This window comes from Rhinolophus hipposideros (assembly GCF_964194185.1).
Source record: "Rhinolophus hipposideros genome assembly, chromosome: 10".
In the NCBI taxonomy this organism is placed as follows: Eukaryota; Metazoa; Chordata; class Mammalia; order Chiroptera; family Rhinolophidae; genus Rhinolophus; species Rhinolophus hipposideros.
Window position 1 is genome coordinate 683,396 of NC_138056.1, and position 70,219 is coordinate 753,614.

The 70,219-nt window shown below is 59.1% G+C and overlaps 1 protein-coding gene across 1 annotated transcript; it reads left to right on the top strand.

Moving 5' to 3' along the window:
* Positions 1 to 24,806: 24,806 nt before the first annotated feature.
* Positions 24,807 to 51,793, top strand: MUC2 (mucin 2, oligomeric mucus/gel-forming; the record flags this gene model as incomplete). The annotated part of the gene is made up of 52 exons (XM_081064289.1): positions 24,807 to 24,882; positions 25,427 to 25,697; positions 26,605 to 26,719; positions 27,048 to 27,138; positions 27,257 to 27,366; positions 27,536 to 27,746; positions 28,011 to 28,136; positions 28,642 to 28,759; positions 28,839 to 28,977; positions 29,068 to 29,178; positions 29,267 to 29,336; positions 29,420 to 29,557; positions 29,643 to 29,807; positions 30,316 to 30,410; positions 30,653 to 30,779; positions 31,188 to 31,443; positions 31,606 to 31,658; positions 31,753 to 31,853; positions 32,172 to 32,323; positions 32,591 to 32,729; positions 33,019 to 33,129; positions 33,213 to 33,392; positions 33,508 to 33,747; positions 34,261 to 34,417; positions 34,623 to 34,754; positions 35,287 to 35,434; positions 35,744 to 35,787; positions 36,193 to 36,396; positions 37,447 to 38,175; positions 39,298 to 40,511; positions 40,629 to 41,078; positions 41,124 to 41,652; positions 41,695 to 41,961; positions 42,767 to 42,937; positions 43,226 to 43,470; positions 43,765 to 43,939; positions 44,466 to 44,713; positions 45,323 to 45,506; positions 45,767 to 45,992; positions 46,594 to 46,772; positions 47,112 to 47,181; positions 47,324 to 47,421; positions 47,520 to 47,551; positions 48,805 to 48,979; positions 49,251 to 49,355; positions 49,569 to 49,609; positions 49,741 to 49,863; positions 49,950 to 50,048; positions 50,706 to 50,834; positions 51,046 to 51,085; positions 51,291 to 51,417; positions 51,556 to 51,793. 52 exons carry the CDS (start codon positions 24,807 to 24,809, stop codon positions 51,791 to 51,793), a joined length of 9,774 nt encoding a protein of 3,257 aa, XP_080920415.1.
* Between the last annotated feature and the right edge of the window lie 18,426 nt (positions 51,794 to 70,219).

Here is a 70,219-nt window from a genome sequence, read left to right on the forward strand (position 1 = left end):
CTGTGCACCTGGGTGGCCAGCCTGGACGCCTTATAAAGGAGCCGAGGGCCCTGCCCCCGCCGCGCCCGCCCGCACCCCACGCTCCAGCCGGCTGGAGCAGCGGTGGCCAAACAGGATCTCGGGCGCTGCTTTATCAGAACTTGCACTTCTGGGAAAATTCTTAGGCGGGCAGCGGCACCGTTATCACTCGCCTCTCAGCGGGGGGCTGGCACACACACACAGGGTCCTTCAAACGTCTCCCTGTTTGCTGCAGGCTGAGATTGCTAGGGGCCATCCTGGGGGCGCTTCTGGGGGCAGTTCTGGCAGTCAGACACACCCTGGGAGCTGAGAGGGGCTTGTCCGAGGCATGAGGGGAGACGCTGGGGCACCCCTCTGCCCCTGTGGGGAACCCAACCTCCAGGACAGCTCTTGGGGTGAGCGCCACCCTTACCCGGACTCCAGAGCCCCTAAAAGGCACAACATGCACACTGGGGCCCCACCCCACCCTGGAAGAAAGGCCATCTAGTGGAAGGACCCCCCCAGTGGTAAAGACAATCCACACCACCCTTTTGGGGGTTCCAGGTGCCTGGCTGTCACAGAGGGGCAGACAGCTTTGGGGCTCAGACGAGACAGCTACCTGGAGGCCTGAGGAGCTTTTGGGGTGAAATGTTGGTGTGCAGGGGCCGTTCCTGGAGACCCCTCCTGGAGGTCCCAACGGCCTCCTGGGACGTTGGTCTGTCAGGGGGAAGGGATAGAGTGGCCAACCCCTGGGCCCCTGGTCAGTCTTCTGGCCCGCCAATGGCTCCAAGATGCTCAACTTTGACTCAGGAGCAGGAGTGGGCTGGCCTTGGGGTCTGCCCATCTGGGAGCATCTCCATGGGCACTGTGCCAGCCTCAGGGTACAGACCCATAGGCAGAGGAGCAGGGGCTGCAACCACGGCCCCCCGGGAGGACGTGGCTCCTGGGGCAGCATCTCAGGGAGCAGGGGTGGCAGGGCCGGTGGGCCCTTGTTTGTGGGCAGGGCACATGCCAGCACTGTGAGGGGTCAGGGTGAGGACGGGGTCAGCTCATGGTCGGGGCGAGGAGAGGGTCGGGGCCGGGTGTTTTAGACGCCTGGAGAGTTGGGGACCAGGCGTGGGTCTGACTGCTCTCCAGGGCAGCCCAGCTCCGAACAGATGGGAGCCCAGGGGCCTGGCTCAGGGGGCTTCCCCTTTCCCAAGGGTGGTTCTGGCCCCATGGAGACTTGGGGTGTGGGAGTCCTGGGCTCCTTCCACTGAAGACCTGTGTCTGGACCCCTTCTCCCCACGTGGAGCTGCTCCCCATGTCACAGACCCCTGACCCCTGTGTGGCCTGGCGCACGGCTGCCCTCCTCACATTGGACACCCAGCCACACGAATGTGGGAGGTGTTGCATATTTACTTTAGTTTGAATAGAAAATTGTTCTAACAGAAACCGCTCTCGGAGGAGAACCCACGGCCCAGGTATGCACCCCACCCATGTGGCCGACAGGCTGGAGGGGTCGTAGAGCCATGAAGGAGGTCCTGGCGGTTCCAGAACCTGTCCTGCTGGGGTCACCGCTGCGAGGGGCCTGTGGCCTGGGGTCTGTCTGACCTTCCGTCCAGGCTGAGCTCAGTTACCAACTGCCCTGCGGGCTCTCCTGCCCTCCGGGCTCTCCTGCCCTCCGATAGCCCACAGGCCCACGGGGTCTCCAGAAGTTGCAAATGCAGGGGCCAGGCCAGGGTCCCCCACAGACAGCGGGTGGGCCTTCCGGCAGGCCTCCGTCCGGCCCAGGTACAGGGGGTGAGGGCGCCCTGTTATAGGGCTGTGGAGAGGTGACATGTCAGGCCTCAGGACCCTGCTGGGAAAGCGCTTGGGCACCTGACCTGTGCTCTGAGGGGCCATCAGGGGTCATCTCCCACCTGATAAAGCCACTAAGGCCTAGGCGAAGCCTGGGGCTGGCGCGGCTACAAGGTGTGCATGCTTGGGCCGTCCCCCTGGGGGCCCCTGGCGGGGCTGGCAGTGGGATTGATCCCTGGGCCTTGTTCTCCCGCAGCCCATGGTGCAGGGCCAGCAGCTTTACCTGCCCGCAGGGACGTGCTGCCCCCAGCAGGCCCCCTCCCCCAGGGCCCTGGCACGGCTGCTCCTTGGGTCCCTCACACAGCCCCCCAGCTATGTCTTGGCTCCTCCCTCCCTGCAGACCGCCCGTCTGTCCCCTTCTCACTCAGTGGCCTGCATGTGGGGTGCTGTGGTGGCCCCAGCACCTGGAGGGCTCCCACACCTCAGGACACATCAGGGGACGAGTGAAGGATGAAGCTGGACGGAATGGGCGATGGCCACCAACCTGCAGGCCTGGCGAGGGCTGGGACATGTGGCAGACGGGGTCCCTATGTTGGGCTCTCAGGGTCACCCTCAGCACCTTGAGGAGCACAAGTGTGACCCTGGCAGGGATTTGGACGTCACCCAGACTGCAACGTGGCTGCTGCCCACAGGGCTTGTCCCCAAGAAGCCAGTGCATGTATGTGAGACTCCGTTTCAGTTTCCTGGAAAAATTGCGCTGTGTGTTCCAGGATCTACGACCAGGTTTGTTCAGCCTCATGCACAGTTGCTGGACGGGCCCAGCAGGGGGTGGGGGCATCACAGGAAAACACGGAGAATGGCGTTTTTGTGGCTGACCTAGGCGCTCAAACCGCCGAGCAAACAGCGGGGAGATAGGAATGTGTGTAACCATTGTTCCCAACAGTCTTAGTGATAAGAGCGGGTCCCGCTGGCCGGCCTTGGAAAGCGAGGCCTGAGGACTGGACAAGTGGGCGATTGTCCACTCTCACGCCCCAACTCAGACCCCTGCCTTGCCTTCCGTCCACATAGCCGGCCCTGAGGCCTAGCCCGGCCTGCTCTGCACTGGCCCCCAGCCTCAAGCCTAGTGTCCAGGGACGTCCCGCTAACTTGGGGTGCAAAACTGGGACCATCCTGGACCTCTGGCATTGAATGTAGAGTTGAGGGGTCAGCTGGGCTGACACTTTGCCAGGTTGGGAGCTTGGGGCCCCTCACAGCCACTGCCCGCTGCCAGGGCCCCTCAGGCTGCACAGCCCCTCCCCAGGCACCGTCTGGAGGTGGCCCAGCCACTTGGGGAGAGTGAGGACCAGGACTTTTTGACTCCCGAGCATGTCCTGCGTAGGTTCTTTCCTCCACCCAGTGACCTGCAGCCCCTCGCCCTTGAGACCCCCACCCTGGAGCCAAGTCCCGTTGTGCCACCGGTTTTCCCTTCCAGACCCCCATCCCAAGCAGCTAGGGTCGGCCGTGCCAGGGACACCCAGAGAGCCAGCAAACCAGTGTCAAAGGCGAGGTACCCCTGGGCCAAGAGGGGGTCACAGACCCCAGGGAGGGCACTGCAAGGGGCTGGGCAGACCGCTGATCCCGGCAGACCCTCCCCCGCCTCATGGAGTCCCCACTGCAACTTCCCAGGGGCCTGTGCTCTGGGGGGTCCCTACTGTCCCCCAGAGCCCAACCCCTGCCATCTATACTTTCAACCTCTGCCCCAGGCTTGGATTTGGGGCAGGCATTGCCCCTACCTTGGACCCCGGCCCTTCCTTCTGGACTCGAGTCCCCCACGGGGCAGCCCCAGTTCTGACTACTGCCCACAGCCCCACTATGTGGCTGTCAGGTAACAGGACGTCACATCTACTGCTGTAGGAGGAGGTCCTAGTGGTTGCTGGCCCCATGTCTGGGTGTCACAGGCTGATGAGCTTTGTTCAGAGACAGATTGGATGCTCACTGTCCCAGACTCTGGGCCAGGACCTGTGCTGGGGAATGATGAGAAGACACCCACTAGGGGCGAGGTCTGGGTCCCCAGGGGAGCTGGTGCCGTCCAGCCAGGCAGGGTGGGTAGCTTGGGGGCAGTCTGAGCCAGGATGGGCTGGGAGAGCCAGGCTGGGGATGGACGCCCAGGCAGCCCAGCTGGAGGTGTTTTGGCCAACCTGCCCCTCCCATGGGGGCACTTAGCTGGGGGTGGGGAGAAACTTCCCAGGCGGGAAGGCTTGGCAGGGAGCTATGGGCAGTACCGAGGGCCGCCCACCCCTGACCCCTTGATTCCACTCCCATTCAGCACCCCCAAACGCTGCCTCCTCCCCCCACCCTGTCGGGGGGCCCCTGGACGCCCCCACAATCCTCACTGGCTCTGCGTCCTGTGTCTTGTGGGACTGCAGAGCCCAGCCTGGCCCCCCAGCCCTGAATGGAGGGTCCAGAGGCTCCATGTCCAGGACCCTGGATAAGCCGTGTCACATGTCGGTTTCTGGGCCTGAATGCACTCACCCCACGGCCACAGCCAGAGGCCAGTGGGCAGCGGCCGCCGTGACCCCAGGAGGGGCCCCCAGCTCCTAGCAGACCATCTGCGGGCCCCCCGCCGGGTCCATGCCAACAGCCAGCGGATGTTAAGTGAAAAGCAAACAGATAAGGCTGGTCAGGTGGAATGCTGGGTTTGGCCGGCGGCAGGACGAGCACGTCAGAGGCCCAGGTGGGTTATCTGGGCTGCTTTGCCTTCCAAGCGGCATAAGTGGCAGCTTAGCAAGTGTTTGCTCTCTGTTGGTGGCCCACAAGGAGGGCTTTGGGGCGGGTGGGGGGACATTGGCTCCATCTGTGACCCTGGAAGTGGCAGCCGTGTGGTGGTGCCATTGGGGTAGGGCTGGGGTGCACCGGACCCCTCCCCCTGGAGTCTGGGGTGCGAGATTAGCCTTCTGGCAGGTCGGGTTGCTGAGGCCTCTTCCTGGTTGCCAATGGTGCCTGTTGCTGTGTCTTCATATGGGGACAGAGGGACAGGAAGGGAACTCTTGGGTCTCCTCATCTTCTAAGGGCACTAATCCCACAAGGGGGCCCCACCATCACGCTCTCATCATTTCTAATTCCGTCACCTTGGGATAAGGGCTTCAAGGTGAATGGGGGGGCACAAACATGTAGTTCATAACAGGTAACATTGTGGGGACATTCAGGTTCTGACAAGACCCCCAGTAGCACAAGTCAAGTGGCCTCAGTAGGCAGACAAAGCTCAGAGTCGGGAGGGCCCTGAGCAGCCTGGAAAGGCTTCTTGGAGGAGGTGAGCTAGAGGAGGGGCAGCCAGACTCTCAAGGTCAGGAGCCGGGAAACAGGTAGGGAGAGGCCTTGCCATGCATGGAAGTGCCTGAACAGCTGTAGGGACACTGGACAGAGAGTGGGGTGGGGGTAGGGAGCCCAGAGTGTGTCTTGGACCTAGAAATGGGTAAACTGAGGACCAAGAATGGGGGCAGGGGAGGGGCCCTGTACAAAGGAGAGAGAGCAGCAGTTGAGGGTGGGCAGGGCTGGGTCTGAAGGGTCCCAGGGGGTTCTGGCACTGACCAGATGTGGCAGGAGATGTTCGAGGAGCCAGGCTGCCCACACTCACTGTGGCCAGGTGTTTGTGGCTGGTCAATGAGAACACAGCACGTGCTACCTGGGACCAGGTGGTTTTCTGGGGCTATTCACACCAGGTGCTGGCCCAGGGGGACCTCGGGGCCCAGACCTGCTGTCCAGCGGCCACAGTGTCATACTGGCCACCTGTGGGAAGCACTATGGACAATGTCCTCAGTGCCTGGGTCAGCTAGTGGACACCGTGTGCCTGCACAGAGACAGCTGCTAGGGACCCCAGACCACACTGGATTGGAGGACCAAGTCCTGCAGAAGCCCAGGTGACAGACAGTCTGCTCACAGCCCAGCCCTGGCGGCCCCAGCCCGCCCAGTGTCAGGTTGGGGCTGAGGTGGCCTCGGGGCAGTCAGTGCCCATCGTGGCTCTGGCTGAAGCTGCCCCCATGGGCCGGGGCACACAGAGGCCCCTCTGACCCTAACCCTCCCCCCGACTGGAGTACAAGTGGAGGTGACAGAGGCCAGGGCCGCCCACTCAACCTGAGAACCTGGCTCAGGGCACTGACACCGGCTGTATGTGGCAGTGGCCTCATGTCCTGCTCCAGTTTCAGATGGAAGACCAGTTGGGTGAGGGTCCGAGCTGGTGGTGGCCAGACGCTGGCCAGAGGACGAGGCGCTGCATGTGTGCCACTCGGCCCCTGGCAGAGGCACGGCACTCTGTCCCCCATTGCTGCTCTGTCATTTCCTGGCACGGAGCGGGGTCCCCGAGCGCCCACAACCCTCGGAGTTTAGGAACGACTCCGGAATGACAGGAGCAACGGCCAGAGGACAGGACGGAGTCTCTGCTCCTCTTCCCCTCCCCCTCCTTCCCGTGGGAAGCATAGTTTTCTTTTGGTTATTTTTATTTTTGTTTTGTTTTCAACAGCTCTACTGGGGGGTAACTGACACACACACACAAACCACACGTATTTGAAGAGTTCAGTTTGATTGGTTTTCAACCCAAACACACACCAGTAAGCTGTCACCAGCCTCAGGGCAGTGACCACCTGGTAGCAGATGTTCCAATAGTCCCTCGGGCAGAAGGACCCTGACGCCAGAGGTAATGTGGGTCCACACAGAAACGAAAGCTTCTGGAATGGTAAACATAGGCGATTGTTTTGTTTACTACTTTAAAGGTACTGCTGTGGTGGCTTCCCACTCAGCGGTTTCTGCCAAGAAAGTTTGGCGTCATCTCCTGTGATTTCTTTGCGTGACACATTCCCCACTCTGGCTTATTTCAAGGTTTTGTTTGCTGGTTTGTTTTTGTCACTGGTTTTGAGCAATTTGATGATTTGTCTGGGTGTAGTTTTTTCCGTGTTTCTTGTGTGTGGTGCTCTCGAGCTTCTCACATCTGTTGGCTTCTGATTTTCATTAAATTTGAATGAATTATTTCTTCAAGTTGTTCCCTGTCTCCTTTGTAGAACCAGTCACACACATATTAGGCTGCGTGAGGTTGCCTCGCGCGTGAGCTAGTTAGCTTTGGACTCTTTTGTCGTTCTGTTTCGTTGGGGGTACCGTGTTTCCCCCAAAATAAGACTGGGTCTTATATTAATTTTTGCTCCAAAAGATGCACTAGGGCTTATGTTCAGCAGATGTCATGCTGAAAAATCATGCTAGGGCTTATTTTCCATTAGGTCTTATTTTCGGGGAAACACGGTAGTTTCTATTGCTGTATCTTCAGATTCACTAAGCTTTCCTTCCATAGGATCTGACCGACGCTAATCCCCTTCAATGCATTTCCCATCTCATAGACAGTCGTTTTCATCCCTAGGATTGTAATGTTGGTCTTTCACACATATCTTCATGTTTCTACCTCGCACGTTCAGTCTTGCGCTTTGATTGCACGGAATACAGTTATAACTGTTTTAATGTCTTTGTTTGCTAATTCTAACATCTGTGTCAGTTTCATGCTGGTTTTGAATGACCGGTTTTACTTCTTCTTTTCTTTTCTTTTTTTTTTTTTTAAAGATTTTATTGGGGAAGGGAAACAGGACTTTATTGGGGAACAGTGTGTACTTCCAGGATTTTTTCCAAGTCAAGTTGTTGTCCTTTCAGTCTTAGTTGTGGAGGGCGCAGCTCAGCTCCAGGTCCAGTTGCCGTTTTCTAGTTGCCGTTTTCTAGTTGCAGGGGGCGAAGCCCACCATCCCTTGCGGGAGTTGAACCGGCAACCTTGTGGTTGAGAGCCCACTGGCCCATGTGGGAATTGAACTGGCAGCCTTCGGAGTTAGGAGCACGGAGCTCTAACTGCCTGAGCCACCGGGGCGGCCCTGGTTTTTCTTCAGATTTGAGGGCAAACTGTCCTTTTTCTTTGCCTGCCTGCTGCTCTTTGATTGGTTGCCAGACATGTGAATTTTACCTTTTGGGGAACTGGAAATGCTTGTCCTGTGAATCTTCTTGAGTTTTGTGCTCGGACAATTAAGTCCTTTGGGAGCAGTTTGTTCTTTTTGGAACTTACTTGAGTTGTTAGTTGGGATTGGGGGTGTGCTCCGTCTGGGCGGGGCCACACCCTGATTGTGAGGTTTCCCTATTCGGGGGACAGGTGCTGGTCCCGCCTCCTGGGCGCCCTGTTGCTGCTCCCTCCGGGGTGGCTTCTCTGCAGCTCGGGCATTTCCCCCTGGTGTGCCCTGCCCAGTGGGACTTGAGAGGCCTCCTGTCGTCTCCCGGGCCTGTCCGTGCAGCCCTGCCTGGCAGCCACGTTGGTCATCCTGGCTCTCAGCTGAGCTCCTCCTGCTCCCTCCTTGCTCCTCGGCCTTGAGTGTCCCAAAGCTATGACCCGTGTTCCCGTCTCTTCTGGGTCACTTCCCCTCTGCCTGAGGTCAGTGTCTGGACAACGGTTGTTTCACATGTTTCGCCCCATCTTTTAGTTGTTTCAGGCAGGAGGGTGAATCAGTCTGTCATTCTCTTTGCTAGAAATGGAAATCCTCGATGAGATGGAATCTTCATTTAAAAAATTTTATAACATGGTCCATAGTCACTAAGTAAAAGGTGGGGAAAAGCAGAAAAGGAGATAAACACTCTCCCAGGAGCCCCTTGCGCAAACTCACAGGCCATTGCCATCAGCCCTTGGCTTCTCTCCTGACTCTGCCTTCCGTGGGAGGTGTCACGATACCTGTGTTCCTTTTCTGGTGGCGACGACAAACATCACAGCCGGGGCGGGGGTGGGGGCGGGGGAGCCTTAAACAACAGGAATGTATTCTCTCCGAGTCCTGGCGGGCTCCTTCCGAGGCCGGAGGGGGCATCTGGTCCCGGCCTGTCCCCTGCTCCTGGGGGTTCCCGGAGATCGGGGCTCCTGGGCTTGTAGACGCATCAGCCTGTCTCTGCCTTCGTGTTCACGAGGCGTTGCCCCTGCGTGTGAGTCCGGGTCCACAGCTCCCCACTCATAGGACATAGTCACATGGATCAGGGCCCGCTCTAGTGACCTCGTGTCAACTGTCACATCTGCAAGGACCCTATTTCTAAACAGGTCACCGAGATGCTAGAGTTGGGACGTCGGCATGTGGACACTGGGGACACAGTTCCACTCGTACACTTGGGTGTTCAGCGTGCTGACATGGTGCCACGGTGTGGGGCAGCTCTGCTCACAGGACAACGTTTTGGGGCTACGTCCTGCATCTTCGTCATCCCTGGGGGAGTGGGCGGGGCTGATCTTCCCAAGGCTTTGGCCTGAGTCCTCCGTCCTGTGACCACCCTGTGCATTGTCACCTAAGGGCGTGCCCATCTCAGGAGGTCCTGCTGGGACATTGCTGGGGCCTCTAGGCTCCCACTGTGCCAAAGAGGCGTCCCGGCCGTGAGGACACCCTCCGAGCCAGTCCTCCGTCCCTCAGGCCCCCTGACTTGGAGGCCCATAGGCAGCCCTCCCGTGGGACCAGCCCCAGGGCAGCAGCCTCCCCTCCCCCACTCTTCTGGCTGCCTGGGTCTGGACACTGAGGTGGACGAGGGTCCCCCTTTGTGGCCCAACTTGGCCTCCAGCCCTCTGGCCTCACTGGGGCTCAGCCTGTGGAACATGGGTGGGCTGGGCTCCCTGGTAATGGTAAGGAAAACGGCAGTGACCACAGGGCAGTCTATGCTTACAGCCCACCCCCTTACTTGTCTGTGGCTGGAGTCGGCCAAGCCCCCAGCCCGCCCCCATGCCGCTGACCCCTGGGCTGGGTTGTGGGCAGGCCGGTCCCCACCTGCTGGTCTGTGAGGGTTCTGTTTCCTCCCCCCCTCGGCTAGCTCTGTAATCTGCTGGTGCAAAGGCCACATCCGCTTCCCCGAGGCCACAGGCGGATGCCTGACCCAGCTCCAGCAGTGCTGCGACACCAGCCCCGACACCAGGTCCAGCTCTGGGCCCTGGCACCTCCTGCAGGAAAATGGGGACGTCGGTAGGGGAGGCATGTCCTCCAGCTGGTGGATGCGACTGTAGGGTCCAGACACTTCCCTGCCTGCGTTCACCACAGGGCGAGACAGATACTGACCACATGCCCAGGTGAGGAAACCGAGGCAAGTGACCCACGCAGGGCCATGCATGGAGGAAGCAGAGCATCAGGCTTTCTTGGGCCCAGATTGGGAGGCCCCACATGCTGGAGGCAGACCTGTATGTCTTGGGGGTGAGTGTGGGGACCGCCGAGCCGGTAGGTGTCTGGGCTGGCCCGCAGGCACAGATGGCGCTGACCACAGGGCCCCGCTGTGGGAAGATAAGCAGGGGTCAGGTAACCAAGAGGTCCTTTGACCACTGTGGTGCGGTTCCAGGGTGTGAGCTGCATATCTGGCCTCGGGAGGCCAAGGCTGCAAACACAGCAGGCCGGGCAGGAGGGTGGACACAGAATGGGGAAGGCACGCCCACCCTGAGGCCCTCCAAGTGGGCGTGGGCACACACAGTCACACCCACACACGTCTGGACTCCCACACTCGCTCACACACTCACACCGGCTCAAATGCAGGGCATAGGCCCTGCGCACAACACCCTCCAGGACTGAGTGCGGGCTCCCGGCTCCCCCTGCTGGTGGGCGTCAGCATTGGCCTGCCACTCCCTCTGGAACCTTCCATGGGCCGGTCACGCTGGCAGGGCCTGGGATCTGACCTAAGCCAGGTCTGTGGGAGCAGGACACAGAGACCCTCCCCACGCACCCAGGCGGGAGTTGGCGAGGTCCCTGCATATCTGGCTGCAGGAATCCCAGAGCCCAGAAGAAATACCATGGTGGGCAGACAGCAGGGTGGCACTGGGGGCCTGGCAGGGCCTGTGTGGGGTTCCGGGGACAGGTGGCTCTGGGGCGGACCTGACCCGAGGCACCCAATGGGTCCCCAAGTTCTCTGTGGCTGTACCAAGCCCTCCTTTTCTGTGAATGTTCAAAGGAGCAGTTGTGGCCCCAGAGCCCAAACACAGGAGGACAGGTCCCCACCCCCATGACCTCTGTGCCTCATGCCTGGCCAGGAGGCTTGGAGCAGCTGCCCGAAGTCAGGGGGAAGGCCCCCTGCCTTCAGCTCCTTGGGGGTCCCGCTAACCAAGGACTTGGGGTGGGGGCTGCCCCAGCGTGTCTGGGAAGTCTGGAGGGATCCCGCCCCCTCACCACTCCTTCCCATCACCATCTTACCCCAAATCTGTTTCTGTCCATCTCGAAGCCCCTGCCCGCACCCTGGCTCTCTTGGGGCCCTATCCCCATCCCCAGACCTGATCATGACCCAGGTACACACACAAGCATCCTGTGCCCCTGTGAGAGAGAGCATGGGGCTGTGGTGCCCTGCTGGCCCCGCTGCCTGGCAAGTCTGAGGGTGTCTGAGGGGCAGGAACAGCAGGGCAGCGGGTGCTCCTGGGGGTGGAAGCTGGTCCTGCCCACCCACTCAGCCCCGTCAGCCCTCCGGGCTTCTCAAAGGCTCCAGGTCACTCAGCACAGGCCTTGACGTGCCCCTGTGAGCAGTCCCTGTGCTAGCAGAGCTCAGGGTAAGGTCAGTGGTCTCTGTGGGGCCTGCAGCTGACAAGATGGGTGGGGGCCCGCCAGCCTCACCCTCTGCACCTGCTCTCACCTCCTCCCCACCTCCAGGGAGAAGACCCTCCCAGCAAGGCCCCTCAGGCCAGGGCTGGACTGAACACTGCCCACCTGGCCAGTCCAGGTCACTGAAGGTGAGGACGAGCCACACCAGGAGAGGGGGTGACATGAGGTGACGTTCTCGGAGTGCCTGGCCCATGCGGGCCCGCAGGCCCAGGGTCATCTCGGTGTCACCGAAGTTGGTGCTGCTGTTGGGGCCGCTGAGGGATGGTGGGGGCCCGAGGCCCCCAAACCTCCAGCTGGCTGTGCGCACGCCTCCTAGGTGCCTTGGGGGCTGGCGCTGCCAGTTTCCTCCTGGGCCTCCCTGGAGGTCCCTGCCCCCCGCCGCCAGAGGGCATAGGTGGGGCAGGAAGTGGTGACTGACACAGGGACACAGAGTGAGCAGCAGAGTTGACCCCCCACCAACAGCCAAGAGCTTTCATTGAGCACCAGCTGTATGCATAGCCTGCTGAGAAGGGAGCCCGAGCACACAGTAGGCCAGCTCTGAGGGGCCAGTGAGGACCTGTGGCTCCAGGCCCCCCACTAGGGGCCCCTGGGCTGAGCCCCTCCCTTACCTCCTCCACTTATCCCAACTGTTTGGTGCCCCAGGGTGCCTGTGGCAGGGCTTGGGGGTGGGCGAGCCTGGGCACTGCGCCTCCCCACCCCAGGGTAGCTGGGCCTGGAGGAAATGACTTCCCAGGGAACCTTACCTTTGGCTGGAGACGTGGGATCCCACAGAGGGAGGGCAGCTGGCGGCTCTCCTAGCTTGTCATGACCCCTCTGGGGGCACCAAGGACCTGCCCACCTGTTGAGATGCCTGGTGACCCCCACCTTGTGGCTCTGGGCCTGAGGGTAGCTGGTCCCCCTGGTGGCCGCCTGGGCCCTGACTGAAGAGCATTGTCACTTGGGTGGGGCCAGCGTTCCCCGCCCGGGGAAGGGGACAGGGACAGGGAGGCCCTGCCAAAAGCTGCCTCCCATGGCCCAAGGCAGCACGTCCTGTCCCATTTGGTGGCTGACACTGTGCTGCTGAGTATGGTTGGGGCTCCTGACCCTGACTCCCCACCCTCATCCCAGCCTGCCCCTCCTTAGCTCCCCATCCCAAGGCCCTGCTCAAAGCCCTATGCCCGAAACCCTAACTCCTAACCCCTAAACCCCTCCCCGAAGCCTCCAGACCCGTCTGGGCTGACTCCCCAGTTCCCCATCCTCGCCCATCTACCCCTCCCCCACCCCAGCTGGTTTAATACACAGAGCTCAGAGGGGGCAGGTGGGTCTCCACGGAAGCTGCAGCCGAGTGTGTGACCATTGGACACGCAAGCACTGGACCCCAGCCTTCTCTGGCCACATCCGGGATGTCCACTGGGCATGTCCAGGCTGGGCCAGAGGGCAGCCTGGACCCTGGGAGTGCTGCGCTGGGGGAGGAGCTGGGGGGCCTTTACTTTCCTCCGGGACTCCCTGTCCTGCTGCCCCACCCCGTGGGCTGGATAAGGTGAGAGCTGCCCATTCCGGCATCTCCAGGAGGGAGAAACAAACATTGCTCCTCCGGGCCTCTCGGCCTCAGATCCTGGGTCCCTGCAGCCCTGGCTGGTTCCTGGAAGATGCCGGGGGAGGAAGGGCGGTGGTGACACTGGACCTGTGCCTGAAACAGGACCTGGTCATAAACCAGGGTGGAGGTAGGCGATGCGGTGTGGGCAGCTGACCCTCCCTGGCGGACTTTCCTCCCAGCCTGGCCCCCAGCTGTCAGCCCTTCCCAGGAACTGGCACCTTTGTTTGTTCCTTGAAGGAGCTGGTGGCATCACCCGCCCGGGCCCTGGCAGGCTTCTCTGAGGGCCCGAGGAGATGGGCAGGTGGGAGGCCGAGCCCTGGGGGGAGGCTGCAGGCGCAGCACCCACCCCACCCACCAGTGGGGCCCAGGCCGGCAGAGGCCACCAGTGACCAGTCAGGGGAATGGAGTCCCAGAAAGAGCAGGGCCCACGTGAGGCCCACTCAGCCATCAGCTGGCCCCTCGCTGGGACCATGGCCCGGGGTCCCACCTCTCCCATGGCTTGGCCTCCTCCTGGACCGAGGAGCAGGATGGTCAGCTGAAGCAGAAGTGACCATTTTCATTTTTTAGTTCTGAATGGGACCATGTGGGGGTGGTTCCAGGGTTCCTTCCAGCTCCCAGCTGGCAGCTCCCGGGCCAAGCCCCAGCTCCACATTCATGTTCACCTGGTGACTCTAATACTCTCAGGTGATAAATTATCTTAGCCACTCCCCGGCGTGGTCCACAAGTCCGTTGGGGTCCCTGAGACCTTTTGGGGGGCCCTGTATAACAAGACTAAGAAGTGACTTGCCTTTCCCACTGGGCTCAGGCTTGCACAGAGGGTGCAGAGCCCCGTGGGGGACGCTGTGGGCCCCTCCTCCTCACCACAGGCTCCCGGGGGAAGAAGCCCCAGAGCCCGTGGAGTGTCCAGGTGGATCAGCAACGCTCCCCACTTACTGTCACCCGGTCCTGGCCCTGGAGGGGGGGTTGCCACCCCAAGAGGCACCCTGGTGCGATGGCCGAGGTGGGACACGCTGGTCACTCATACTTGGATCCTCCACAATGGACCGGGGACGCTATCACTTCAGGGAAAACAATGGTCAGTCTTAGTTGCCTTGGGAAACTCGAGCTTTCGAGCGGAAATTAGAATTTTGGAACCTGCCACCCAAGCGGGACAGCTTCCCGACTGCCAGATGGTTGTGACGGGTGCACGGTGACATGAGTGATTGTGGCGAGACGTCCTCATTGGGGACAGATGTGTCTGCACGCGGGAGGTCTGTGACTGAGGGAAGGACCAGTGCAGGCTGCTTCAAAGTCACCTCGGGCCAGAGACCCTCCACACAGCAAGAAAGACGGGGGCTTTAGGGGACCACGGTGACGAGTGCACTGGTGTGTCCCCCTCCCAGATCGCCCCTTGCTCTCAGGGAACTGCCACTTGTCAGGGTTTGATGTCCCTATCAAAGGAGAAAGTCTGCAATTGCCCAAAAGGGCAAGGACCCTGCGTGTTCCAGCTATGAACCTGCGTGAAGCCAGCTTTTCCTCCTCACCCAAGACGGTGCTGCCCGCAGACAGGCCACCGGGTGCCAGGGAGGTGTCACAGGCCGGTGGGCATGCCACTCAACTCACGGAGTTTGTTTGTTTTGGAAAATACAGTTATTTTTTGTAAAAATGTTGTTTAAGTTGGCATGTGGTGTGTTTATCGTTATTGTTAACTGGAACAACACACATCTGAAAACTTTCTCAGTTTTAATGGCTAACGTGGCGACTGCTGATAGGTATCACCCCCGCGCGTCACAGCTGCCAGGACCCTGGACACATGTCTCTTGTGCAGGGTCCTGAGACAGGGGGGCTGTCCCATCAGTGGGGGACGGAGCCCTAATCTTCCTTGTCCCGCTGGGGCGCTCCTCTTGCCAAGGGCACCCCCAGCACCTTCTTGGGGGGACTCCGATGTTGGGGAGCGGTGAGGTGGCCCCACACAGTGCCCCCTACTCACTGAGCCACAGCTGGGGCTGGCTTCCCCGACCTGCATTTATTTATTCATTACTTAAAATAAGTTTTCTCTCTCTCTCTTAAAAAAAATTTACTTTTTGTGGTAAAGTTCGCAGCACATAAAACTTGCCACCTTAACCAGGTTTAAGTTCAGGGGCATCAGGCACATTCACACTGTTGTGGCACCGTCACCACTGTCATCTCCAGAACTTTCCATTGTCCTAAACTGACACTCTGACCCCATTGAGCACTCACTCCCCTCCCCGCCCCTCCCCCAGCCCCACACCACCATCTAGTTCCTGTCTCTGTGAATCTGACTCCCCTAGGGACCTCGTGTGATGGGGTCACACAGAACGTGTCCCTCTGTGTCTGGCTCGTTTCACTCAGCGCAGTGTCCTCCAGGTCCAGCCACGTTGTAGCAGGTGTCAGGATGTCTTCCCTTCTGATGGCTGAGTGACACTCCAGTGTGTGGAGGGACCACGTTTCCTGAATCCTCTGTCTGTGGACACCGGGCTGCTTCCATGGTCGGCTGCTGAAAATGCTGCGGTGAATGTGGGGTGCAGATGGCTCTTGGGGGCCCTGCTCTCACCGCTTTTGGGGACATACCTGGAAGTGGGGTGGCTGGGTCACATGTGATTCTGTTTAAGTGCTGGAGGGACCACCTGTGTCCCCACAGTGGTGCACCGTGTCACGCTCCCGGGAGCAGCACCTAGGGCTCCATTTTTGCCACATTCCCACCAAACATGCTGTTGACAACGGCCAGCCTGGGGGATGTGAGGCCCTGGCGTTCTGGCTGGAGTCGTTCCTGCAGGGCAGGGGTTGTCCCGGATGCCACAGAGCCTGAGGCGATGTTCAGACCAGGCCCCTGCCACCCCATCAGCCGCAGGTTCCTGTGTCCCCCCTGCACTGCCTTCATGTTCCCTAGGGAGCCCAGCTCCTGGTCGGAGGCTGAGGGTACCTGGCCATGGGGCCCTGCCAGGGTCGGTGTGGCCCATGGTCTCCTGTCCAGAGAAGGCGCCCGGGGTGTTCATGGGGAAACCCAGCTGGGATGCAGGCCGGGGTGTCCTCGTCCTGCCAGAATCTGAGGGCCCCGGGTGCCACGCCGGCAGGCTGGACACCAGATGTGGGTCCTGGTCTGACATTTGCCGTCTCTATGGTGTTAGCGTTTATTGTGCTGTTTAATTGTAGTGAGATGGAGCCGAGGAGCAGGAAACGGGACTTTATGGCCTCGGGCTGAGCTGTCTTCACCTTGTCAGTGGTGCCCACATCAGCTCTGCCTCCAGGCATGACGCTCAGGGAGCCGCTGGCTCACGGGCGGGAACTTGGACAGACTCCAAACAGGGCAGTGTTGTCCTGGGCAGCCCGGGGCCATCCTCACGGAGGCTGGCGAGGCAGCCGGTCCCCTCAGCCGCCCGTGTCCCCTCCCCATCTCTTCTGAGCCCCTCTGGGCGGTGTCTCCATCGGTGCACATTTTGGGCACAACTGGTACCTGACGTCTTTATTAAATCACATGAGCGGCTCTGAGCATAAAGCCAGAGGGAAGTGTGGGAAGCAGGGGGCTGAGGGCTGTGGGTCTTCCGGGGAGGCGAGGACAGACACTATCAGCACTGGTTTCCGGTTGTGGACCAGGGGCTGTGAGGGACCCGCCTCTCCCTCGTTCAAGGGGCCTGGGTCTGTGAACTGGCTGCCGCTGGAGCGTGACGCAGCCGTAACCCCTGTTTCTGACTCAGATCAGACCTTCGCTCACTGGGCCTCGAGCTTCTCTGCTCGCACAGGCCGGGTGGGAGTCCACAGGCTCCCGCCGCCCGTCACTTCTAGGAGGGCCATGACCAACAGGCCAACACCACAGGAGCTGCTGCCTGTGCTTCTGACAATGCCACGCTGTCCTTGGCGGTGGCTGGTCCCACTGGCCCTGCCACCCAGTGCCACTCGCTCCCAGGCCAGTTATTTCCCCACTGTGAGGTCTGGGGGCCGGGGCTCCCCCACACAGTCGTCCTCTCCAGTGGAGGTGCACGGTGCCGGATGGGAGGGCAGGTCTTACGTGAGAACCCTGGGCTGGCACCGCCCCTGCCCCCCGCCCCCGAGCCTCCAGGTCTTCTACAGAAGCCAACGGTTCTGGTACGTGGACCTCATGCCGTGTGGCTGCCTTTGGGTCCATGTGCCAGCCAAGCCCCCAAGCCAGCTGGGGCAGCGCTGACAACCCAGGCAGCACAGACTGCCGGACACCGGTCAACGGGCCCGACCCACGTCATGTGTCCTCCTCTCTTCCCGCTCTCTGCCCTGTCTCTGGCAGCTGGGAAAGTCATGCCATGCCGTGCCGGGGGGTGTGCCGTGCGCCTCCTCCTGTCTGACTTGAGCCCAGGCAGGACGGGAACCAGCGGGGGCGGGGGGCTTGCTGTCATGCCCGCATGTAAAGCACCACGTTTTTAAGGAGGTGACAAATTCATCACAAGTCCCCATTCTGATGTCTTCCTTTATGGTCACAGAGCAACATTTCATTATAGCATCTTCTCACTGTTTTGCGTTCCTGTTCTTTTTCCTTGTTTTTATCCTCTAAGCATTTCTCAGGTTATCAAAGATTCTATTTAAACATTATTTAAAATTTAAAATGATTTCATTTGTTCTTCAATAGACAAAAGGTACAGTATCCACACAGCATCCCCCCTGCGTGCCGTCTGGCCCCATGGTCCCCTCCCAAGATGGCCCTGTACCCCCCAGAGACATTTTGCATACACAGGGGCTTCTGCCTCGTGGGAACCATGGCAGAGGACCACACACGGGGTTGAAAGCAATAGAAATGGTTGTCTTCCAGTTCTGGAGGCCGGGACTCTGAGCTCAAGGTGTGGGTACCGGGGGAGGGGCCTCCTGCCTCCCAGCTTCTGGGGACCCAGGTGTCCCTGGGCTGGTGGCCACATCACGCCCATCCCTCCACGTGGCCTCGCCCCTTGTCTCTCTCTGTGTCTGCAGTCCCCGGATTAGCCCTCCCTAGATGCAGGAAGACCTCATGTCCAGGTCCTTCACTCAGTCGCTCCACAAACAGCCTTTTCCCAACTAAGGTCGCATGTGCCGCTTCCGGGTGGACATGTCTTTGGGGACACAGCCGTGCCCAGCAGGGGCGTTGGCCTTCCCTTTCTGTCACGGGCTCAGTAGCTGTCTCCAAGGTCCGTCCCCACCAGGCTGGAGAGGCTCCCAGAAATCTTTGGACTCTGATACAGTTTCATCAGTAACTAATGGGACAAATATACGAAGAGGGTGACAATGTGGTTTGCTGAGCTGGAAAGGGACGAGCAGAGAGCCTGAAAGTGCCTCCCACCGGCTCATTCGGAAGGCGTGCACCCTCAAAGGCCACAGAGGATGGAGGAAAGCAGCTGTGTCCCCATCCACCTGGCGTGAGGGCCCCTGCCGCAAGCACCTGGGTCATGACGGCAACAGTGATGGTGGCGGTCAGTGTGGCCCGAGGCTCGCCAGCTGCCTGAGGTGGCATCGTGGTGGCAGTAGGGACCAGCCTCTGGCATTTGCTGTGCGGTTTCTTATCTGCCCACTCCCTGTCTCGATTTCTAAGAGAAACGTGATCAGAAACCGTACACATTCACATCTTCTGTTTGTATTTCTTGAGTTTAGGGAGGGGGCACATTTGGCCTAAGGACCGGATGCTCTGCCTCCCGCTGGGTCCCTGCCCACTTCCGTGTCGCAGGGCGTTGGACAGACCTGCGCTGAGACCCTCCCTGTCCCCAGTGGGAGCTTTGTGTGCTGACCCCCTTCTTCCCACGTCTGCCCGAGCCCGCCCTCTGTGCTCTGTGCTGGAGCCCCTTATGGTGGGCTGGGAGGCGTTGGTGAGGTGCCCAGGGGCTGCCCGTCCCTCTCGGCCCCACCGGCTGCCCTCCGGAGTCTGAGTGCCAGCGGCAAGGGTCCCTCTGAGTCCTGCGCTCTGGTGTCCCTGCTCCAGGGGCCCAGTCCACCGGCAGTGTCTGTGTGGGTTAGCCCCCACCCCTCTGGGCGCCTGCTGCCTGCAGCACAACAGCCCCCCTCTGAGTCCCCTCCACCTGAGGCGCCTGGGACTGTCTGCGGCAGTCAGGACATTCTTCCAGACGCCGTAGGAGGGTCACAGCTCAGCCCTGGGCACTGGAAGGGAAGCCACAGGCCTTCTGCGGACCACTGTTCTGCTTCTGGAAAGCAGGTCTGCCCTGTTCCTGGGCCCTGGGGGGCTGCCTGGCCCGGCACAGCAGGTGGCTGTGGGAGCTGAGCTGCCATCATGACTGGGCCCTCTGCCCAGCGCACCACAGGCTGGACGCAGGGCACCATGGAGTGAGGTAGGGTGACAGTCTGTGGGAGCAGCCCCTGGTAGCCCCAGCTGTCCCAGATTGCTCCAGCTCCCGTCCTGCTCTCACACCTCCATCTTCTTTATTCCCCCCACAAGATTTTATTGGGAAAGGAGAACAGGACTTTATTGGGGAACGGTGTGCACTTCCAGGACTTTTTCCAAGTCAAGTTGTTGTCCTTTCAGTCTTAGTTGTGGAGGGCGCAGCTCAGCCCCATGTCCAGTTGCCGTTGCTAGTTGCAGGGGGCACAGCCCACCATCCCTTGCGGGAGTTGAACTGGCAACCTTGTGGTTGAGAGCCCACTGGCCCATATGGGAATCGAACCGGCAGCCTTCGGAGTTAGGAGCACGGAGCTCCGACCGCATGAGCCACGGGGCCGGCCCTCGATCTTCTGAACACTCCTGACACCACAAAACACTCCAGGTTTATTTGATCACCACGAAGAGCTACAGGTTTACCCTATAATTTCTGTGCCCAGAAGGAGCGACTTCTCCAACGAGCCCTGGTTCCTTTTATTGGAGAACAGGATTTAGAAAACAAAACCTGGCACAGGCGAGCTGTCACTCCTGGGCCCCGCAGTGGAGGGCACTAGAAAAGTACATGGACGTGTGCTGAGGCGTGCACATCTGCTGTCTCTCTGTAGCTGTCATCTATTTCTATTGACCAGTCACCTACCAAATGCTGATTGTTTTAAGCTCCAGGTTGGGGTACTTTGTTACGAAACGAGAGCTGATTGTATGTGTGGCTGGCTCCCTGGCCGGCTGGCTCCCTGGAAGGCACTGTTGGGAGATGTGAAGGGGACAGAGGGATTCCTTTCCTTTTCCAGCTTCTTTCAGAGCCCCTGCAGTCGCAGAGGACCTCCTCCTCCAGCCGCCGCCCCTGTGGGCCCTCCCAAGCCCTCTCAGAGGCCCCTCGTCTCTGCTCCCAGGTCTGGCAGCCCCACGTGTGGGAGTGGGAGCTGCTCCTAGTGTCAGGTGCCTCAGGGAGCCCTGTGCTCTCCCAGCCTCCGGCACCTGAGCCCCCAGTTCTGGGTACTGAGTCCTCTGGTTTGAAACACCTATTTCTCACTGGACGGTAGGTAATCAATACAGTCCAGGGTCCAAAGGCTCAAAGGAGACTAGGGAGCAGGAGTGAGGGAGCGAGCTTGTCCTTAGGGCCCTCAGAGCGGAGGTGTGCACAGTATTGGAGTGCCACAGAAGTAGTGTTTGGGGGGAAGCGTCTAGCACCAAACAGCTACAATAGAAAAGAAGAAAGAAAGGCCTCATATCAATGACCCCAGCTTTCACCTAAGAAATTACTGCAGAAAAAGAAGAGAAAAATTAAACCCCAAGTAAGCAGAAAGAAGGGATGTCGTTGATGAGATGAAGTAGAAAATAAAACAAAGCCCCAGAGAAAAACCAATGAACCCAAGCGCTGGTTCTTTGAGGAGATCAGCCAGACTGACCCGAAAACGGAGAGAAGACACAAATCACCAGTATGGAGAATGAGAGAGGTGACCTCATTCCGGAGTCTACAGATACTGAGGTCACAAGGCAATGTAATGGACAACTTCCTGCCGATGACTTTACCAACCTAGTTGAAGTGGACACAATTAACTGAAAGACGGAATTTACCGACGCTCACTCAAGAAGAAGAAATAACTTGAGTAGCCCTATATATTCAAGAAATTTGGGGAAAAAAAACCTTCCCACAAAGAAAATTCCAGGCCCAGATGCGTCAGTGCTGGAACCTACCAAACATTTAAGGAAGCAATGATAACAACCCTGCAAAGACTCTCCCAGAAAAATTGAAAAGGAAGGAATATCTTTCTACGATTTCTCTGAGGCCAGTTTTACCTGATGCCAAAATCACACAATGACCAGAAAAGAAAACCAGACGCTAACATCCCTCATGAATATAGATGCAAAAATTATCAACAACGTTTTAGCAAAAGGAATCCAGCAACATATGAAAATCATGATGGAGCGGGTTATATTCCAGGAATGCAGGGTTGGTTGATTTAATATCCAAAATCAACGCAGTTTACAATGGTACTGGACTAAAGAAGAAAAGCACATGATTATCTCACTAGGTGCAGAAAAAGAACTAAAGAAAAGTCAACCCTCTCCTGATAGAAACACTGTGCAAACTAACAATGGAGGAGAACGTAGCCCGAGAAAGGGCATTTGTGAAAAGCCACACGTAGAGACGAATGCTTTCACCCGAAATCGGGAACAAGCCTAGGATGTGTGCTGTCACCACTTCTCATCTGCACCTTGCTGGAAGTCAGAGCCAGTGCAATCAGAAAGAGAAATGAATGAAAACTCCTAGATCAGAATAAAGAAGCGAAACTGCCTTCATTCACAGATCCCATGTGATCTGTGTAGATCTAGCTGTAGCTCAATCTTGTGAGATCGATTTGAAGGAATTGGCTCGCGTGACCGTGGGGCTGCAAGTCTGCAATCTGCAGGGGGCCTGCAGGTTGGAGAGCTGGGGAAGAGCTGGCGCATGGCCTCCTGGGAGACCCCTCGGAGGTAGGATCCCTTCCTCCCAAGGGGACCTCAGTCTTTTTTCTCTTAAGACCTTCAACTGATTAGATGAGGCCCATCATGTTACAGAGGGTGATCCGCTCACATCTAAAAAGCACTTCCACACAACGTCTAGACTGCTGTTTGACCAAACACTGGGTACTGTAGATTGGCCATGCTGGCGTGAAATTCACCACGTGCGGTGACTCAGGGTGGGGGTCTGCGGGCTCTCTGGCAGGTGTGAGGCCCCTCCTCTCCCCTCCCCCCTTCTCCTTCCTCTCCCTCTCCTCCCCCTCCCCCTTGGCTCCCCCCCACATCCCCCCTTCCTGATGAGTCAGGATTTGTGGACAGAGAGCAGTGGAACAGAGTCATTTTAAGCTGCGTTTCGTGACGTCTTTGTGGCCTCCTCCCTGTGGTCACGATTGTAAATTCCTACAGTCCTCGGGAACAGTGTCTTGTCAGGGCAAATACTGCTGGGTGTGGGGCCCGGGGGGGAGGCCAGTGCCGGCCAGTGCCGGCCAGTGCACGTGGGGCCTTGCTATTCTGGCTCTGGGCAGCCCCCGGCAGGTGCGGGCTGTGGCCGGCAGGCGTCTGGGGGCCTTCGGGTATCACATCTTGTCCAGAGAGAGGCCCCACCTGGCAGTTTCCTCAACTGACTTTGTCTATCAAGGTCGGGGTCCACATGGGGCCGGGGACAGTGGGAGCTCCAGTTGTAGGGGGCTTTGCAGGCCACCCAGTACTAACCCTGACAGACGTGTAAGTGCTTCCGAGCCCAGGGCCCTGTCTGGACACTTCCCTTCACTCCTGCCCCGCATGTCACAGAGCCCACGTCCCCTGGCTCACCTGCAAGGAGCACCATAACCACCTTGGACGGCCAAAGACCAGCGGCCATGAAGACTGACCAGGGATCTGAGGGTGGAGTTGACCCCCAGAACCAGGACCAGACTGTCTGCTGGGGCGCGGTGGGGAGGGCTCCGGTCCCGGACATGACAGAGCCCTCACCCCTGCCTTCCCTCCCCCTGCTGGTGGCCTGCTGTCACCATGCACTGGGGCCCCACCTGAGACCTTGCGACTGGGCTGGGAGGGGTGTTAGGGTCAGACCTGGGCTCAGGTCACCGCCGCTGCCCCCCCCAGAAGGGTCATACGGCTGACCTTCTGAGACTCCAGAGAAGACCCCTTACTTTCTCAGTCTTGCCTCTACTCTTGGGACAAGGGCTGTGCCGGTGTCCTATTTCCAGCCAGGATTTCCCCGATCCCCACCAGGGCACAGGAAGCCTGGCATGGAAAATGACTGCCATGGGGGCCACAGAGGGGCCCCTGTCCTTGGGTTTCCAGGGCTCGGTGCCAGCCTGGCAGGCCCCACAGGGAAGTGACACAATGGGCCTACCAGCCCCACTGGCTCTGGTTTCTAATCCCTGCTCCTTCTGGCTCAGGCCACATACTCTGTGTCCCCCAGGTCCCTGACTCCCTGCCTGGAGGACAGTTCCTGGGCCTAGAGCTGGTGGCACAGAGGGACAGGATGAGGGGCTTCATCCCAGGGCCCTGGGAGTGGCAGGTCCAGGCCCTCAGCTCCGGTCACCCTCTCAGTCCTGGGGAACCTTGCCCCTTGATGTCCTCGCCGCCCTGTGGGGTCCCCCAGGAATCATCAGCTGGTGTGAGCACCTCTTGGCCCTGGGTGCTGGTGCTATGGCAGAAGGTTCTATCTGCATAGGAGGCCCCGGGAGGTGCCAGGCTGGGGCTGTGACTCCACGTACTACCTTTGACTGGGGCCTGGGTGAGGGAAGCTTGCGTCTCACACCCCCCATCCACTGGGCGGCCCTCTGCCCAGAGTCTCAATTGCTGTTGAAATGGATCTGTTCCCCCACATGTCCCTGGAACTCGGGGACCACTAGATTGGAACTCGTGGCTCCCCCCACTGTCTGAGTTTGCTGTCCACTATTGCTGTCCCGTCAGAAGCCAAATTCAAGATCCAAGTCTGTTTTAGGAGGAAGAATGTGTGGGGAGGAGGGGGCCTCTGACCTCAGTTTACCCACCAGCTACATGGTGGGTGCCACCTGTGCCCTCCTGGCGTGAGCACTGGCATGCCTTGAGGTTTCCCAAGGTTTGGGGCTGGTACAAGTTCACATGCCGTGCCACGATCCCTGAGGCATTTCTGGGTGAGTTCTCTGCTCAGCTCGGAGGGTCTGAGATACAACAGAGGTCATAGCTCATCTCTTTGGGGCTGGACCCTCTCCTGAGAGTGAGAGGTGTGGCCTGGGAGACTCCTGGCACGCTCACTTTTGGGTGATGCTGGGGGGAGGGCAGGGCCTTTGCTGGGGGTGGGGGTGCAGCAAACCGGCAGCAGTTCTGACGACTGCCTGGAGCCATGTCTGGCATCCCAGCCCCACTCCCCTGGGGGTTGGCCACTACTGGCCAGGTCCCCTGTGCCCAGCAGACACGATGCCTTGAAGCCTGGCAGGACCCCCCTAGTTCTGATTCCAGGGACGGGCTCCGTGTGGGAAAAGGAGGGGATTCGAGGTGGGGCCGGTGGGGACCCAAGAGCTCCGTGAGCTCCAGCTGACCGGTGGGGGGAAAGCACCCCATCTGTGGGCAGCACCTCATGCTCCCTGCCTCAGGGGGCTGGATGCAGGGAGGGCAGGGCGGAGCTCAGGCCCTGGGGGGCAAGCTGGGGCCTGAGCTGCCCCCGCTGCCCAGCGAGGGGAGGGTCCAGGGGCCTCATTTGACCCACTGGGCCTTGGGCCTCATTTGACCCACTGAGCTCTGGCGGGTGCTGGACGGTGTGTTGGGGGCCGTGGGGAGCCTGCGGGCGTGTTGGAATGGGGTAATTGGGCTACATCCTGACAAGGGTGAGCTTTACGCACGGAGATGAGTAAATAAAGAGACAAACCTTAGATAACCTGAATCAATATTTCCCCACGGTGGCTCACAGGAGCCCCCACAGCTGTTTTCTTGATAATCTGGCCAACGCCCCACCCACCCCTCACCCCTCCCTTGTCCTCCCGCCCTCTGATGGCCCTGTGGGGCCATATAAGGCTGGGACCTCTGCCCTGGTCGCTCTCCCACACTGCCCTGCTGAGCCACCATGGGGCTGCCACTGGCCTGCCTAGTGGCCCTCTGCCTGGCCCTGACCCCGGCCAGGAGTGTGGAGCTGCGGAGAGGTGAGGCGGTGGCGGGCAGTGAGTCTGGGAGGTGCGGGCAGCTGAGCACACACATTGTCTGGCAGGAGGAGCTGGTCATCCTCTGCTCAGCCTGTGGGGTGTCCTGCAGACCCCACCCCTGCCAACTGCGGAGGGAAGGAGGGAGGGGGACAGATGCTCTTGGGTTCCCACCATCCCTTTGAAGTGGTCACCCGGCCAGAGTGTGTGTCTAAGGGCTGCACCAGGTGGCAACACCCAAGCTGGGCCGTGGTCTGTGAGCGTGGGAGGCAGCGTTGGCCAGGGCGGTGGGCAGGGGGCCCATAGGCCCAGGTATTGGGGGCCTCGGAGGGGCCAGGCCAAGATGGCCCCTTTGCACAAGGGGTCACTTCAGCCTGGGTGACAAGGTCCAGCGGAGGCCCCTCCTGCAGGATACCCTCCCCGGGCCTGTGCGGGGACCCCAGGGCTCCAAGCCGCTGCTGGGTGCCTGCGCAGGGTCCTCAGAGGGCAGCTGTGGCCGGTGCTGGGTGTCTTCTGGGCTGCTCACCCTGTGTCCCCATCACCCCAGAGGGTAGAACCCGAAACCACGGCCACAATGTCTGCAGCACCTGGGGCGACTTCCACTACAAGACCTTCGACGGGGACGTCTACCGCTTCCCCGGCCTCTGCGACTACAACCTGGCCTCCGACTGCCGCAGCTCCTACAAGGAGTTCGCCGTGCACGTGAAACGCAGCCCGGGCCGTGACGGGGGCCACCCCCAGCTCCAGCACGTCCTGCTGATGATCAAAGACGACACCATCTACCTCACCCACCAGCTGGTTGTGGTGAATGGGGCCATGTATGTGCGGTTGGGTGGCCTCCCCTCCCTCGTCCTACAAGTGGGGGCCCAGTGGTCCCTGTGAGCGCCCGTGAGCCCCGGTTCTAAGACACAGCTCAGAAGGATAGTGCTGGCTTTGAGTTCAGGTCACTGATTCTTTCAGCAAACACAGAGCAGTCCCCACTGGGAGCCCCCATGGGCCTGGCTCAGGGGCCTCAGGGGCTTTACTTATCCTGCGAGTCTGCCACAGCCTCTCTGCTTGGGCCCCCCAGGCTCTGGGCAGTGGTGAGACAGCAGATGTCCTGGCCCAGGGTGGCCGGGCAGCCGTCTGGTAAGAAGGCCCTGTGTCTGTGGTGCTTAGAGTTACAGAAGCAAGGAAGGGGCCTGTGGGAGCCCCCTCCCCACTGCCCCAGCTATCGTCCCTGCATTGTCTATGGAACAATGAGGCTCTAGGTGCATTCCTGCCCAGCGGGTTCCCCACCTGCAGGGTCTGGCTGCAGCCCAGGCAGCCGGCTGGCTCAGGCCGGGGTGGGTACAGAGCCCACAGAGGCAAAGGTGGGGTGAGCACAGTAGTGAGGGGCTGTGCAGGGGTTCGAGAAGTCCCCACCTGAGTAGAGCCTGCCCTCCCTCCTCCCGGGGCCCTGGACAGAGGAGGGGCTGCTGAGAGGGAGATGGGCAGGCAGGGTGTGGCCCTGGCCGAAGCATCCAGTCCAGCCCAGGTGGACAGGGGCTCTCCAGCCACTGCAGCCTCGATGGCCCAGCTGCCTGTGGCCCCCAGGCTGGCTCAGAGGCCAAGGCGGGGCCATCCGGCCACTCTGTGTACACGCCTCAGTCCCCTCCGGGCAGCAGGACTGGGGAGGGCCAGGAGCAGTGTGGGTGGCTGTGGGTGGCTGTGTGGCTGACACGTGACTCTCTCCTGTGCCCCCAGTGTCACCACCCCGCACTACAGCTCTGGGTTGCTCATCGAGAAGAATGACGCTTACACGAAGGTCTTCTCCCGTGCTGGCCTCAGCCTCATGTGGAACCGTGAGGACTCGCTTATGGTGGGTGCCAGGACCCCAGGGGAGCACAGGGTGTCGGGGGCTGGGAGTTCCCTGTGGCCTCCATGCAGGCTGGTGGAGAAGACTGGTGGGTTAGTGGTCGGCAGAGGCGGGACCCTCAGGGCCGGGGTGGTGGGCCGGCCTGCCCCCTCCACCCTGCCCAGTCGTCAGTGATGCCAGGACACCCCCTGGCTGACCCCAGCCCTCCCGCTGAAGACGACGTCCATTCAAACAAGGCTCTGAGGAGGCCTGGCCATGGGGCTTCCTCCTGCTGTCCAGCCTGTGGTCCTCTGGCCCACGGCCACTCACCGGCCTCCTCTTGCCTCGACAGCTGGAGCTGGACAGTAAGTTCCGTAACCACACTTGCGGCCTCTGTGGTGACTACAACGGCCTGCAGACCTACTCCGAGTTCCTCTCTGATGGTGAGTTTCCCAGGGGCTTGGCGGGCAGAGTTGTGTATAGGTTCCCGGCGCCCCCCTGACGGGCTGTGTACAGGCTCCCGCTGCCACCCCCACCCTGATGAGCTGTGCCCACCCCCAGGCGTCCTCTTCAACGCCATCGAGTTTGGGAACATGCAGAAAATCAACAAGCCTGAGGAGGTGTGTGACGACCCCGAGGACGTGCCAGCCCCCAAGTCCTGCTCTGAGCACGTGAGTCACTGGCCGGCCCGGCCCGGGCAGCAGCTGTTCCCGGGGTGGGGGCCCCGTGCTCACAGTGCTGCTGATCTTCCCCGAGAGCCCCTTGCCCCCTGGGCAGCGTAGCCAGGAGGAGGGTGCGAGCAGCCCCCGCCCACCGCCCACTGACCCATGTGCCCGGCAGCTTGCTGAGTGTGAGAATCTGCTGACGGCCGTGGCCTTCGAGGAGTGCCTGGGCCTGGTGCCGCTGGAGCCGTACGTGCAGGCCTGCATGCAAGACCGCTGCCAGTGCCCGCCGGGGGCCTCCTGCATGTGCAGCACCATCGCTGAGTTCTCCCGCCAGTGTTCCCACGCTGGCGGCCGGCCAGGGAACTGGAGGACCGCCACGCTCTGCCGTGAGTGCCCACTGGCAGGGTCAGGAGGATGGGACCCCTGGGCACTCGGGGGTGATCCATGGGGAGTGCGGCCGCTTTGGCCGGCCCAGGGCGTGGTGGCGTGGTGTCCTGGTCAGGAGCCACACTGCTGACCACACAAGCAGCCTCGGCCTTGGGTGTGAGGCAGACACAAAGCAGGGCAAGCCCAGAGCCCTTGGCGGTGCAGCTGCTCTGCCCCTGCCCACTGCACCCCACCGGCTGAGGGGCCTGGCTTTGACGTTTCAGCCAAGAGCTGCCCCGGGAACATGGTCTACCTGGAGAGTGGCTCACCCTGCATGGACACCTGCTCACACCTGGAGGTCAGCAGCCTGTGTGAGGAGCACCGCATGGATGGTTGTTTCTGCCCAGAAGGTGCGTGCTGCGGCAGCCAGTGGGGCGGGCCAGGGGGCGGGAGGGGACACAGCCCCCATGGGGCCCACCTGGCCTGTGAGCCCTGGGACGAGTGGCCTCACTGCACTGCCTTGGGCTTGGGTTCTCGCTGCTCCGAAGGGACAGTGTGGGCAGAGGTGGTACAGGAAGAACGTCACGGTGCACTTCCCTCTGGAAGTCAGGGGACAAGGTTCAGGCTGAAAGGACACAAATGCCGAAGATCCCTCCCAAACATACACAGTGGTGGCTTCCAGGGGTTCTGGGGGACACCTTTCCGGTCACTACCTCCTCCTTCCCGGCCCATGGAACTTGGAGGTTTCTGGGAAGGGGCCAGACTCTCGGGCCCAGACACTGTGTGGGGACCACAGTGTCACCGAAAGGACCAGAGGTGCCTGTGGGTGGGAAGCCTGGCTGGCAGCCCCACGTCGGGGATCCCGGCCCCTTCTGAGACCGGCTGAGTGTGACGTCACGTCCCGTGCTGTCCCAGGCACTGTGTACGATGACATTGCGGGCAAGGGCTGTGTCCCTGTGAGCCAGTGCCACTGCAAGCTGCACGGACACCTGTACGCACCCGGCCAGAAGGTCACCAACAACTGCGAGCACTGGTGGGTCCGGGGCCGAGGGCTGGGGGCCAGGTGGGCGGGGATGGCGGCTGAGCCTGACATGTGTCCTGCTGCCTGACAGCGTCTGCAATGCCGGCCGCTGGGTGTGCAAAGACCTGCCGTGTCCTGGCACCTGTGCCCTGGAGGGCGGGTCCCACATCACCACCTTCGACGGGAAGAAGTATACCTTCCACGGGGACTGTTACTACGTGCTGACCAAGGTAGGCTGGCCGCCAGGAGGGCCTGAGGGCGGAGCTGGGCCCCGGCCTGTGTGGGCTGTGTCCTCACTGCGCCCCCTGCCCTCCCCGCAGGGCGAACACAATGACTCCTATGCCCTCCTGGGCGAGCTGGCCCCCTGCGGCTCCACGGACAAGCAGACCTGCCTGAAGACGGTGGTGCTGCTGGCCGACAAGAAGAAGAATGTGGGTGTCCCCGCCCCCTCCCTTCCCTGCTCCCCCAGGGTCCCCCAGGCTTTTCTCAGCCCCTCTCTCCCCTCGGCCTTCCCCACAGGTGGTGGCCTTCAAGTCGGATGGCAGCGTGCTCCTGAATGAGCTGCAGGTGAATCTTCCTCACGTGACAGGTGAGTCCTGCTTCAGGAGCCCCGGCTGGGGGCGGGCGGGCTGGGTCGGCCGGCCGAGCTCCCCTCACGTCCCTGCCTTGCAGCCAGCTTCTCCATCTTCCAACCGTCCTCCTACCACCTGGTGGTGAGCACCGCCTTCGGCCTGAGGCTGCAGGTCCAGTTGGTGCCGGTCATGCAGCTCTTTCTCACGCTGGACCAGGCCTCCCAGGGGCGCGTGCAGGGTGAGTGGCTCCCCAGGCCCCCCCACAGAGGCCTGCCCTGCCTCCGCCTGCCCTGTCCCCTCCTGACCGTGTCCTGGCCCCTCAGGCCTCTGCGGGAACTTCAACGGCCAGGAAGGCGACGACTTCGAGACAGCGAGTGGGCTGGTGGAGGCCACAGGGGCCGGCTTTGCCAACACCTGGAAGGCCCAGTCCAGCTGCCACGATAAGCTGGACTGGCTGGACGACCCCTGCTCCCTCAACATCGAGAGTGGTGAGGCTCGGCCCCACCTGGGACAGCTGGCTCTGGGCCATGGCGCCCTCGCCGGGCAGATGGGCTTCCCGGTGGGACATGGTGTGTGGGTGGGGGTGGGGGGCAGAGAAACGGCCTGCTCTACTCGGGGCCAGCCGTCCGCCTGCTGCGTTCTGCTGTGTGCCTGGCTTATGGTGGCCTATGTTGGCAGCCCACCAAGTCACACAGCAGAAAGGCCAGGCCCACTCACGGATGGGTGGCAGCCCTTATCCAGGGACTGGCCTAGTGCCATGACAGTATGTCCTCCACCCTCCATGACACCCTGCCATGCCTGGGAGGTTGAGAGAGGGAAGGTGGTGGGCACCCCTGCCTTGCAAGGGGCACCGTTCTGGGCTGACCTGCCCTGGAGGCAGGGGCCTGGCCTGGTGCACAAGGGGTCGCTGTCCACTCCAGCCCGGGGAACAGGACAGCCAGACTCGGGGACCTCCTAGAGGGTCCACCCCGCTGAGGTTCGGACACTCCCCTCTAGCCAACTACGCCAAGCACTGGTGCTCCCTGCTGAAGAAGACGGAGAGCCCCTTCGGCAGGTGCCACTCCGCCGTGGACCCAGCCGAGTATTACAAGGTGGGTGGGATCCGCGCACGCAGTCCCCACACGCCTGACCCGGGCCAGGGAGGTGAGCCGTGTGCCCCCGGCTGACTGCCCTCTGGCTGCGAGCAAGGCCCCTGCGGGAAGTTGCTGAGTGTGCGAGTGGCTATGTTTGTGTGTGCCTAGGCACATGTCGACACGTGCGTGTCTGAGGCTGCTGCGTGCAGTGCATGTCCCCTCACCACCTTCCTCTGTCACCGTCCTGTTTCGTTGCCCAGAGGTGCAGATACGACACTTGCAACTGCCAGAACAACGAGGACTGCATGTGTGCGGCCCTGTCCTCCTACGCCCGCGCCTGTGCCACCAAGGGCGTCATGCTGTGGGGCTGGCGGGAGCTCGTCTGCAGTGAGTGCCGGCCCTTGCGGGTGTCTTGGGGCTCAGGGGTCCTGGGGTCTCTGTGGGATGGGTCTGGGGGTGGCCTTCACTTCACCCGTTGTTCCCTGTGGCAGCCCCGCCCGAGCGTCGGGGCCCAGGGGGCGGGTGGGCCCACCGCAGCTGGTGACTGCACTCCCAGTTTCCTCTGCCCGGAAGCGGAGGAAACCAGCCCTCCACTGCCCTCTGCCAGCGGGGAGGGTCCTGGAACTGTGGCCACAGCCCGATTGCCCACATGGGGAGGCCTGTGGGGTAGGGGTGCCAGGGGGACGGCCCTCACTGTCCCCTTGGCTGGCAGGTGTGTCTCGGGGACAGTCAGCAGGGTGGGGCGTGGGGGCCAGGCCGTCCCTGTTGCCCCTCACGAGGCCCCTTCCCCTGCAGACAAGGACGTGGGCTCGTGCCCCAAGTCACAGGTCTTCCTGTACAACCTGACCACCTGCCAGCAGACCTGCCGCTCGCTCTCTGAGGCTGACAGCCACTGCCTCGAGGGCTTTGCGCCCGTGGACGGCTGCGGCTGCCCCGACCACACCTTTCTGGACGAGAAGGGCCGCTGTGTCCCGCTGGCCAAGTGCTCCTGTTACCACCGGGGCCTCTACCTGGAGGCAGGGGAGGTGGTCCTGAAACAGGAGGAGCGATGGTGGGTGTCCCGGGGCAGGGGCGGGAGGTGCGGAGCTGGGGGCGGGGGGGGGGGGGGGGGGGGCAGGGGCGGATGCCCCTGGGGGAGCGCACAGCCCCGCCTGACCCACGGAGCCACTGGGCCTGCTCCCAGAGGCTCCTTCACCTCCCGCCTCTCCTGCAGCGTCTGCCGGAACGGGAGGCTCCACTGCATCCAGGTCAAGCTGCTCGGCCAGAGTGAGTGTTGCAGGCCTGTGCGTGGCTTCCTCCCTTGGTCGGCGGTCCCCACCCCCAACTGCAGCTTAGCTAAGGGGGCCCCTCTGTCCCACAGGCTGCGCAGCCCCAAAGATTCATGTTGACTGCAACAACCTCACCGCACTGGCCATCCGGAACCCCCGCCCCATCAGCTGCCAGACGCTGGCCGCCGGCTACGTGAGTGTCGGGGCGGGGAGGGGCAGGGCGCCCCGCCTGCGCACGCAGGGCCTGTGTTGGCGTTCCCTGTCCCTGGAGGGCAGTGGTGGCCGGTGGGCCCCTGCCCAGCCTCTGGAGCACCGGGGCCAGTGTGGGCTCCCCTAGCAGGCAGCCCTCACCTGTCTGCTGCCCAGTGCTGCGCCCAAGGAGGGCTTGGGCCAGGGAGACAGGTCAGGGGAGGGTGGGGGCGTGAGGGGCGTCTGCAGTGTCAGACGAGCATTCAAGGGCAGGGCCGGCCTGGCATCGGATCCCTGAACCCCACTGTCTGGCTGCCCCCAGTACCACACAGAGTGCATTAGCGGCTGCGTGTGCCCTGAGGGGCTGATGGACGACGGCCGTGGGGGCTGTGTCAAGGAGGAGGAGTGTCCCTGTGTGCACAACAAGGACCTGTATGCCCCCGGGGACAAGATCAAGGTGGACTGTAACACCTGGTGAGTGGCCGGCCTGGCTGACCCTGGTCCAAAGCGCTCAGAGGGCAGTGTGTCCTGGACAACAGGCCAGGGGTCTGCAGGGCCCCGTGTCCCCACATGGCTGGCAGGGCTCTGGCCCTAATGGGGGTGCTGGACGGCAGTTCCGGGCTGGCAAAGGCTTGTAGGCATCGTGCCTGGAGAGCTGTCCACGTAGCACCCAGGGCTCTGAGCAGGGGTGGGACCCCTGGGCTCCTGCAGCCCCTCCAGCCCCATTCTTGCTCTTCTCAGCACCTGCCAGAAAGGGCGCTGGGCCTGCACCCAGACCAGGTGCCATGGCACCTGTACCATCTATGGGAGCGGCCACTACATCACCTTTGATGGGAAGCAGTACGACTTCGATGGACACTGCTCCTATGTGGCCACTCAGGTGACGCCGAGGGCACCGCCAGGGCCGGCCTCTGTCCCGTGGGCCCCACTCTATGGCCCGGGGCTGCTCTCAGCCCAGCGAGGGGCTTGGGGGTGGGAGGGGCCCACCTTCATCCACCGTCCAATTCTGTGATCCTCCCTTGGTGCACGGGGAGCGAGGGTTGTGTGTGGGGTGGTTAAGGTCCCGCGTGCGGCATGGTTATCCGCTCTCAGCAGAGGGGGGCTGAGGCTCGGTGGGGGTGGGGTGCCGGTGCCCGGCTGGCTTGACTCACGTCCCCTGTGGCTCCCAGGACTACTGTGGCCAGGACTCCTCGCTGGGTTCCTTCAGCATCATCACCGAGAATGTCCCTTGCGGCACCACGGGTGTCACCTGCTCCAAGGCCATCAAGATCTTCATAGGGGTAAGTGCTGCCCGCCCCCGGGGACACGTGGATTCTCAGAGACCTTGGATCCGGCCAGTGACGGGGTGTTTCCCCTGGAATAGAGGACGGAGCTGAAGCTGGAGGACAAGCACCGCATGGTGATCCAGCGGGACGTGGGCCATCACGTGGGCTACACCACGCGGGACGTGGGCCAGTACCTGGTGGTGGAGACCAGCACCGGCATCATCGTCATCTGGGACAAGCGGACCACCATCTTCATCAAGCTGGCCCCCTCCTACAAGGTGCGTGGCCGCCGCCTGCCTGCCCGCGTGCCCAGCGGAGCCTCCGGGAGCAAGCGGGGATGAGCGCCGTGCCCGCGAGCCCCTTCTGGAAGCCCTTGCACACCCGTCTCCGCAGGGCACCGTGTGCGGCCTGTGCGGGAACTTCGACCAGCGCTCCAACAATGACTTCACCACGCGAGACCACATGGTGGTAGAGAGTGAACTGGACTTCGGGAACAGCTGGAAGGAGGCCCCCACCTGCCCAGATGTGACCTCCACGCCCGAGCCCTGCACCATGAACCCCCACCGCCAGGCCTGGGCCGAGAAGCAGTGCAGCATCATCAAGAGTCCTGTCTTTGGCATCTGCCACAGCAAGGTGGGCAGGCTGTGGGCATGGCCAGCGGGAGGGGGTGTGGCCATGGCGTGGCTGGGCAGCGTCCACAGGCTCTGCGTGCACACCGGGCAGTCGTCTGGCCGTATCGCCATGACGCACCTGTGCTCCAGCTTCAGCTCCATCCTCTGTGTCCTGTGGACATGTTACCAGACGTCTGAGACCCTGGCTGGGCCCTCAGCCTCCCCGTACCTTCCAGGGCTGGAGAAAGGACAGATAGCCCCCTAACACCGAGACGGCCCTCAGTCCAGGCAGTGGCAGGGGTAGGGAAGCAGGTCTCGGACTGCTGTCTTCTGGCTGAAGGCCCCAGGGCCCTGAGGGGCTGGGCGACAGGTCTGCACAGCCAGGGGTGGCCAACCGCCTCTGCGCCACCCCCATCAGCCCCACGGAGCCCTGGGTGGCGAGACCTCGGGGTCCTGAGTTCCTCGGGCCTGTGGGAAGGCCGGCCCCGTGAGGACAGCCACCGCTGACCCAGGCACATGGCGGCTTCTCCCCCAGGTGGACCCCAAGCCCTTCTACGAAGCCTGCGTCCACGACTCCTGCTCCTGCGACACCGGTGGGGACTGTGAGTGCTTTTGCTCCGCTGTGGCCGCCTATGCCCAGGAGTGTACCAAGGAGGGCGCCTGCGTGTTCTGGAGGACACCTGACCTGTGCCGTGAGTGCCTGCCTGTCTGGACCCGGGGTGCCCACGGGGCAGGCTAGGGCCACCACCCTGTGGGGGGGACGGCACTTCAGCCACCCGAGGGACGGGGTGTGCGTGGTCCCCTGCCCTGCTTTCCCCTGCCTGAGTATCCAAGTGTCATTTCTTGGGACCACTGTGGCCACAGCCCTCCCGTCTGACCCCATCCCTGCACCCCCAGCCATATTCTGCGACTACTACAACCCTCCAGACGAATGTGAGTGGCACTATGAGCCTTGCGGGAACCGCAGCTTTGAGACATGCAGGACTATCAACGGCGTCCACTCTAACATCTCTGTGTCCTACCTGGAGGGTGAGCATGAAGGACCTTGGCTCACTCTGTGTGGCTGGGGACCCTGAGTTCCAGGTGGGCCAAGCTCACCTTGCTTCAGCATTTGTTCAAACAGGGGTTTGGAGCCCGAGCTAGGGCCCTGCCCTTGAGGGGAGAAGCAGGAAAGAAATAGGTTAATGCATAAGGTCAGGAGCAGGAAGTGCTGCAAGGAATGGGCAGGGCAGGATGGGGACACGTTTCAGAGGATGGGTTGGGGGGCCTTTGAGCTGAGAACTAAGCATGAAGGAGTGAGAGGAACACCAGGCCAGGGTCAGAAGGGTGCAGCCGGTGGGTGGGGCCTGCTGTCCACCAGCCGATGGGCGGGGCCTGGCTGTCCCTTTGGCCACAAGACAGTGTGCTGGGCCCAGCTGGGGAATCAGGCTCCTACCTATCCAGCTGACCTTCCTAGAGGAACATGCTGGAGAGAGGGTCCTGCCTTGGCGGACAGTGGGCAGGGTCTGGTGGACATGTAACCCTTCATCGTGGTTTCAGCCCAGTGCCCTGTGCCCACTAGGCTGCTACCCACGCTGCCCTGCGGACAGGCCCATCTACGACGAGGAACTGAAGAAATGTGTCACGAGAGACAAGTGCGGCTGCTATGATGGGGACACCCACTACCCACCTGGAGCATCTGTTCCTCCCAAGAATGACTGCGAGTCTTGGTACCTAAGCTCACATCACAGGGGGCTGGGGGAGGTCAGCGCACACACAGGCAGACATGCACACCCATGAGTGCACACGTGTGTGGGCGCCCAGGCACACACATGCACACGCACGCGCATGGGAGCCAGAGAACGGGACATCCGTTCTCATCCTCCCCTCTCCATCTGGCTTCTGCCCACCTCGCCCCTCCTCGCTCTGCCCACAGTTAGAACCAGTGGGTGGGCTCCTTTGGGGCTATGTCCTGAGGCTCTGGGCTTGGGGGAGCCAGTGTTTCCTTGGGACCTGCAGCCACTGAACTTGCTTTCCAGCGTGTGCACTGACTCCTCGCAAGTTGTCTGCCAGCCAGAGGAAGGTAAGCTGCCCCCTGCGGCTGCCCTGGAGATGGATAGCTGGGGTCCCCCCAGGAGACCCAACCGGCTGCCTGTCCCTGGGCTCCTGGGCTCACCTGGCTGGGGTGGCTGGTCTGCTGGCGCCCTTTCCGGCCCAGACCTGGCTCTGCTCTGCAGCAGCCCCTGTGCGGCTCCCATCACATGGCTGTGTTTCTCCTGATGGGAGCCGGTGGCCCTGTGGTGAACTCCTGCCACCCCTCCTATGACCCAGCTTCTGTGTTCTGACGAGGCCCTTAGGGTTCTGGGGGTGGGGTTCTGATGGAGCGTTGGTTTATAGGAGCTGGGGAGCCCCATCTCTCCCTTACTTGGATAGGCCCAGGGACTCTGGTTCCAGATGTGTTGATGTCTGTCTCCCTCCCACCTCCCAGGGAAGATTCTCAATTACACCCAGGATGGCTCCTTCTGCTACTGGGAGATCTGTGGCCCCAACGGGACGGTGGAGAAGCACTTCAACATCTGCATGTCCACCTTACCACCCTTCTCCTCCTCGACACCCGCCACCACAACCTCTGTCACCTGCACCACCACGGCCACCACCACGGCCACCACCACCACCCCAACCCCCAGCACAGGTGAGGTCCAGCGCCATGCACCCCATACCTCTTAGGGCCCCTGCCTTCCCCCTCACCCTGAGCTCAGTGGAAAAGGCCCTTCTAGGGGCAGGAGCGTGGCCAGTGTGGCAGGGTCTCATCTCTGCCTGTGGGTAGAGGTGATGCTGACATGCCTCTCTGCTCAGGGAATAAATGTCTCCTGGGTCCCCAACCTTGGCAATTGAGAGGCCAGCATCATAACCACATCACTGAGCCCAGACCACAGTGAAGGTGACTTGGGGACATTTCCCCAAATCAGCAAGAAATGCCTCTATGGGTTAGAAAACGCAGAGAATTGCTATTACATCCCTCGTAGCCACCACTGAACAAGCCAGCAGCACATGACAGTGCAGGAAAAGGAAACTTGGAGAAACGAAAAACATTTATAAATCTCAAACTACATAATGACATGCTCTCTTTCTTACTTCCCAGCAGTTTCGTCTGTTCCTTCAACAACTCCCAGTAAGTGTGCAGACGGCACTCCCTGGTGATGGATGGGCCCGAGAAAGTCCCACAAAATGGCCGGCTGCCTGGTCATCTGCTTAGGGACCACACATGGTGCATTTGGTGACGGATTCCTGACTTGCTGAGTCCTGAGACTCACGCAGCGGGACTTGACAGGCTCTGGGTGACAACATTGTCAGCCAAGAGTCAGATGAAGCACCTTCCAGTGCGTGCTTCCCCACCAGAATGGGTGACCTTTTTATTATTATTATTATTATTATTATTATTATTATTATTATTTTGGCACAAGGATTTACCAATAGCTTAGAAAGGGGCACTAGGCTGGAGCTCTGTGGCCTGGGTCTCTCATATGGTATAACACCAGGGGAGCTCTAGCCTCTCTAGGCCTCGAAATACGGGTGGGTGCACGTGGTGTCCAGCCCTTAACTCTCAGCCTACAGTCTGGTCCTTTGGCAATGACGGGGGCCAGCTGGTCGTGGGGTCTCAGAGCTCCCTGAGTCCCAGTGACCTCCCAGGTAGGTGCTGTGCTCAGATGTAAGTGACCAATACTGGATCTCACTTCCCTAGAGCTATGTTGCTTCTGGTCCGACTGGATCAACAATGATCACCCGGACACCGGCAGTGATGGTGGCGACCAAGAGACGTTCAACAGTGTCTGCCAGGCCCCTGAGGACATCCAGTGCAGGTCGGTCAAAGAGCCTGAGCTCAGCTTGGAGGAACTGGGTCAGAAGGTCCAGTGCAACGTCTCGTTTGGGTTCACTTGCAAACATGAAGACCAGTTTGGAAATGGAGTCTTTGAGTTCTGCTATGACTATGAGATACGTGTGAATTGTTGCCTGCCAATGGATCAATGTCCTTTGACCCCAACTTCAACCCCCACCCCCACCACGCTGAGGACCACCCCAGAACCAACTACCATAGTGACAACCACAGTGACGACCAGTACAACGACATCTACTGCTACGCCAATGACCCCTACAACTGTGATCACCGAGCCGACAACCACGCACTGTGTGGGTGACTGCGAATGGACAGGCTGGCTGGATTCCGGTAAACCCAGCTTTACCAAACCAGGTGGAGACTTTGAATCCATCAAGGATGTCTGTGAGTCAGGCTGGGCAGCCAACATCTCCTGTAGAGCTTCTCAGTTTCCCAATGTTCCCATCGAAAATCTTGGACAAACTGTGGTGTGCGACCTCTCAGTTGGACTGGTGTGCAAAAACGAAGATCAGAAGCCAGGGGGAATCATACCCCAGCCCTACTGCCTCAACTATGAGATCAACGTCTACTGCTGCAGTAGGGACTGTGTCCCCACAACAACCCCCATGACCACTACCACCACAGAAACACCAACTACGACAGTGACCCCAACCACCACACCCATCATCACCTCATCAGAGACACCAACCACGACCCCCATCACCACCACTACCACGACCACCACAGAGACCCCAACCCCAACACCCACCATTGTAACAGAGAGCCCAACTCCGACCCCCATCACCACCACCACCACGACCACCACAGAGACCCCAACCCCAACACCCACCATTGTAACAGAGAGCCCAACTCCGACCCCCATCACCACCACCACCACGACCACCACAGAGACCCCAACACCAACACCCACCATTGTAACAGAGAGCCCAACTCCGACCCCCATCACCACCACCACCACGACCACCACAGAGACCCCAACCCCAACACCCACCATCATAACAGAGACCCCAACCTCGACCCCCATCACCACCACCACCACGACCACCACAGAGACCCCAACCCCAACACCCACCATCATAACAGAGACCCCAACCCCGACCCCCATCACCACCACCACCACGACCACCACAGAGACCCCAACCCCAACACCCACCATCATAACAGAGACACCAACCTCGACCCCCATCACCACCACTACCACGACCACCACAGAGACCCCAACCCCAACACCCACCATCATAACAGAGACCCCAACCCCGACCCCCATCACCACCACCACCACGACCACCACAGAGACCCCAACCCCAACACCCACCATCATAACAGAGACACCAACCTCGACCCCCATCACCACCACCACCACGACCACCACAGAGACCCCAACCCCAACACCCACCATCATAACAGAGACCCCAACCTCGACCCCCATCACCACCACCACCACGACCACCACAGAGACCCCAACCCCAACACCCACCATCATAACAGAGACACCAACCTCGACCCCCATCACCACCACTACCACGACCACCACAGAGACCCCAACCCCAACACCCACCATCATAACAGAGACACCAACCTCGACCCCCATCACCACCACCACCACGACCACCACAGAGACCCCAACCCCAACACCCACCATCATAACAGAGACCCCAACCCCGACCCCCATCACCACCACCACCACGACCACCACAGAGACCCCAACCCCAACACCCACCATCATAACAGAGACCCCAACCCCGACCCCCATCACCACCACTACCACGACCACCACAGAGACCCCAACCCCAACACCCACCATCATAACAGAGACCCCAACCCCGACCCCCATCACCACCACTACCACGACCACCACAGAGACCCCAACCCCAACACCTACCATCATAACAGAGACCCCAACCCCGACCCCCATCACCACCACCACCACGACCACCACAGAGAGTCCAACCCCAACACCTACCATCATAACAGAGACACCAACCTCGACCCCCATCACCACCACTACCACGACCACCACAGTGACCCCAACCACCACACCCACCACCATAATAGAGACCTCAACCCCGACCCCACCATCCACCACCACAGTGACGACCACATCTACCACCTTGCCAACATCCACCCCAGAACCAACGACCACAGTGATGACCAGTACAACGACATCTACTGCTACGCCAATGACCCCTACAACTGTGATCACCGAGCCGACAACCACGCACTGTGTGGGTGACTGCGAATGGACAGGCTGGCTGGATTCCGGTAAACCCAGCTTTACCAAACCAGGTGGAGACTTTGAATCCATCAAGGATGTCTGTGAGTCAGGCTGGGCAGCCAACATCTCCTGTAGAGCTTCTCAGTTTCCCAATGTTCCCATCGAAAATCTTGGACAAACTGTGGTGTGCGACCTCTCAGTTGGACTGGTGTGCAAAAACGAAGATCAGAAGCCAGGGGGAATCATACCCCAGCCCTACTGCCTCAACTATGAGATCAACGTCTACTGCTGTAGTAGGGACTGTGCCCCCACAACTACCCCCATGACCACTACCACCACCACCACCACCACCACCACCACCACAGAGACCCCAACCCCAACACCTACCACTGCAGTGACCCCGACTGCCACACCCACCACCACCACAGAGACCCCAACCCCGACCCCCATCACCACCACCACCACCACCACCACCACCACAGAGACCCCAACCCCAACACCCACCATCATAACAGAGACCCCAACCCCGACCACCATCACCACCACCACCCCAACCACCACCACCACAGAGACCCCAACCCCGACCCCCATCACCACCACCACCACCACCACAGAGACTCCAACCCCAACACCTACCACCACAGTGACCCCGACTGCCACACCCACCATCATAACAGAGACTTCAACCCCGACCCCTGTCACCACCACCACCACCACCACTACAGAGACACCAACCCCAACCCCCATCAGCACCACCACAGAGACTCCAACCCCAACCCCGACCCCCATCACCACCACCACCACCACCACAGAGACCCCAACCCCTACACCTACCACCACAGTGACCCCAACTGCCACACCCACCATCATAACAGAGACCCCGACCCCAATCACCACCACCACCACCACCACCACAGAGACTCCATCCCCAACACCTACCACCACAGTGACCCCAACTGCTACACCCACCATCATAACAGAGACCCCGACCCCAATCACCACCACCACCACCACCACCACAGAGACTCCAACCCCAACACCTACCACCACAGTGACCCCAACTGCCACACCCACCATCATAACAGAGACTTCAACCCCGACACCTGTCACCACCACCACCACCACTACAGAGACACCAACCCCAACCCCCATCACCACCACCACAGAGACTCCAACCCCAACACCCACCATCATAACAGAGACCCCAACCCCAACCCCCATCACCACCACCACAGAGACTCCAACCCCAACACCCACCATCATAACAGAGACCCCAACCCCAACCCCCATCACCACCACCACCACCACCACAGAGACCCCAACCCCTACACCTACCACCACAGTGACCCCGACTGCCACACCCACCATCACCAACGAGACCCCAACCCCGACCCCCATCACCACGACCACCACTACCACCACTACAGAGACCCCAACCCCAAAACCTACCACCACAGTGACCCCGACTGCCACACCCACCATCATAACAGAGACCCCAACCTCCATCACCACCACCACCACCACCACAGAGACTCCAACCCCAACACCTACCACCACAATGACCCCGACTGCCACACCTATCATAACAGAGACTTCAACCCTGACCCCTGTCACCACCACCACCACCACTACAGAGACACCAACCCCGACCCCTATCACCACCACCACAGAGACTCCAACCCCAACACCCACCATCATAACAGAGACCCCAACCCCGACCCCCATCACCACCACTACCACGACCACAGAGACCCCAACCTCTACACCTTCCACCACAGTGACTCCTACTGCCACACCCACCACCACCACAGAGACCCCGACCCCCATCACCACCACCACCACCACCACAGAGACCCCAACCCCTACACCTACCACCTCAGTGACCGCACCCCCGACACCCACCACCACTATTAGCACGGAGACTCCGATTCCTACAAGCACAACACCCGTGCCTGAGACCACCACGCCTGAGTCCTCCACCCCATCAACCTCTCAGTCCACTGTCCCCTCTTCCACGGAATCAACCACGCTTCTGACCACTCCTTCAACAACTGTGGAGACATCCAGCACGCCTTCTCCGACCACGGGAACGAAACCAACAGGCACTACCACAGGAGGCCCCACGCCCTCTCCTCCACCCACTCCAGGTACACAGACACCAGGAGCCTGCATGGCAGCTGGTTCCACTTATGGTTCCTCCTTACTTCATGAGAGCTTGCTCTCCTGCCAGGGGAGCTTGGCATCTCCTCAGACCCAAGCCAGGTGCCCCTGCTCTGCCCACTGAGAACGGTTCCCAGGAAGGTTCCAGGCAGTCTCAGGTGCTTGCCTGCCAAGCTCAGCCAGTGAGTGTTCAGGGAGCCGCTGACCACTGGCCTGTATATGGGCAGCAGAGCCAAAGACCCCCCCATTTGCCCCCACAGGATGTCTTCCCTCAGGCACAGCTGCCTTTTGCCTCTGGCCCTCAGCTTATGGCTATGTGATGGGCAATGTGGGCAAAACTGTCCCAAAGGGAGCCCAGAGAGGCATGTGGGTCCAGGGCCGGGTGGGAGCAGAGGCTGTCAGTCAGGTGCCCTCGAGACCGTCCCTCCATGGCCCCTCTCCTGCTTACCCCAGAGCAGGTGCTTAACCCATGGGCCTCCCCACGGGCCCTGCTCACTCTGCCGTTCCTGGAGACTGAGCGCTGGGACAATGGACATGACGCCTTTCCGGGCCACCTACTATACCCTGAGTGAGCTGTGTGCAGATACTGCCAGGCCCTTGTGGCATCTAAGATGAGGGGATGCTGTCAGCCCTCACTCGTAACTTCCATTTTTACAGGAACACAGACATCAGGTCCTACGTCTTTGAAGACCACTCCCACCAGTGGAGCCACGACTGGGCCCCCCTCGCCCACCACAAGACCCCCCTCCACACCCACACCCACTCCCATGACTGCGTCCACCACCACCACAGGAAGCCCCTCCACCACGCCACCTCGACCATCCACACCACAGACCACCACCTCCGCAACCAGCGTGCCCATCCCCACGACGAGCCCGATCGCTACCCCCAGCACCAGCGTGAACACGGTCACCTCCCCCCATATCATATGCTGTGTTTTAAATGACACATACTACGCTCCAGGTACCCGAGCTTTTCACTTCTGATCCTCAGGCAGTGGAGGCTGGTGGGAATTTGGTGGCTTTGACCAGTGGGTAGGAGTCAGGTCTCAGGTCTAACGTGGGCCCTTGCTCAGGAAGCTGTTTGCTGGGTGTGGGCAGCTGTCGCTGTGGCTGGCTCCACCGTGAGGCCACGAGTCAGGGAGAAGTGGGGGTGGGGGTGGAGGTGGGCTTCCCTCTGTGGGGACCTGCGTGTGGAGTCAGGTGGCCAGCCCTGTCTGGAGGGTATAAGGACTGGGTCTCTCCCTCGCAGGCGATCTGGTGTACAATGGCACCCATGGAGAAACATGCTATTACGTGAACTGCTCGCTGAGCTGCCATTTGGAGTTCTTCAACTGGTCCTGCCCGTCCACACCTTCCCCAACACCCACACCCTCCAAGCCGACACTCTCTTCCACGTCAAGTCCGTCCACGCCGACCACACGGCCGTCCACAACATCGAGCACGCCGACCTCCACCAAGCCCCCTGGGTGCCCGAACTTTGATCCTCCCAGACAGGTTGGTGGGCTGTGGGTGGCTTTTGTCCCCTCAGCATCTAGAGCCCCAGGCACTGCCTTTCTGCTGGTCACGTCAGATGGCCCTGTCCCCTATGTCCTGACCCATTCCCAGGAGGGCTGAGCCCTAGTGAGAGCTGGCTGGCTGACCTGAGGCCGGGGACGCTGCCCCCTGGACGGGCCACCCTTGGCCTCCAGCCCCCCAGGGAGGGATCTTAGCACTCCCCCATGGGCCCCCCAAGCTGCGTGGGCTGGGCGGCCGGCTGACCCGCTGACCCTCTACCCTCTCCGCCTGCAGGAGAACGAGACGTGGTGGCTGTGTAACTGCACCATGGCCGTCTGTAAGCATAACAACACTGTGGAGCTCGTGGAGGTGGAGTGCAACCCCCCGCCCATGCCCACCTGTTCCAACAACCTCACGCCGGTGCGAGTCATGGACCCCGATGGCTGCTGCTGGCACTGGGAGTGCGACTGTAAGCCTGCCAATGCCACAGGGACCCTCCCCCCCGTCTCCCTTCTGTGTGGGGGGGGCTTCAGGGCCTGAGGTCGTTGGGTGCAGACCCCAGGTTGGACATGATGGCCCGATTGCTGAGCACTGCTGAGGGCCATGCACAGGTCCCTAGGCACTCTTCAGGCCCCTGCTCACTTCCTGTCTCAGGCAGGGGGCCAGACAGGGGCAGGGGCTTGCCTGGTAGAATGAGGCCAGGGCTACAGGGGCAGAGCTGGAATTTGAAGCCAGACCTCCCGGCTCCAAAGCCAGGCCCCGTCCTGCAGAAGGAACGGGCCACTGTGGGCTGAGTGGGGAGAGGCACTGTTGGGGGCCGGAAGCTGAACTAGATCCCTGGTATGGATACCCCATGTGCTCCAGGAACCAGACTCTTCTGGCCCCTTCATTCCTGCCGGCCCTTCCCACCTGTCCCTCAGCTCCTAACCACATCCTGTCCCATCCCAGCCCCCGGCTCGGGGCTGTGCGCTGGCTTATCCCAGCTTCCTCTTCAGGCTACTGCACAGGCTGGGGGGACCCCCACTACGTCACCTTCGACGGGCTGTACTACAGCTACCAGGGCAACTGCACGTACGTGCTGGTGGAGCAGATCGATCCCAAGGTGGACAACTTTGGTGTCTACATCGACAACTACCACTGTGACGTCAATGACAAGGTGTCCTGCCCCCGCACACTCATCGTGCGCCACGAGACCCAGGAGGTGCTGGTGAAGACAGTGCACATGGCACCCATGAAGGTCCAGGTAGGCCGGCCGGCAGGCGGGGGTGTGCACAGCGGGGGCCCGGTGCCGGTTCCCTCACGGGGTGCGGCACTGGGCTGAGGCCCCAGGAGTCAGGGCCGCTGCTCAGCAGACACATCCAGCTCTTCTCACAGGCCCTCCAGGGGCGTGCGGGGACCCCTTGGGTTCCCCCACTCAAGTCCCTACCACCTCTACTGCACATAGGTCTCTGTGGCAGAAGCCTCGTCCCCAAGTACAGGGGCGGGTGGGCAGGGGCCGTGCACACACCCACATGGAATTGTTGATTCCCATGGCCTGGGGCCCCAAAGTCTCTGGGGGCTCCGAGGGCAGCACGTTGCTGCTGTACCCCTGGGACCAGTCAGGACAAGTTTCTGGTCCTGCACATGGAAAGGAAAGGGGGAGGGGACGGGCAGAGATTCCCCCTGCTGCACACACAGTGTGAGAATGGGCGGAGCAACCCTAGTGACCCCCGAAGGTGCAATTTGCCCGGCCCTGTCCTGGTTGGACACACAAGGCTCCCTTTTGAGGGGTGACCAGGCAGGGCTGGCCTCCAGCTGGGAAGCCACTGGCTTCTGTGCCAGCCGCCTGCCCTGACCCACTGTGTTGATCCAGGTGCAGGTGAACAAGCAGGCCGTGGCACTGCCCTACAAGAAGTTCGGGCTGCAGGTGTACGAGTCAGGCATCAACTACGTGGTGGACATTCCCGAGCTGGGCGCCGTCATCTCCTACAACGGCCTGTCCTTCTCCATCAGGCTGCCTTACCGCCTGTTCGGCAACAACACCAAGGGCCAGTGTGGTGAGCCTTGGCCCCTGCTGGCCCTGGGGATGGTGGGGGGGCAGAGGCTGGGTCTGAGCGCCCGCCAGCCCAGTGTGCTTCTCCTGCCCCTCTGCTCAGGGCCCCCGGGTTTGGCTCCTGTGGGAGGCCAGTAGGACTCTGGAGTCACTTGTGCCCTTGGCCCTGGCCAGCTGGTCACCAGGGAACCAGGGCTGCAGAAGGGGAGGGGTCCTAGAGTTCGCCCCGCTGCTGGTTCAGCATGGGCCTCTTCGCTGACACAGGCACGTGCACCAACAACACCGAGGACGACTGTGTGCTGCCCAGCGGGGAGGTGGTGTCCGACTGCGAGGTCGCAGCTGACCAGTGGGTGGTCAATGACCCCTCCAAGCCACACTGCCCCCACACCACCTTCACCACCAGGCGCCCAGCCACCACGCCCTCGGGGGGCAGCAGCCACACCCCAAACCAGGACTGTGCCTCTCCTCTGTGCGAACTCATCAAAGACAGGTGACCCGCCCCTGTGCCTGGCTGCTGCCTCAGTCACTAGCGAGCTGCAGGGTCCTGGGGAGCAGGCTCACTTCTCTGTGCCCCCCACCTTGTGTGCAAAGAGGAGTGGAGGCAAGGGGCCGAGTGTGAGGCTCTGAGCAAGCGCCGTCAGACATCCCTGTGCCTTTTCTGACCGCCCAGACCTCTCCTGCCCCCAGATGGGACACTGTGGGCTGAGCTCGAATCCTTGGGTAGACCAGTAGACCCGGTGCAGAACCAGTGTCCAGAGCTGATATCAGAGGCAGAGATGGGCTTAGACAGAGGGGGGCACTCCCAAAGCTGGTGGGGAGTGCGTGCCTCACGCCTGGAGTTGTGCAAGTTGGGGCTGGGTGACCCTCTGCCAGGGTTGCTGGAGGGAGGATGCTGGCACACACCATTTAGACGTGGAGCCTCCCGCTCTGGGAGCCCGGCCCCACGGCACCTCATCCTTGGGCCACAATGCTGGCCCTCCTTCCCCGAGCCCGGCCTGGGTGCCTCCAGGCTATGCAGGTGGAGGTGGTTGGTGGAGGGTTGAGGCAGGGAGTGCCACCAGCCGGAGCCTGATCTGTGCCCTCTCTGACAGCCTGTTTGCCCAGTGCCACTCCCTGGCACCCCCCGAGCACTACTACGAGGCCTGCCGGTTTGACAGCTGCTTTGTACCCAACTCGGGCATGGAGTGCGCCAGCCTACAGACCTATGCAGCCCTCTGTGCCCAGGAGGGCGTCTGCGTTGACTGGCGGAACCACACCCACGGGGCCTGCCGTACGTGCCTGCATGCCACTGCCCTGGGCTGGGTCTCTTAGGGCTCTGCCGGGCGCTGTGCCCAGCCTGAAGCCAGGCTGGGATGGGTGGCCAGGCACATCTGGAGACCAGGCTGGGCATTGGGGTGGGGAAGGAGGGCCGGCTGAAGGGTCTGGGAGGGCTGGGGTGCTTCCGGCCTTGCCAAGCACAACTGGTACCAGTTGCCCAACTCGAGAGCATAGGGGGCTGAGGCGGGCAGTGCCAGGCAGTGTGGGGGGGCTGGGGAGTACTGTCATTTTGGGGAGCACAGGCTCCTCCCTCCTGACTCTGGCCTCTCTGACTGCTGCCTCCCTCCTACAGCCGTGAGTTGCCCGTCTCACAGGGAGTACCGGGCCTGTGGTCCTGCAGAAGAGCCCACCTGCAAGTCCAGGTCAGTCTTGGGAGGATGCACTGGGGCACCTGGGTCCCTCCCGGCCGGGCACCTGGGCAGCACTGTTTGTGCCTGCTGCTCCAGCTTGCCCGCTCCCCAGCTGTTTGCACACCCACCTCATGATGCCTTTCCATCCCTCCAGCTCCTCGCAGAACAACACCCTCCTGGTGGAAGGCTGCTTCTGCCCCGAGGGCACCATAAACTATGCCCCTGGCTTTGATGTCTGCGTGAACTCATGTGGTATGTCACCCACTCGCGGTCTTCTCTCCTGCCTGTGAGGGCAAGCCTGGTCCTGCGGCCCCCGACGCTGCTAACTGCACTTGTCTCTTCTCTCCTAGGCTGTGTGGGACCGGACAACGTTCCCAGAGAGGTAGGCCCTTCCCCTTGGTGCTGGGGTGGGATTCTCCTACAAACCCTGAGTTTTGGGGGTGGGATGGGTTGGATGTGAGAACCTGGGAGCTCAAAGACTAAGTAATGAGTCATTTAAGTCCTGGAACTCTGAGCTAACAGGGATGTTCACTCACCCTCCCACCCATTCATGACTTCCTCCTTTCATCCACCCATCCATCATCCATCCACCCATCCATCCATCCATCCATCCATCATCCATCCAATTATCCATCCATCCATCCACAATCCATCCATCCATCTGACTGTCCATCCATCTGTCCATCCATCCATCCACACATCCATCCATCCATCCATCCATCCATCCATCCATCCATTTGTCCGTCCGTCTGTCCATCTGTCCGTCCATCCGTCCGTCCATCCATCCGTCCGTCCGTCCGTCCGTCCGTCCATCCATCCATCCATCCATCCATCCATCCACACATCCATCCATCCACACATCCATCCATCCGTCCATCCGTCCATCCATCCATCCATCCATCCATCCATCCATCCATCCATCCATCCACACATCCATCCATCCACATATCCATCCATCCACACATCCATCCATCCGTCCATCCATCCATCCATCCACACATCCATCCATCCACACATCCATCCATCCATCCATCCATCCATCCATCCATCCATCCATCCACATATCCATCCATCCGTCCATCCATCCATCCATCCATCCATCCATCCATCCATCCATCCATCCATCCATCCATCCGTCTGTCCATCCATCCATCCGTCTGTTTATCCATCCACACATCCATCCATCCACACATCCATCCATCCGTCCGTCCGTCCGTCTGTCCACCCATCTGTCCATCCATCCATCCTTCTATGTGTCCATCCACCCTCCACACCACCTGCCCATCATGTGATGCTCTGTCTCACCCCGAGCGATGTCTTGGCCGCTGCACGTGGTCCGTGGCTCACGTGTGGTTGATTCTTTAGTCCATAGAACCTGTGGTGTGTCTGCCATGTGCCTGGCCCCGGTAGACCAATGCTGCTGAGCAGGTCACTGTCATGATGGTAGTGGCCTGGGCCTGAATGGGGGCTGCTGTCCTGGAGCAGAACCTCCCTGGGAGGGCACACGTTTCCCCACAGCGCCCTTAATGGGTGCCCTACGCTGTCCCTTGTCACCGCTGAGCACAGATGCACCGTGGTACAGCACTGGTTTATGGTGGGGGGCTCTTCTCCCTGTTCACCTCCTTTCTCCTGCAGTTTGGGGAGCACTTCGAGTTCGACTGTAAGGACTGTGTCTGCCTGGAGGGTGGAAGTGGCATCGTCTGCCAGCCCAAGAAGTGCAGGCAGAGTTCCCCCAAGTGCACAGAGGATGGCACCTATTTGGTCACGGAGGTCGACCCTGCTGACACCTGCTGCAACATTACCACCTGCAGTAAGGCCTCCTGGGGGCAGGGGAGCCATAGTCATGCCTGGGCCCCTCCTGTGGTTCCTAGGTCACTGAGCAAGCCCCCATGCATGTGTCCACCTTCCCCATGAGCTAGACAGTGGTGGGGCTGCTGGAGGCCAGGGCATGTCCAGCTGAGAGCGGGTGTGGGAGTGGCCAACGCCCTCAGGCCCTGGGCCTGTGTGTGGGAGGCTCTTGGGGCCCTGCCTGTGCGGAGCATCGTCCTCATTATTCCCGGGTCTCCTCCTTCTCTCTTCAGAGTGCAACACCAGCCTGTGCAAGGAGAAGGCTCCCCTGTGTGCTCTGGGATTTGATGTGAAGAGTGAGATGGTACCTGGAAGGTGCTGCCCCGTGTACTCGTGTGGTAAGTGGGCCCGGGGGGGAGGGGCAGGAACCCAGGGCAGCCCGAGGACGACCGACCGGGGGGGCAGGCAACAAGCCTGGGCTGAGGCATGAGGCGCGGGTGGGGTGAAAAGGCCCCCTCCTGGGGCCTGCCCTCCCCGCTGGCGCGCGTCCTGGGCCCAGTGCCCAGAGTCCACGTATATCTGACCCACACTCCTCTTTTCTTTCTCCCAAGTGCCCAAGGGCGTGTGTGTCCTTGAGAATGCCGAGTACCAGGTGAACAGGGGGGGGTGTTGGGGGCGTGCTGAGAGGAGGGACGGGGCCTAGGGCGGGGTGGTGGGCGGGCTCCGGGGCTGGCCTGGGTGCCCGTGGGGTGCCGGCCTCACTCGCCTCCCTTGCGCCCCAAGCCCGGCTCTCCAGTTTACTCCTCCAAGTGCCAGCACTGCGTCTGCACCAACGTCACGGACAGCGCCACACAGCTCAACCTCGTGTCCTGCAGCCATGTGCCCTGCAACACCACCTGCGACACTGTGAGGCCTCTCCCTGGGGAGGGGGAGCACGGGCCCCACCCACACCCGCTCCCCTCTCCTCTCTCCAACTCCTTCCTGTCTCCTAGGGCTTCGAGCTTGTGGACGCGCCTGGGGAGTGCTGCCGGAAGTGTGAGCAGACCCACTGCATCATCAACAGGCCTGATAACCAGCACTTCATCCTAAAGGTGCCAGGGGGGCTCCTAACACGGGGGGCACCTGCAGCCCCGGCTCAGTCTCCCAGTGCCAGCACGCTGTACGAGTGCCTTGGGGCACCCATAACAAGTGACCACAGACCAGGGGTGAAAAACGGCAGGGACAAGTGTCTCGCAGGCCCGGGGGACCAGAGCCCGAGAGCCAGGTGTCACAGGGCCACTCCTCCCACAAGCTCCAGGGGAGGGTCCTCCTGCCTCTGCCAGCCTCTGGGGCTCCAGGCATCCCTGGGCTGTGGCCGTCTCACTGTGTCACCGTCTCTGCCTCCGTCCTCACGTGGCCTCTTCTTTCTCTCTGTCTCTATAAGGATAGTTATCATTGAATTTAGGTTCACCTGCTACTGCAGGATGACCTCCTCTTGATTTAAGGACATCTGCAAAGGCTCTTTTCCCAAATAAGGTCACACTTGCAGGTTCTGGGGGTTGGGAAGTGGACACGTCTATGGACCACAAGCTGGTGGCTGTCCCCTGGCCCTCCTGGGTGTCACCTGCCTGTGGCTCTGGGCCTGCTGGCTGGGCCTGCTGTCCCAGAAGCTGCACCTGCCTGGGAGGCGGGGCTGCCAAATGTCCCCAGTCTTATCTTTCTGGGTGGGCCTCCTGCCAGCGCTCACTGGACTGTCCTCTGCCCCACAGCCCGGTGACATGAAGAGTGACCCCAAAAACAACTGCACCTTCTTCAGCTGCGTGAAAATTCACAACCAGCTCATCTCATCCGTCTCCAACATCACCTGCCCCGACTTTGACCCCACCAGCTGCCTTCCGGTGAGTAGCCTGGCTGGGACACTGGCGATGGGTGCTCTGCTGGGACTTGGGGCCTCCAAGGACCTGGGGGCTGGTCCCAGTGCTGGGACAGTGGCCTCTGCCCTGGACCCCTTCTGCAAGAACTGCCCCTTCCCACCCCTGTGGCCCTGGGGGCCGTTCAATGTTGGGGGGGTCTGGGGTCTCAGGCTCATTCTGTCCCCCACTCCCTCAGGGCTCCATCACCCTCATGCCCAATGGCTGCTGCAAGACATGTGAGTACGGGCCTGATGGGTGGGCTCCCTGGGCCCCTGCCGGGGTGAGGGTACAGGCACAGAGCCCCAAGAGCTGCCGTCAGCTGGACGATGGGTTAGCTCCAGGGCGGCCGAGGGTGTGCGTGGGGAGGGGAGAGGAAGCAGTGAGGGGAGCTGGGCCGGGACGGTGGGGCCGTCCCACAGCCGCTGCCGCCCTGTCGTCCAGGCATCCCTCGCAATGAGACCAGGATCCCCTGCTCCACCATCCCCATGACCAGGATAGTCACGGACGCTGGCTGCACGGGGAAAGTCACCATGAATTACTGCTCTGGGTCCTGCGGGACCTTTGCCATGTGAGTTTCAGGCAGAGAGCAGCCCTGGTGGGGGCAGGGGAGGGGGGCTGCTTGTCCTGTGGGTGGGGGCGGGCGGGTGGCCCTCGCTCTGGCTGCTCTTGCGTCTGGCAGGCGGCCCTCACTCTGGTCTGCCCCCAGGTACTCGGCCGAAGCGCAGGCCCTGGACCACAAGTGCTCTTGCTGTAAGGAGCAGCGCACCAGCCGGCGGCAGGTGGTGCTGAGTTGCCCGGATGGCAGCTCCCGGAGTCACACCTACACCCACATCGAGAGCTGCCTGTGCCAAGACACGGTGTGCGAGGTCCCACTGGCGCAGCGCAGGGCCCCCAGCCGCAGTCGGCGCTCCGGCTCCCAGGTCCTGCGTCCAGGGCTGGCATGAGCAGGGCGTCCCTCCTGCATCCTTCCACCTGCTGACCCTCTGAATTTCTTTGCCTCCTAAACTTCCTCTCTGAAGATATTTATTTTCTGAGCCTTTGTTCAATTCTTTGCTTTTCAAAATAAACTCAGGCAGAGACGCAGAGTGAGTGTGCCTCCACTGGTGTTGAGGGGCTGGGTGGGCTGCTGAGCACGGCCGAGGTTCGCCTGCTTCCTGGGGGCACGTGCGTCCAGATAGCCCAGAGGGAGCCCCTCACTCCCCACAGGGCCTGGACACCAAGCTCCACACAGGACAAGTGTCTATATACCTGGTCCGGCTTTGGCAAACTTTGTGTACAAAATGGGAGCCCCAGGGACCCCTTCTTCAGGGCTCCCCCCAAAAGCCCTGTCTCACTCTGTCCTGCTCTAGTGCGTGCAGTGCCCTTGGTGCACTCCCAAGGTGCAGGCGGCTCCCCTTGCAGGAAGCATGCTGACCCTGAATCGTGAGACAGACTCTCAGGTTCCTCTGACAGCCGTTTCCAGGGCTGTCTATTTGGTGAGGATTTCATCCTGTTCTGAGGGAGCCTCATAGCTGTGGGCAGGAGTGTGTGTGCATGTGTGTGTGCGTGTGCATGAGTGCCTGTGTTTGTGTAGGCATGAGATTGTGCACGTGTGAGTGTGTGCACATGTGTTCGCATATGAGACTTACGTGTAAACCCCCACAATAAATTAAGCCTCATTGAGATTAAAAACTTCTGCTCCTCGACAGACAGTTACCACAATGGTAAGCCTCAGGCTGGGAGAAATTTTTGCAAAATATACGTCTGGCAGGAGCTTATAGCCAGAGTATATACAGAACTCCTACAACTCAGTAATAATACGTGAATCAACTCAGTTCAAAATGGGTGAAGACTGATGGGCCCCTCGCAGCATATCATGGACGACTGGCCACTAAACCCATAAAAGGATGGATGGCATCTGGGAAGTGCCATCACTACACACACAGCAAAGCTACCCCAGTGCCCACGCGATACATGTGCTGGCAAGAACATGGGCAGCTGGGACTCTCCCAGGCTGCTGGAGGGGAGGTGACCTCAGACAGCCGCTTTGGAAAACAAGGTCTTACAAAGTGAGAGACACAAAGCTGCCCTGTGACCACAGCTCCATGCGTCAACATGTAGGCGAGACAGGAAAATGTGCGGCCACGTAAAGATAGACACGAACGTGAATGTTCAAAGCTGCTTGCTCAAAATTCTTGAAAACTAGGAGCGGTCTCGACGTCGGTCCACTGCAAGTGGGAACAGACCCATCTGTGAGCCGTGTCAGAGTGACCACACCGTATGAGCCACAGGTGGCCTCAGAGCCATCGTGCCAGCTGCAGGCAAACACAGGGTGCCGCGTGCCCCATACCGGGGAGTTTTAAAAGTGACAAAATGAGGGCGCGAAGCAGAGGTTTCCTGGGGCCAGGGACTGCGCCGGGAGCCAACAGCAAAATGGCACAAACAGCTTTTGGGTTTCTGTCTCTTGGCTGTGGTTATGAGTATGTGATCACGGACAACTACTGAAATTTATGAGTGTACACTTAGGTGCTGTATTCTAGTGCATGTAAATCGTACTCCGAGGAAAATGAACCTGCTGATGGCTGCTTCAAACGACCTTCACTTAGCTCGTGACTCACAGTTTGCAGCCTGGGCTGGCTTGTCCTGTGTGTGCTGTCTGCCCATGGGTCTTCAGGGCCAGCCTTGGCCGGACTGCTTGGCGCATGCATGCGTCTCCACAGGGCCCCGCCGTCCCCAGGAGAAGGCAGCTTTTCACGCGGTGGTCACGCTGTTCTCACGAGAGGCAAGGGGCAGGCACAAGTCTGTTTCATGCCCCCACTTGTGTCACACCCGCTGCTGTTTCAGTGGCCATAACAAGCCTCGTGAATGACCAAGCGCTAGTCAGTGGGGACAGGATGTGGGTGTGACGCTTGGGGGCTTGGCCTCCATGATGCCACACAGACCGTCCAGATGGCAGAGGAGTAGGAAAGCATGACTGTGCCATTTCTGAAACTACAGTAACCATGACACCAGGATCACTCAAGAAAAGTGAATGCAGGAAAGACAACTGTAGACAAATGTCACTTGTCGCCAATTCAGAAATAGAAATAAGAAGCCTCTGAGGGGCGTGTGCTCTGTGCTGCTGACACGCTCCCATGTGGGGCCGGACCCCATAGCTCCTGCCCCTTCCGCCTTACTCTGCCCCCCATTCCTTCCAGGGAGTGTGCAGTGACCTGCAGGATCAGCCAGCTTGGAAAGGAGAAGCAGGGCACATGTCCCCAGGTCTTCTCTCTCCCTTCCTCTGGTGTGACCCATGCTCCTCAGCTTCTCCAAGGAGCCGGCTTGTCCAGGCCCAGCGCTGCCAGCAGGGGAGGGTTGTCTGTTCAGCTCTTGGGGTCAGAGTTAGGAAGTACACGGACCCACAGACATAGCCCCGGCCTCCGGCCTAGAACCAGTCATTTATGAAACGAGGCTTGGTCTCACGGGAGCCATCTCCTTTGCTTGCTTTTCAACTGGTTCATGCACTTGGGTGGGGAGGGTGGGCTGTGTAGGAAGCGACTCCCACCAAAATCCCAACAATCATAAGCAGGTACATGTATCCAGGAACCTCAGGACGGTTCTACAGCGGAAATGCATCAGGCAGGGCGGTCCTGCCCAGGCGCAGCGACACAGCCCCACATCTCGGTGGCTTATGACAAAAGCTTCTAGCTCATTCATGCCTCGTGTTTGTTCCCATGTGGCCAGTGCCCTGCTCCACATATTCCCACTGCAGGACGCAGGGTGATGCAGCAGCTATCAGCTCAGAGATCACCATAGGTCATGTGCAGGCCGTCCTGGCCGCCGAGACGGCAGGGATGCAATACCACATGTGAACAGGAGGGGGAGCCACAATGCTTGGTGACCCGCTCTGTGATCTCCACGGGACAGATTGAAGGAGAAAACCATTAACAGATGCAGGAAAAGCATCTGATAAAAGTAAACAGCTCGCCTTGATTACTTTTTTTAAAAAAGCAAACTAACACAAGAAGGAACCGTTCTTAACATGGTAAGTAAGGGGTATCTGTCAAAAAGCTGCGGCAAACATCAGATTTAGCCTGGGGTCTGTAGATGGCTCCAGGGAGGTCGGGGAGAGTGGGGCTGGCCACACTGCCTCCAGCCCATGGGGTTCTGGTGGTCCTCACCAAAGCAATGCAACACACAAAAAAGAAATGATAACCGGGATTGGAGAGAGAAAGCGGACCTGACTTGAAGATATTACGATTGTGAGGATGGAAATGCCAAGAGAATCTACAGCCGGTATTTGGAGCAATTAGAGCATTGCTGTGGATATAAGATGAAGGAAGAGAAATACACAAAACCAACAGCATTCGTTCCCACTGGTAAAAACCAAGTCAAAAATATAACGGGGAACTGTCCCACTAAAGCAGCCACAAAACCAATGCAGATTCCTAAGAATGAATCAAACAGAATACATCCCAGGCCATGAAAAGAAAATTACAGTATACCCTTAAAGGGCATATTTGGAGATCATATTAAATGGAGACCAAGGTAGCCATGTGCACTAATGGTGAGATTCAATTTTGAAAAATAAGGTCAGCTCTCTGCCCACAGCTGCAGAAACCCAATGACGTGCCTTTCAGAGCCCAGTCGAGGTTTCTGTGGGACTTGGCAGGCAGCTCCAATGGCCCGGGTGGAGGCGGCAAGCCAAGAAGAACTAAGAGGGTTTCAAAGCAGTGTCTGGTGGGGCAGGTGGTGTCGTCAGCCTGCACGACTCCTGAGGCAGTGTGGACTTGGTGTAGGGTTAGGCCAACGGGCAGATGGAACAGACCACGCGCTTTGATAATGACTGCTGTGGGGACATCGCCCCCATCGCAGGAAATGCTGCTTGACAATGGTTCTCTCTGTGGAGAAATCGAAACTAGGTCTCTGCTTCACATCCCAGACTGAAATAAGGTACTGAGTGGATTAAATAACTACATGTGACCGGCAAAACGTCTAAACTTTCAGGAGAAAAGAAAGGCATGCTATACATGGCCTCAGGGTAGGGAAGGATTTCTTACCAAGTAGCTAACCCACTAAGTTAACAAAATCAAGGTGGATACACTTGACTGGTGACACTTTAACAACTGTGTTTGAAAAAAGACATGCAACAAAGTAACAACAAAGCCAAAGAGTGGAAGAAGGTGATTCCCACCGTGTGACTGGAAGGACTAGTGTCCAGGGGTCTAAGGAACGTCTACCACCGAAACCGCAGGGGGAGTGAGGGCGGATCAGGCACCTGGGCAAGGCCCACACCATCACCAGGGTGGGCCCTAATCCAGTGACTGGGACCTTGTAAGAAGAGGGGATCAGGACACACACACACACAGAGGGACGACCGTGTGGGGACACGGGGAGGAGACGGCCGTCCGCACGCCGAGGACAGAGGCCTCAGAGCCAGTGCTGTGTCACCTGGATCTCAGACTCCAGGACTGAGGACAGTAAATGCCTGCTGTTTAAGCCACTCTGCTGTGGGGATTTGTTATGTGGCCCCAGGACACACAGATGACAATCTTGAGGGGGGCTGACCATCACCTTCATTTAACAGATGGCAAAACTGACTGCACGGGCCACAGATGTGGGGTCTCACACCTGGGCCAGCAGCATCCCCCACCATGCCCCCCCAGGAGCTGCAGGTCCTGAGATGGGGCCATGGGGACAAGGCCAGGGGCTGTCCCTCAAAGTGCCCACTCTGTCCTGGCTGAAAGTGCTCCTGGGCCCTGAATTCCTGCTCTTCCCTCAGACTCAGATCAGTCTGCCTCACGCTGGCTTCTTTGTGCCACGTGGCTGAGAGAAATGGGCACATGGCTCGGGCAGCCAAGCTGCCTGCAGGATCAGTGATAATTTGGGCATTTTTCATCCCAATCTCCTCGCACGTCAACAGGCTTATTTAACAAGCCCCAGAGAGATTGCGGGACGTCACTGGCCGGCTTGGGAGGGGCCCCACCCAGTGGCCTGGGGCCAGCGGTGTCCTTCCATCTTGGGTGTCACTGGGTTGTCCCGAGGGCCAGGAAACGGCTGCTCACTGCCAGTCAGAGTGTCGAGGGTCAGTGAGCCATCCAGCTTTCTTCCCATTTCCTGCACAGGTGAGGGGGACATGAATGGGCTTGGCTGCAGCCCTGCAGGGCGGGCAGCGGGCCAGGAGACCACCATGCCCCTCCAAGGCCCCTGAGCTCTGGCCAGAACGCTCCCCAGGGAAGCCTGGATGCTGCCCCCCTGCAGTCCGGCCACCAAGTGCCTGCTTCCCCACTGCCCAAACTGCCCCTCTACAGTTTGCTGAGCCAAGCCCCCTCCTTTGCGTGAAGACAGAGCTCCGAGGGGATGGTGGACCCATGCTGGGCAGCCCCTGCAGCGTGGGCCCCAGCATGCCCCCAGCTTAGTGCCGGCCCTCAAGACCCTCCCAGGGGTCTCTTGGGAGGCACGTGGTCACGGTGGCTTCCTGTGTGTGAAGTCAGGGCTCAAACAAGACCAGACCCAAAACAGCTGAATTCGGCTAAACCATAGGCATTGCAGAGCCTTGGGCCTGGTGGCTGGGAAGTGGGCCACACGGTTAGTCGGTCCTCCTGTGCTCCCCTCCTGTGGGGAGTGTCAGCATGGCTTACTGACAAGCTGGTAGCCTTGTTAGCAGAGCCCAGGGTGCCGGTCCCACCTTTGAGCTGGCAGCTCTCTGACTGCTGTGGTGGGGGCTGGGGGGCTCTGTCATCTCTTCTGTCTCTTACCCCTAGGTGGCCAAGCCAGGGGCAGCTCAAGTCACCACCTGGGGAGCCGTGGGGTGCCTGCGGACACGTGGAGGGCCACGTCCCCTGCACAGATGGGGGCAGGCGATGGGCATGAGAGGCCACCACGTGACGCGTGTGGAGCCCTGGCTCCGCTCTCTGTGGGTCTGTGCTCCCATTTGGCAGATGGACTTTAGGAAACGGGGCGAACTTCCCACTGCCCATTCTGTAGCATCTCAGACCTCGTCCCCGCGCCTGAGCTCCTCCAGACGTGGCGTCCTCACTGGTCTCTGCTGCCTAAAGAGCCAGAGGACAGTTATCTGCTCTCATGTTGAGTGATAGCTTGGCTGGTTATGAAATACAATTCACAGTTCTTTGCTTTCAGTCCTTTGAAGACAGCCATCACCCCAGGCCCTACAGCCAGTGTGTGAAGAGGTCGTGCCCATCTCTCGACTCGTGCCGGTCCCCTGCCCGCTCCCTCCACCATAACTGAGGTGTAATTACCTTTGGAACCACATGGCCAGGGGGGGTTTCACACAGGACACCATGTAGACATCCGAGTCCACACCCAGAGGTCCTTTCCGAATTCTGTCACCACTGGTTCCTGTCCCTGTTCTTAGTTTCACATAGGAGCCCTCTGTCTGTGGGGTTTGTTGTGAGCACCAGAAATCCATGCTTTTATTTCCGAGCAGTGTGTGTCTTGTGGGTTTGCTGCGGTGATTTATTCCTTCTGCTGTTGATGGAGATTTGGGTTGTTACGACTGTTAGGGGCTGAATCGCGTCCCCCTAGACTCCTAGGTCGGTAGTCCTGACCCCAGCGCCTCAGAATGTCACTGTTTGGAGGTGGGGTCTTTACAGAGGTGATCAAATTAAAACGAGGCCATCAGTGGGGGCCCAGATACAATGTGACAAGTGCATTTGAAGACTGACACACACAGGACGCCCCGTGAAGGTGAAGGCAGAGACCCAGGTGATGAGTCCAGGTGTCCAGGGCCTCAGAAGGAACCGGCCTGCTGACACTTGCCTCGTGGGCTCCGGCCGCAGGGTCGGGGGAGTGAACTACTGGTTTGTGGTGATTAGTCATGACCCCGAGGCCGACAATATACCCAGTTCTTGACTGTTATGAATAAAATCGCTGCAGACATACACGCACATCATTTCTCTGGGAGTGGAAACGCTGCGCCCTACAGGGGGCCCACCAGTTTTCAAAGCTCCGTGGCCAGCAGCCCCGCCCCGGAGGGGCATGTGCTCCACAGGTCAGCGCTGGGGGCGTCATTCTCAGTGTCAGCTGTCCTGGCAGGGTGTCTGACGTGTCCAAGGGCTGAGTCCCCATTTCTCTCTTGTGTGACTCCCCGAGTCCTTTCCTTCTGAGGCCTTTTACTGTGCGGAAATCATCTCTATTATTACATTAATATTGTCCTTCTGTATTAAAATTTAAAAAAATATAAATCGTGGTGAGAAACACATAACAAAATTTGCCACCTTAACCATTTTAAGTGTGTGGTTCAGTGGTGTTAGACATAGTCACACTGTTGTACAACCATCACCACCATCCATCTCCAGAACTTTCCATTGTCCTACACTGACACTCTGTCCCCATGAAACACTCCCCTGCCCTCCCCTCCCCCAGCCCCGCACCACCGTCTACTTCCTGTCTCTGTGACTCTGACTCCCCTAGGGACCTCGTGTGATGGGGTCACACAGGATTGTCCTTCTGTGTCTGGCTCGTTTCACTCAGCGCAGTGTCCTCCAGGTCCATGCACGTTGCAACAGGTGTCAGATGTCCTCCCTTCTGATGGCTGAATGACACTCCAGTGTGTGGAGGGACCATGTTTTGTGTACCGTTTGTCCTCTGATGGATACTCAGATTGCGCCCACATTTTGGCTATTGTTAGTATGCTGCTGTGGACGTGGGCGCATACGTCTGTTGGAGCCCCTGTCTCAGTTGTCTTGGGGGTACTCCAGCATCTTCTTACAGACAAAGGAGGGGTGAGCCAGGCCCCAGAACCACCATGACCTGTCCCCTCCTGGTCAGGTTGTCTCCTGGGCCCAGGGAGTGGGGGAGGAGCGTCTGCAGGTTTGACCCACCAGCCAGGGGTGGGGAGCGCTGACTGGTCACTGCCATTATAGGCATGTTTACCCTCAGCGATGCTGACCACTGACCACTGACTTTTGATCTGTGAACTAGGAGCTTGAAGTGGGGTGAGACCAGAGAGGCTGCAAGACCCTCGTCCAGCCTGTCTTTTGTGGCTTCCTACCCTTCTCTGCCCAGTTACAGCCAGTGCTCTGATCATCTGACCCCCGAGCCAGCGAGGCAGCCTCAGGCGCTCTCCCAGCACCTGTCTGTCCCCTCTCTCTGTCCCCTCTCTATCTCTCTCTCTCTCTCACAGACCACTCCCTACTCTGGGTGCTGACCAGCGACGGTGTCATTAGATAGGGCTTAATTAAAACCCTATAAATCTCATAACTAAATAAGGCAGCTGGGCCAGCCCTGTGTGTAAACAAGAAGCATCCGTGTGGCCTCCACCCTCTGTTTGGGGAATTCGGGAAAAGGCGGTGGGGCCTGACAGTCCTCCAGCATTTGGGTACTTTCCCTCCAATCCTTGATGACACCTCCTCACTCAGGGTCCTTTGCCAGCAGAAGGGGACAGCAGCTGTGGCCTTGCAGGGGTCTGACGCTGCTCTCTGGGGCAGGGTGGGGGGCTCAGGGCCCGGAGCCCCACAGCCCTGTCCAGGCCCAAGGGTGAGTCACAAGGAGGGAGAGCAGGGCCGTGGGAAGGGACACACTTTAGGGTCTTGGGGAGCCCAAAAGGAAAGCGAATCTTGGGGACTTGCTTGGGGTTACACGCTGAGGGCAGAGCGTGGCCAGCGGCTTCAGGGCTGACCCATGCTCTGCGTGGCCTGCGCTGTCCCATCCTGGAATTCTGAGCCATTCTTGAACACTGACCCTGCAGATTGCTGCCTGGGGCTGTGGGGATGAGAAGTGCCTGCTCTGGACGCCGGCCGTCACTTTAGCCAAATCCTTGTGTGGCAACCATGTGGGTCACAGAAGCCGAGATGACGAGGGTCTGAGCCACGGAAATCACCACCCACAGTGTCTACTCTGAACTCCATGTCGGCCAGTGGGGCTGGGGGCCAGGCTCTGTGCGTGCGGGGGGCTGGCAGTCAGAGGCTTCCATGCCCAGAATGTCCCCACTGGCCTGGTCCTGCACCCAGGTGTGACCTAACATGGAGATGTGGGGAGATTGAGGGCTCATGGCCCACGCTGACCCCTAGGGGGGGCGTCCTTGAGTTTTTATGATGCCTTTTTTTAAAAGCACAAACACAACTCAGAGCAAGGAAGCCTCCAGATTTTCAGTCACTGTGAGCTGCCCGCTGACAACTGGGCAGGCCACCCACTGGCACATCCACCCGTCCATCTCTGTCAACCCTGCGCTGCCTGTGCCGTGGGCAGGAATGAGAACCTAGAGCCACACATCACCCCTCACTGGTGCTGGGGGCTCAGCCTCCGGGTCTGCTGGGAAAGGCTGGGGCACAGGGAAGAGGGCTACGGTGGAATGTCACCCTGATTGCCACTCTGCTGAGTGCCTGCTGGGGACAGGTCAGGGAGGGTGTGGGTCTGCCTCCTCCATGCCTCCCCACGTGGCTGCCAGGTGGGGAGGGGTACAGACAGGAGGGGCCACCTCTCTGAGAGGACCTACTGGCTTTAGTTGGTCTGGCTGGAGGCAGGGCTGCTCACACTCTCACCCAAGACCCTGGAGAGTGATCACAGGCTGGGCAGACCCAACCGTCCCCCGTTGCTCATGCAGCCACTGGCTTCTCCGCCTTGCACTGTCCCAGCAATGCCATGCCTGTCCCTGAGGACAACAGAGAGGCCAACGAGGCCCTCTGAGGCCCATCCTCGGGTCCTGTCATGGGAGACCCCAGGAGCGGAGGTGTGAGGCCTGCAAGGGGGCCGCCGGCCGCCGTCCTGCCCCACAGACGCCCAACATAGAGAGAGTGCACCTGACACAGGAAGCCGGTCCCCACTCCACAGATGGCCTTTCCTGGTGGGCCAGCCCATGTGGCCACTTGAGGGCTGCAGGACAACTGCCCTGGGCTCAGTGTCCCACCAACCAGCGGCCGGCACAGGTACTGCCCAGGGTGGCCATAACGTGAGTCTCTGTGCTGACCACCCTGGTCACCACCTGTTTGTCATTCTGTCACCTGAGCTGAGAGAGGCCCAGGAGGGCAGGGCCGTGTACATCTCCCACACCCCAGCACCCCACCAGGCATGTCTGTGGGGCAAGGAGGAAGGTGTCTGCATGGGACATTCCATCGGGCCGCCGGCCAGCACAGGATCCCAAGGCCCTGGGAAGTGGAGGGACTCAGGACAGCTTGAGGATGGTCCCATCACCCAGTCCTCCTGCGCCCCAGCCAGCATCGCTGATTGATAGGGCCCAGAAGTGGCCTTAAATTCCAATGACCATGCTGCGCGGGCAGCCAGCTCCTAGGGTGTGCCTGAGCAGCGTCCCCTGCTGTCCTAGAGGCCTGGCCTCCCTGCTCTGGAGGCTGAGGCCCAGAGGGGCCAGGGGATCTTCTGGGGTGGGACATCTGTGAGCCCTGACCTGGCTACTGCCCCAGCCCCTGTTGTCTGGGGTGTGAGCGTGGCTGGTCTGGCTGTGGTTTAAGATCATGGCCCCTCCTGCCCCCAAAACCGGACCTCCCCGACCTAGGGCACATTCCCAAGGCCAAAAGCACCGATAAACCAGGCCTTTGTTTTCCCAGGGAGGAGGGGACGTGCCTTTTGCTGCCCCCGTGCCAAGTTCCCAGCTCACAGGCTCCTCAAACCCCTTGGGGCTACGCCCATGACTCAGGCCGTCCCCCCAGGGAACCCGGAACTGCCTGAACCTTGGTGGGAAGGGATCCTGGATTAGCCGGGGATGGCAGCCACAGTGGCTTTTGTCATCGTGGGGCCGTCTTCAAATTCCACTTTGGGGAAACAGCGCTCCACTAATCCACGCCTGACGTGACAACAAAGGCTCGGCAGCTTGTGCCCAGTGTCCCTGCGGCAGGCCCCTTCTGCCCAGGGCGCCCACCTGGGCCTGTCTCTGGGCAGCCCCTAGGTCGGTCACTCCCCTCCCCCAGCCCCGCACCACCATCTACTTCCTGTCTCTGTGACTCTGACTCCCCCAGGGACCTCGTGTGATGGGGTCACACAGGATGTGTCCCTCTGTGTCTGGCTCGTTTCACTCAGCGCAGTGTCCTCCAGGTCCAGCCACGTTGCAGCAGGTGTCAGGATGCCCTCCCTTCTGATGGCTGAGTGACACTCCACTGGGTGGATGGACCACACTTTGTTGATCCATTTGTCTGTCAATGGACACACAGGTTGCCTACACCTTTGGCCGCTGTGAACATGGCGGTGCAAAGGGTTGGCTTTCTGTAACCAGTGAGTACGCATGACTTGAGGTCACACAGAAAGCAGGCTGCCCGGGGTGGTCCTGGAGGAGCCTGGGTGGCACCCACGGTGCCCACCACACACACCTCCTGGCAGCCATAGTTCACCCTGCCGGCTCCCTGTCTGTCCACTCACATGTGGCCTGAGGGCGGCGGCCCTGCTGGTCCACCAGCCATGGCTGCCTAGAATCTTGTCCTACCCCAGCTGCCACCTTTGGAAACACTCTCTGCCCCACCTTTCCCTACACCTATGGCGGAGGGCAGTGGTCCCTCTCTCTCAGCTCCCCCATGCTGGTGGTGGCCCTGTGGCCAGGGGTCTCATTGTTCTTCCTCTGGGGTCTGCCCCAGGTGCGGGGAGGGGCTCAGAGCAGCTGTACCAGCCCCAACGTTCCCAATATGCAGCTGGGGAACTGAGTCCCAGAGTCACCCAGCAAGCACCGCCCTGCCACTCTGCCCAGAAATGCCTGATTGGAAGGGGCCGAGGGGCTGTGCCGAGGGCGCAAGCCTGGGGTATCCGGACATTGTCTTGACACCTAGGAGAGGCATTATGATGTCCCAAGCCTTCCCTCCTACAGATGGGCACTTCCCTGAGATAGGGCCTGGATACCACTGTGGACAGAGGTCACTTCCTTGCCCAGTTGGCCTGCAGGTGGGCACTGCCGCAAGATGACCCTTGCAGGTGCAGAGAGCAGGGGAGGGGCAGGAGAGCCTGCTGGGCCCTCAGCTCTGGTCTCAGTGGACAGGTGGGGCAGTGGAGCAAGCCCCTCCCTGCCCCCTATCGCTGCTCCTCTCGGGTGTGGCCTGGCTGACCCTGAAGATAAGCAGATTAGCACTGTGTGTGACAGCAGTGTTATCGAGGCCAGGATGTTGTCTCAGGTGGAGCTGGGCAGGCCCAGGTGAGGCAGGCGTTCCCAGGCCGCAAACAGCAGCACAGCCCAGCCCCCAGCCCACAGCTGGGGGAGGGTCGGGCAGGCTGGACCAGCGTCATCTGCTCTGCTGGCCTGCTGGCCATGTGCACAGGGGTCGGACCCAGTGTTCTGTCTGTCTGGGGGGAGGTGAGACCATGGAGAAGGAGGAGGGGACTAGGACTCGGAGGGCCTGGGGGGCCGGCTGGTTGGGGACAGGGGCTGAAGAAGTGGGAGTCTTGGGGCCCGGGTGGGTCTCTCCTTTTCTATCTGCCCCAAGGCCTGCCTGTGCCCAGTCCCCAGCTCTTTCCCTCGGTGCCCCTGCCCCCTGAACATTCCTGCTCTGAATCTGCCCCAGGATACCCTGCCCACTCCTAGCCCATGCCAGATGCAGCCTCCATGAAGCCCCACTGTGTCCCCCACGGGAAGTGAAGCCCCTGCCCCTTGAAGCTGTGTTCACAGATGGGGCAATGGGCTCCCAAGGCTAAGCTCAGGGTCAAGCCCCCAGCCAAGCCCCAGCATTGCCCGCACATCCTGGGAGCTTCCTCCCCCCGTCTGTCCCTTTGGGCAGGGGACCTAGGCCGAGGCTGGCATGGAGCCAGCATGGAGTCGCCACTAAGATGGGAAAGATCTGTAGCCTCGGCTTCTGCTCGAGGGGCACAGGGGACAAAAGCTGGTGGCCACAGGGCCTGCAGTCTAGACAGCCCGCACCCACGGGCAGTGGGGCTGAGCACCTGGGAGGAGGGGCACAGGCTGTCAGAGCAAGTGCCCAGTATCCCGCAGACCACCAGGAGCCAGATGGGCCAGAGGGGGGACAGCTGAGGCCACGGTCCTGGGCCAGGACAGGTCCACCCTGCCACCCCTCCGCCCTCTGTGAGGCTCCGGAACCCCTGGCACAGCAGGGACCTCGGCACTCCACTGTCACCGCCTCCACAAAGCCAGCTGGACGTGGCCTCCCCCCTGAGGGACTGTGGGACCCAGTCCTGTCACACCCACCTTGACTCACAGCCCTGCATTGGCCTGTCCCCCTGACTAGCCTCAGATTTCCTCAAGGGGGGGCCATGATGGGAGTCCCCCTGTGGCGTCTGAGCTGAGGCTGTGGCCACCCCAGCTGTCTGGCTGTCATTCTCCAGCCACGAGGCCCAGTGTTACCCAGTGTCTGCTATATGCCATGAAGACCCCCCACAGTGTGTGTCACACCAGCCACTCTGCCACACATGCCACGTGTTTCCTCTCGGCATCCCAACCCACCCGGCAGATTGTCACCAGCCTCCTGTCCTCACGACACCCTCCGTGCTCTCCATCTGTCCGTGTGCAGGTGTGCACAGACCTACGGAGGTTCTCAGTGGCCCTCCAAGCCAGGTCCGCCTTCTGTCTCAACTGTGCTGCTGTGTATCTGCAGCCACTCTGCCCCATGCCACTATCACCCACACTCTTACTTCCTCCATTCCCACCTCAGTCCTGCCAGAATTTTACCCTGTGATGTCTATTTCCTCCCCGGCATTCCAGCTTCTCACTCATGCACCCAGCTCTCAACTTACTCAGGATTCCTTTGCTTGTCTGGCGAATAAAGATGCAGAAAAAAATGAATGTCTTCAACGATACTCTTGAATAAATCCCAGGATGTCATTCACCTTTGCTCTCTGCCTCAGCACATGGACATGCGCCATTAGCCTGCTTCCCAGGGTGAGGACGATGGACACCAGCCCACAGCCAGCTCACGACAGACGTGTGCAGGCCTTTGCCAGGTGAAGCCTCAGATACTTAAGTAAGTGACTGACACACGAATCATCTGGTGAGCCCAGAACCCATGGCGCCTGTCAGCAGAGAGACCTAGAGGAGCCATTTCAGAGCCAGCCAACAACCAACAAAGAAAACCAACTGGATCGGGGCAGACAGAAAGATTCACAAGCTATTAGAAAATAAACATTTCCCCTGAGAGTCAGAGGGGACACAGTTTTGTAAAAAACAAACAGACAAACAAACAAAAACAACAAAAATAAAACAACTGTTACAGGGAAATGAAATATATTTTAGAAAGTATCTGTTAATTCAAGTGAAAACAGGAAGTGAAAGATGGATGAAAAAGGTAACAGACTGAGATGACAGAGGTGTGGACCGACATTGGGCAGACGTGACAACAGAAACAAGGGGATGGGTAACATCTGCACTAAAAGCACAAACAACAGGACAGCACGACATAACATTGAATAAGTTGTGCAAGACACGGAACATTGTCTGAGAATAAAGAGGAAAAGGACAGAGATCACATTGGCATGAGTGGCTCCTAACAGAGCAGCACACCTGCCAGTAAGGATCATAAACTCAGGACAACTGTTTTAACGACTAGAGAGCAGTCACATGGGTGCAGCACTTGAGAAAGACGCAAATAAGACGTGGTCCACATTCAGTGGGCTTCTGCCTGAAGACCCTCTCAGTTTGCGAGCTTGTGGGATAGAGCTCAGGCAGAGCACAGCACGTTTGCCAGGCTCAGGAGTCGGAGGTCGAAACTCTAGGTTACCTGAGACACTGGAAATTAGGAAGGAAGTTACAGAAAGGATGGAGCCACAGTTATTGGCTGACATCTTAAAAATGAACATAATAGGTATGAGCCTCTAGCTTTGCAGTGGAAAGAAACAGTGGAAGGCTGAAAGACATAAGTGTGGGGCACAGAGTCTGGAGTTCAAGTTGGCCACGTTAGAGCCACCTGATAACCACCTTGGGCTTGCCATCAGAACTCTGTAAGTGCTTCAAGAGGAGGGACCATGTCCCAGGACTCAGTGCCTAGCAATAACTGAAACCTGAGGCAAAACTGAAAGAGACCCAGGAAACAAAGTCTAAAAATAATCCTTCTCAGGATCAAGTCGATCTACAAGTCATTTAACAAAATAAACACTCTCCTGAGGGTGATAACAAAATCTAAAGTCTTTGCTGTGTATCATGCACAAGGTCCAGGGTACAAGAAGTCGTGATTCTGTGACCTACAACCCAAAGAAAGAAGAAGACACACACCCACAGATCCATGTTTTGGAATTAGTACAAAACATTGTAGAGTAACCAGTATAAACATGTTAAACAACTTATGGGGGGAAATGGATATAATGGAAAAGAGGTGGGGGAACTTTAGGAGAGCTGTGGAAACTCTGAAAAACAGCCAAGTGGAAATCCTGAAACTGAAAATAATAAAACACCATCAGAAATAAAATAACCTTTAAGTGACTAATGAATGATTATTAATGAATAATCATTACCACAGAGGGAGGGATTGATGAACTGGAAGAGAGGTCAATAGAAATTATCCACACTGAAGAACAAAAAGAAAAAAGTTGTTTAAAAAGGTCACAGTGCCCTGTGAGATAATATTAAGTTGTCTGAGAAGGAGAAGAAAGGAAAAAGAGGGTAGAAAAAAATATCTGAAGAAAAAAATGGCCAAGGGTTTTCAAATTTGACCCAAAACATCAACTCTTAGTTCCAAGAAACAAAGCCCAAGGAGAACAAATATAAAGAAAATCACACCTATACACACAAACTGCTAAAAAGAAAAAGTAAAAGAAAATCTTTAAGGCAGCCAGGAAAAGAATACATATATACATATATGTATATGAAACAAATAATAAAATGGATAAATGTAATCATGTAAAATTTATATTAAATGTAAGCAGACTAAACACTCCAATTAAAGGCAGAGATTTTCAGATTGGATACCAAAAAAGCACAGCCCAATTCTATGCTGCTCACAAAAGACACACTGTAAATATAAAGACACAGACAAGTTAAAAGTAAAAGGACGGAAAAATGAATGCCATGTGATCAGCAATCACTATGAAGTTAAAGTGGCTATATTAATACTAGACAGGTATTACAGAAAGTAAAGTTCAAGACAGGAGTGTTACCAGAGACAGAAAGGGAAACTGTAAAATGATACACGGGCCAATTGATCAAGAAAGTTAAACAGTGTGAAATGTGCATGTAGCTAATAAGAAAGCAAAATATACAAAGCAAACATTGATAGAACTTAAGAGAGAAACAGACACATCCACAAGGCTTGGTGAGTTTAACATCTTTTCTCAGTTATTGATAAAGCAAAGGAACAGAAATTCAGTAAGGCTGTAGAAAATCTGGAAAACACTACGAACAGACCTAATTGGTGTTTTAAACACTGCAAAAGAGCGCCAGAGTACACACCATTTACGAGCCCACCTGGACCGCTCACCAAGATAGGACAATGCCGGCTGTAAGCAAGTCTCAGTAATCTTCTAAGCGTCGAAGTCATCAAAGTATATTCTCTCACTAAAATAGAAATTAACTAAAAACAAATAACAGTAAGATAGCCAGAAAATCCTGAAATATTTGAAAATCAAGCAGCATAGTGAGTTCTAAATTACCTGTATTCAAAGGTGTCACAATCAGAATGGCAGCTAACTTCTCATTAGAAATAATGGTGTCCTAAAGATGATAAAAAGGCACCTTTCTAATGTGGAAAGAAAAAACCTGCCAACCATCATTGAACTGCAGATCTACAGGAAAGAATGAAGAGTACTAGAAATGGTAAATATGGGGGTAAATATAAATGAAAACTTAAAAAAAATTTTTTCACCTCTTTAAAGGACTGTGAACTGTTTAAAGCCAAAAAAAAAAAAATTTAATTGTGGGAGTTTGTCACATGCAGTAGTTAAATACATACCACAATAACACCAATGATGGGGGTAAATGAAATTAGACTGTTCTGAAGTTCTTACATTTCACATTAAGTGGTATGATATTAATTCAAGATAGACTGTGATATGTTCAGGGTGAATACGATAATCTATAGAGAAACCACTAAAAATATATATATATAGATGAAAGCCAGTTGAGGTATCAAATATTAGGAAGTACTTAACCTCGGTTAACTGGCTACTGTGGGCAAGAACGTGGAACTACTGGAACTCTCAAAACACGGCCGTGAGTGTTCAAATGGGCAATAACTTTGGAAAACTGCCTGGAAGTTTCTTATAAAAGTAAACGTACGCTTAACATAAGACCCAGCAATTCTACTCCTAGACATCTACTCAAAATAAATTTAAAAGTGTGGGGACAGAGCCAGGAGTGCAGTTTCCAGGCTCTCGGCCTCACGTGGAAAGGTGCTGGCTCGGGTAGTAAATGGCCATCAACTATGATTGGATGGCCATCAGCTGTGGCTGGTTGGCCGTCAGCTGTAACCAATGAGCCATTGGCCACTAATATAACTGTCATGGCTACGCTAGCAGAAAATGGGGGCTAGCAAGAAGATGGTGGCTGAGCTGGCAAGAGTGGATTGCAGTTTGCAAGTAGGGTTGGGTGGCAGAGAAGCCGACGGCAGGTTGCAGATCGTGTGGCTCCTGCTTCCTGTGTCTGAAACCCAGCCTCCAGCGAGACTATAGCAGTATGACTTCCCTACCTATGGTTCCATGGGTGTTCCTTTTTGGCCTCAGCATGTCCTGCGTTCTTATGTGGGGAGTGGGACCAGAGACCCCGCATGACGCCCTGCATGACAAGTGTGTTTACAGGAGAAATCCAAGATGGCAGAGTAGATAAACACTGCCTGCATCATTCCATGAACACATTAAAATTACAACTGAATTATAGAACAATCAACCTGGAGAACCATCTGAAGTCTAGAGGACAGAAGTTTTACAAATAAAGATATAAAGAAGAAGCCACCTTGAGACTGGTAGGAGAGACGGAGACACAGAACAGGCTCCAAACCTCTTTGTGGCGGATGAAAATTGGGAGGGATATCTCGGCCATGGAGCTTCCTCCCAGAGGAGTCAGGGACCCCAACCCCATGCCAGGCTCCCCAGCCCAGAGTACTGGTGCCAGGAAGAGAAGCCCCCACAACATCTGGCTGTGAAAAACAGTGGGACTGGGTGGGACAGAAGGTGGGAAACCCAGCTGTCCTCTTAAATGGCCCACACACAGACTCACTTGCTCACAGGCTCTGACCTTGGGCTCCGACTGAGGGACGGTGACTTGGGGAACGTCAGAGGCATCCGGGGGGCAGACTGAAGTGTGGCTTCAGGGTGTGGGCTGGAGGACAGTTGGCATTTTCCCTGTGAGAGGTCTTCCTTCTGTGCAGCCGGCAGGCGGGCGCCATCTTTCCTCTGTTGAGCCCGCCCCCAAGGCCTACACTGCTCTGACCTGCTGACGCTCCGAGACCCCACCCCCCAACGTCAAACCACACAAGGCTTTATCAGTGGCTGAACCTTATGGGAGCAGGCAGGTGGCAGCAGGCCTCGGGGTGTCCTGGCTTTTTGTGGAGCTGCCCCACACCCAGTATCAGTGGCAGACGTCCTCA